Here is a 67329-nt window from a genome sequence, read left to right on the forward strand (position 1 = left end):
TCTGTTTTAGGGTTCCCCCTGCCCCATACTAAGGAAACCTTCCAGGATGAGCATTTCTAGTTGACTCCTGCCCCCTTGTGGTAAGAATTGTGATTGCACCGATATGTTGAAGAATGGAAGAAAACATCAAGGCAAATATCTGAGGCCAGGAGAATCAAGACTCAGAAGCGAAACATTGCCCAGATATCACATAGAAACCATGCAGCAATCTGGCCCAGCAGTCATGGTTGCAAAGCCTTCCAGCCTGGACTCAACCTCCCAGTGTCCACGTAAATCCAGATGCATAAATTGGCATGAATCTGGAGTTCCTTTGCAGTGGTATCTGCCCTGGTGGGCCTGTACTCACTCTCTGACTGCCTACCTCTTGCTGTTTGCCAAAATAAATAAGTAAATAAGTAGAATATTTTATTGTGCTTATTTATTTTTCGACAGAGAAATGATGGGGGAGGTAGAGAAAGAGAGAGGATATGGGCACACCACTGCAAATGAACTCCAGGTGCTTGCACTCCCTTGGGCATCTGGCTAATGTGAGTCCTGGGGAATCAAACCTGGGTCCTTTGCATTTTCAGGTAAATGCCTCAGCTGGTAAGCCATCCCTCCAGCCCATAAATATATTTTTTTAAAAAGACAGAATACATGCTCCTCACAGCTCTCAAAACTCAAGGAAAATGAATGGAGTCATGTGAATCTGTACATGGGCTCCTGAAGAGATAGGACACTGCTTGCTTAGTTGGACTGTGCCCAGAACTCTCAGGAGTGGGATTTGTGATCACCAGTGTTTCAGTACTGGAAGAGAGACTGGGAGATCAGGTACAGAATTATAGGTTCTGTCAGTCCCACTTGGCAATCTGTAGTTGGTTTGTGCCTGGGAGAGGCCTACAGGGACCTGAGAAATGGGACAAGTACAAGGGGTATGATGGGGTGTTTAAGGGGCCAAGCCACTCAGCTAAGCCTTCACCTACCTTCTCATAGCACAGCCTGGGGAGCATGGTTAAGAGGCAGATTGCCCAAGGAATTACCCACACCCTACAAAGCTGGCATTAAGGTATGATGGGGTGGCCATCATACCTCAAAAAGGCCCCGACTGAAACTAAGGAAAATTGGCAAAACAAGCAAGGGTGCTGTTTTCCTGATGAACCAGATACCAGCACAAGGGGGAAGGAGACCAACACAGAGAAAAATCAACTCCTACCAAATCAGAGAGCCAGAGCCTCAGAGGCCCCCAACATCTCATCACTGAAACCAACCAAAAATGAACCCAATATGGCTCAGGGAAATTTTGCAGAAGAGGGGGCGGAAAGAATGCCAGAGCCACATGTTGGGTCATGATATGCAGATATGCATTTATCTTACCCATAACTGTGGGCCAACTCCACAATGCACGACCCATATACCTCAACAAGGAGGGTCCAGTGGGGAGGGGTAGGTCACGGATGAGCCTAATAATGGTACCAAACTGCCTGTATTTGCTGAATAGAAAACTAATAAAAAATTAAAAACAAAGCTGGCATTAAGCATGTGAAAGGCATAAGTTCAAAGTCAACCCAGGGCACCTCAAGCAGGCATTTTCACTTATGATTGCCTGTGAGGTGGGCGACCTTGCAGGGATAGCTTATACCATCTCCATTACCATACCTCTTTTGTCCTTCCTGTTGTGTGCCTCCATTATGCTTTCTTCCTCCTTTTCCTCTCCATGTTCCTACACTCCTCCTCTTCTTCTCATCTTTGCCTTCCTTTTCTGCCTGTTTATCTTCCTACTCCTCTCACAATTATAGAATTAGAATCAATTACTTTCTCCTGAATTCACAACAGTGACTGCGTCCATAGAATGTGATCATAATCTCATTAAGATGTTTGTAAACATGGAGTGAAGAGATAGCTTTGTGGTTAATGTGAAGCCAAAGGTTTCAGGTGGGATTCCTCAGTACCCATAGAAAGCTAGAAGCACAAGTTGGTGAGTAATTCTCGAGATCATTTGAAGTGTCTGGTGGCCCTGACATGCTCATTTTCTAGCTATCTTCTTTTTATTCTTGCTCTGTCAACATAAATAAATAAAATATTTTTTTCTTTTATTTTTTAATTTAACTTATTAGTTTTCTTTTCAGTAAATACAGGCAGTTTGGTACCATTGTTTAAGCTCATCTGTGATCTACCCTCTCCCATTGGACCCTCCTTGTTGATGTAAATGAGTCGTGCTTTGTGGAGTTAGCCCCCAGTTATTGGTATGATAAATGTCTCTGCATATCCTGACCCAACATGTGACTCTAACATTCTTTCCACCCCCTCTTCCGCAAAATGTCCCTGAGCCATGTTGGGTTCATTTTTGGTCTGCTTCAGTGCTGAGGTGTTGGGGGCCTCTGAGGCTCTGGCTCTCTGATTTGGTAGGAGTTGATTTTTCTCTGTGTTGGTCTCCTTCCCCTTTGTGCTGGTATCCGGTTCACAGGAAAACATCACCCTTGCTTGTTTCACCAATTGTCCTTAGTTTCAGTTGGGCCCCTTTTGAGGTATGTTGGGGCAGCTCTCTCCATAGGATCTGCATCTATCTGAAAAAGAGAAGCAGATTCTCCAACGGAGAGTAAGTTAGCACCAAGAAAATTGAGACAACACTTACTTTTTTGATAGACAGATTGACAGGTGTAGGCCCTCTTATACCCCGTGATTGATGGTAGCTTGATATTGTAGAGTGGGCTTGTGTTTGGGTGTGGTTCTGACTTGTTTCCCAGTTCCAGCTATGGGTCTAGTACCACTGAGGGGATCAGTTAGCCAAATCAAGAGTAGTTGGTTCCTTACCATGGCTGTGTGCCACTATTGCACTTGTGTGGGCATCACATCAGGTTATTTGTTGCTAAGTAGGTTAGACCATGAGTTGCTTGGACAGATATTGGTCGTTTCCCCCAGTCGCCCATGTAGCACCTTCTGGCACTAGACACGCTGACTGTCTGGGGACTGACTCTCTCCTGGCTTCCAGCCATGCCATTGGATTTTGCGTATCAGCTGCATATGGAGTCTTCAGCAATAGGGTCTTACCACTGGCCTTTGGTGGGTCATCAAGTACTCTGACAGAAGTCTGTCATTGTTTTGGGAAACCTTGTAGGTTTCTCTGATCAAAAGTTCATTATGGATGGTAGCCCCAAGCTGGAAGTGGGGGTTACAGGCCAGTGCCCACTAATAAATTGAGGAAAAACATAACTAATATACAAGAGTTAGAGAGGAGAGAGATAGAGGGGAGAGGGGGAGAGGGAGGGAGGGAAGATGTAGAAGATTTAGGTTAGTGTTGATCCTACCCTCTCCAGTGTCTTGTGGGGCAGGTGTTTCCTGTAAAGGTCTAGGCGGCTTTGGAAAGAGAGAGCAAAAACCCAGGCTACTTGTAACTGCCCCAGGCTGCCTTGGATTCTCATTAAGCTGGATCCCAGGCTGCTCCACCCACCTACCTGCCCATACACTGACATGGGTAGACCACAGAGCAATAAAATATTTTTTAAATGTTAGAGGACTTGAGGCCTTTAAACATCTTTTATATGCTATTTATTTATTTATTTATTTATTATTTTTGAGGTGAAGTCTTCACCCTAACCAGGCTGACCTGGGACTCACTATGTAGTCTGGTGTTGGAGAGCAACCTACCTCTGCCTATCAAGTACTGGGATAATAAACAAGCACCACCACACCCAGTTTCATTCTTTAAAAAATTTTTGTACCTTTGTATATATGTGGAGTGTGTATGCATGTTCACATATATGTGGGTGGACACGTGTGTCTTAGTTCACATGCAGTGATCATAGGATGACCTGGGTATCTTCGCTGATTTATCCCCACCTCATCTAGATATAGCTTGAACCCAAAACTGATATATTTTATTTAGCCAGTTTTTTCCTGTCTCTGTCTCTCAGGCACTGGAATTACAGGTAGACCACCATGCCTGGCACTTATAGTGGAGCTACAGATCTGAATGCCAGTTATTACCCTGCAAAACAAAAGCTTAATCCACTGAGCAATCTCCACTGACCATATTTAACACCTTAGAGAAAAAAACTATTTTGAGTGATCTTTTGGATATTTATTAGTTTTTTTCTACTCCCTCCCTTTCAGAATTTATCTATATGAAAAAGAGCTGAATTTATAGTGGACAAACAATTTAATAGCATGAAGTGGGTATTTTATCCACCATATGTAAAATTTAGGCATTTGATTAGCTACAAACAAATGGAATGTTGCGTATAGTAGGATGGGACATGAAGAGTTTTTCACACAGGATAACTATGTATTGTATTTTCCCTGCTTTAAAGGCAATAGTGACCCGTGGTGGTCAGTTTTTCAAAGTGGCTCAGTAGTTTCTCAAAATATTGGGAAGATTTGTTTTGGCACATTGTATATCACCCATATTAGTGTGACAAACAGAATGGGATTTCAACATGAAGCTGCAAAGGCAGTTGTTGCTGTGTCCATTACCTTCTCCATTAAACAAATCCTATTAAAACAGAGGGAGTCCTTTTCTCTGCAATGAAGAGTGAGTTTTCCCTCAGCAGACAATGTTCCACAAAATATACACTCACCTGTGCTTGTCTTCAGAAATGTGTCTGTTGCCTCCTAAACAGACTGTTTAAAAAGCACTAATTACTTTTTGTAAAGTTGCTAGCAGCTGATCTGGTTCATTTCCCAACGCTGTATACTCTTAAGTGCTAGAGTTCTACTTTTTATATTGTTAACCTACACTCAAACAATAAAACTGTGCCTCAGATTTATGTATTTCATGATTATGTATCAGAATTATTCATTTCTATAGAGTCCCAGAAAGTGCTCTCTGGACTTAATCTCCCATTAAGTTAATAGAAGCACCCCAGTTCTGCCTTTCTGGGAGCACTGTGGCTTTTTGTGGGGTCAGTTAAGAGGAAATGCCTTGGCAAATTTGATCTCCCTACAGAACTGTATATCTTTTATGTACGGATTCAATTCTGCACCTGGTTTCTTAGAATGTTTCCCTTTGGAAAGACAAAGGACAGAATAAGGTTGCCAACTTGAATTCCACTTTAGACAACAACAATAAAGAGTACTTGTCATTTTGTGTGCCCTCTGTTGAGAGTCACATTCAACGAGCCTCACCCTTACCTATCTTTGCTGGACAAAGATCACTAAGGCTATTGCTCAATGAGTATCCTTCCTTCACATTCCAGTCATAGTTCAAAACATACTCAACTTATTTCTCCATGAAGGGGCAATGACACATTGCTGGGCAAAGACGGTGAGAGCATATCTTATTGCATTATTATTATTAGATATGGGCCTATTTGTATAAACACATGTTGGTACCATCCCTTTCCTCCTCCCTCCCCCTTTTCTGAAGAGTCCTACCTCATTAGGGATGCAGGTCAACCCCATGGGTATCATGAGTCATGCATTATGGGGCAGCAGTCAATTGTGGGGGAGAGGCAGTTTCTTTGTGCAAAATTGAAAATGTCCCAACTTGCGGCTATAACAATATTTCTGACTCTTCTTCTGTAAAATTCACTGAGCATTTTAGGTCTACTTTAGTGATGGGCACTTACGAGCTTCTAGATGTCTGGTTTGGTAGGTGTTGAGTGTCCTCAGTATCTTTCTCCATCACTCTTGTGCTGATATCAGCCTAAATGCGAGTATAAACCTTCTTGCTCATTTCCCCAATTATTTTGTGGTTTCAGCTGGGGCTATGGTGGAGTGTGCTGGGTTGTTTATCCCCTCAAGTCCAGGTCCCATCTGAATAAGATAAGCAGATTCTCCAATGGAGAGTGAAGTCAATGCCAGTTAAATAGGATAACTATTAATAACTTAGAGTTTGAGTTGCATGGACAGATTTTGGCCACTTCCACCTGGTATCTCATGTAGCGACTTCCAGCACTAGATGGGCTAATTATCTGAAGACTGACTCTCCTATGGATTCCAATTAGGTCTCTCCATGGTTCCAGCTGACAGCAATTGGTGTCTTCAGCAGCAGGATCTTACTATTAACCTCTGCGGGTGGGGGGTATTCAAGTGCTCTGTCAGAAGTCTGTCTTGTTTGTTTTGGGAGGTATAATAGGTCTTTCTAATCAACAACTCCTTATGGCTGTAGGCCACATCCTGGTACAGGGAATTACAGGTCAGAGCCAAAGGGGAAGAAAAAAAATAAAAATCCAGGGAAGAAAGAGAAACAATAGAAATTTGAGGTTAGGTTTCTTTTCACTCTCTTCAGTACCTTTTGATTCAGGTGGTCTATCTAAGTTTTGCTTGAGAGTTCCACCTTCTAGTCTGATTTCCAGCATTTAGGATTCTATGGGACCAGTTCAATTTGTCTTCAGGTTTTGAGTCCTCCCCCATTCTTTCCCTTACCTTAAGCCATACCCACCACTATTGTCCAAGCCTCAAGATGCTCTTCAGTCATGTAATCAATTTGACCTGTTTCATATTAGGAACTTCAGATGAGTGAGAACATGTGGTGGTTGTGTTGTTGTGATTGTGTGAGCCAGAAGTGACTAAGTATTTTCTCAATGAGGACAATCCCTACACTTACTCAAAAGTGTCTGTGACATCTATGTCTCCAATATGGTAATTCAGGACTGGAGAAATGGCTTAGTGGATAAAAGGATTTGTTTACAAAGACTGGAAATCTGGGTTTGATTCCCCAAGATTCATGTAATGGCAGGTGCAAAAAGTGGTAAATTTTGCTGGAGGTTGTTTTCAAGGCCAGATACCTTGGTGCACCCTTACACAGACACACAGACACACAGACACACACACACACACACACACACACACACACACACACACTCTACCTTTCTTTCTTACTTTCGTTTGTCCCTCTTCCTCTATGCCTATTCCTCTCTCAAACAAGCAGTTTCTTTTTTCAACTGGTGCAACTTAATACACTTGCTGGGAAAAGTTTACTAAGGCTATCTCTCAATACAGGTAATTCATACACTGGACTAAGAGATATTACACTCAGTAGACATGTGGAGGGATTGTCTGATAAGAAGAGGTCTGGATAATGAGGGGTGAATCCTACCCCTAAATCATTTAGCTCTGGCTAGCATCTCCAAGTTCCAGAAATTGGTTGCAAGCCATTTTGTGATGTTGATCAAAGGGAACTATATGGTCCTCAAAGCCAGAAAGAGTTTTTGGTTTACTCCTTGGCATAGTTGCTGAAAGCTATTTGTCAAAAAGGGCAATTTCTTCTCTTCATGTAAGTCTTTTTCTTCTTTAAGCTAATTCCTGAACCTGCTGATCCACATGTCCTAAAGCTTTTCTCGGGTATAACAATTCCTGACCTTTCTGCTAAAGCCCATAAATTCCCATTCACAGTATGGGATATTCCTATACTTGCTACTCAGGGTCTGCTATGTCTATTTATTAATGAGGTTCAATGCAACACTTCCTGGACAGAGACGCAAAACACCATTTCTCATAGAGCCATTCCTGCATTTCCTCGTCAGTTGCCAACACAATTGCTGAAACAATTTCTCAGTGAGGACAATTTCTACCTTTGCTGACAGAGTCTATAACGTTAGTTCTCAAGAAGGGAAATTCGTATGGTTTATGAAGGCAATTTCCATACGTTTGCATCACTAACTTTCTTTTTCTGAGATTTTTAAGGCTGTTTCTAAATGATGCAGTTCCAGCACTTGCTGAACCATGTCTACTAATGTTATTTTGCCATGGGGGACTTTGCAATATGTGAGGGGTCAGAAGGGGAATAAGGCTATGTCTGAATGAATGAAATCTTACCCTTGATGGTCAGAGCCCACTAAAGCTGTTTCTCGATGTGGTAGCCCAAGATGACCTGGAATTCACTATGTAATCTCATGCTGGTCTTGAAGTCATAATGATTCCCAAGTGCTAGGAATAGAGACATTCACAACTACAACCTGCCTTGAGTTATCTTTTATTTTTTTGAGGTATGGTCTCTCTCTAGCCCAGGCTAACCTGGAATTCACTATATAGTCTCAGGCTGGCCTCGAACTCATGGCAATCCTTCTACCTTTGCTTCCCAAGTGCACAGATTGAAGGCATGCGCCACCATGCCTGGCAGTTATCTTTTTGAATGCAGTAACATATGAAGTGTTAACCTCTTTGTCAGATAATCCATATACTTCCTTATTTTCAAAGAAAAAGGTGACAAAACATAGCTAATACTATTTATTCAAAAATCTGCATATTTTTCTACTTCAAAATTGACTTGATTTTATCACTTACTATTCCATCAACAAATATAGCTTTCCAAAACAAGAAGGCAAAGAAAACCATATTCAACTTCTGACAAAGACTCTGAGGTAGGCCTGTTCATCTAAGTCCCAGTAGTAGATTTATTTATTCAGAATACATTGACAGGTATTTGAAATGAAGCCATTTAATGACAAAGAGAGCTATTAATACTAAAAAAACAATCAAATGCAAACAGCAATGAATAATAGAAGTGTGAGATCCTGTGTATATAGTGATGTCCCAAACTCACACTAATTATAAATATACCTAGGCCACACATGGCAAAGATAAGTCCCATTGAGATATTGTACATATGCTGTCCATGTGATGTCAGTATTCACAAGAGAATTAAAGTGTTTAATACTCATATTTTAGATTGTATTTTCTAATTACATTTATTAATTTAGCCTTCAATTCAAGAAACTCAGTGTCTATCCTGAACTAATTTCATGTTGTGTGAATTATAAATATTGCAATAGTACATTCTTTATTTCATGCTTTTGTATGAATAGTTTCTGTTTTACTGATTTCAAATGACTTCACATGTTATTTACATTGAACATTACAAGAGTTGTGAGGGCCATTTTCTACTTACATAGTCAATATCTCTATTTAGCACAGGTGTCTGTAAAATACAACAAAGATAGAATAAAATGATATTTCATTCTCTTAATATCCAAGATCTTTAATCATAACTAACTCTGAATGAGAAATGACTATCAGAAGATGCAGGGATTTCTTTAAACTTTAATCTTTATGTTTCCATGGTAGCAGAAGAGTGATTCACCTGTCTTGGTGACATCCAGGATATTTTGATTTGACATTTTTTTCTCACTAGTCAGCTTGGCATACTCTTCTTGTGTCTCTTCACTTATAATGTGGCATTTTACCTGCATTTCATGGGATGGAGATCAGAAAATATAACCTTTAGAGTCCTTTCTGAACACAAAACCTATCCTAATTTGTAAAGTATGGATTGATCAAGCTTAATCTTCCAGTGGTATCTCACACCTTCTGTTCATTATCCCCTTCATGTTGGTAATGCTACCCAGCAAGGACAACTTTATGGGAGATTGATTCACACATTACGGATTATCTCATTTTTCTACACTTTGGAAAAATGACATGAAAGTAATTTCTTCTCTCATGTATGTTCTTCAAATGGAAAGGAATTCTGGATTGCACATATGGAATTTTATGATGATTAGATCTGAGTATATCTATTTTATCTTAGTCTGTGTTGTGGAATATAGTCTCTGTGCTTCTCGTATCAAAATATACAGAAAGGGAAATCACCAAAAGTGTTCATGTAGTCCATGAATTCTACTATAGTTTTTGTACGCAATATACTCTGATATTGTCACCCTCTTGTAAACATTGCTCCCCCTCCTCCCATATCTCCCTGTTCGCTGAATCTCTAATTCTTTATAAATCATTTCTAGTTATTGTGATGTCTCTATTTTCCCTCTTGTCTTCATTGTCAATAACAACAAACAAAAAGAATCAACAAAAGAGAGAATTACATATTTTTCATAAAGTTCTGGTATGGTTTCAAGACACATGGGAAGAGGCTAGATTGTGAAAAATAGGCATGCATACTCTCATCTCCAAAGTAAAGAGATGTATTTTCTCCAACACAGAATCAAATTGCATAACTTACACAATACTAGGAACACATCTTGAATTTCCCTTTCATTATAATAATAGTCAATTGTTAATATCATAGAAGTCATTGAGACAAAATCCATTGAGAAGTAGTCCACCTTTGGGACTGAGAAGAAATATATGTTCAAGATCAGACAATACCATTTCTTCTACTTATTTGAGGTGCCTAAATTTTCTTTATTTAAAATATGGAACACTTGGGCTGGAAAGATGGCTTAGTGGTTAAGATGTTTGCCTCTAGAGCCAATGGACCGACCCTGCTTTGATTCCCCAGCACTCACATAAGCCAGAGGTATGCGCTGGCACATGTGTCGGTGGTTTGTTTGCAGTGACTGGAGGCCCTGGGATGCCGATTCTCTCTTTACCTCTGTCTCAAATAAATAAAAATAAAACAAAATAGGGAAAACTTCAGGAAGTCGTTTGTCATCCCTGAACAGGGGCCATGTTTATGTAATCAGTATCATTCCAACTGTAGTAAAGGTACTACTGAAGTGAACAGTATCTTATTTTTGTCATCCCATTTTCAATGTAATCCTAAACCAAAACTGTGTCTCTAATTCAACACCCCCCAGATATCCTACCTACAAAAACATGAAACTGAATAATTATACTCATTGATTATTGTTATGATGTTAAGTCCCAGTTATTTTTTGCAGGTACATGAGCTACAGGTACTGGAGTGCCCATATTCTCTCTCTCTCACTCTTTCTCAAATAAATTAAAAAAATAAATAAAAGTTTTAACTGCTGAGTTCCTAAGAACAGCAGTGATATAAATAAAGTTGGGATGAACTTATTTGAATATATTGTACTACGTTTACCATTTAAAAATTGTCTGAGTAGACCATGTGCTTCATATATTTTATATTTTTAATTTTCAGATAAGAATTTGATGACAGCATAGAAAATATATCCAGAAAATGCACATATGTCATTTCTTTGCCTGAAAAAAACCGACATTCATCCAAACATGTAAAATATAGTTGGACATTGGACACTTAAAAGTAATGTTATTTATATATTTGAGAGAAAGTGAATGAAAGAGACAGAAGGATGAAAGGGTGTGTGTGTGTGTGTGTGTGTGTGTGAGAGAGAGAGAGAGAGAGAGAGAGAGAGAGAGCGAAAGAGAGAGAAAGAGAGAGAGAGAGAGAGGGAGGGAGATTGAGAATGGACATTCCATAGCATCCAACAATTGCAAATGAACTCCAGATATATCCACAACTCTTTGAGTCTGACTTTAAATGGGCAATGGGTAATCAAATTTGGGTCCTTAGGCTTTGTAGGCAAGAGCCTTAACCGTTTAGCCATCTCTCCAACTCTACTTTAAAATATTTATTTATTTATTAGGCCAGATATAGTATTACACACCTTTAATCCCAGCAGTATTGAGGCAGTGGTAGGTGTAACACTGTGAGTTCAAAGCCACCATGAGAGTGTCTAGTAAATTCCAGGTCAGCCTGAGCTACAGTAAGATCCTACCTTAAAAAATCATTAATTTATTCATTTTCTTATTAATTTATTAATTTGAGAATGATAAAGTGAATAGGAAGCAGTTAGAGAAAATATGTTTGGGGAATGATTACTCTAAATATTGAAATTTTATACTAATCATTTAATTTCTAATGGTACATTTTCAATTTTCATTAAATTTGCAGTGATTTCATCATGTCCATAGATTTCCTACGAATTCTAATCAAGCACATCCCACAGCTTGAAAGCATGGAGGACATAAACCGCCATGTGTTCATCACATCCCATCCCATAGTGACAACGCTAGAATATGATGTAAACCATAAATCCTGATGTCTCTGTATGAGTTTGCATTATGAGGACTTGCATTATGCTTTTGCAACTGAGTGAAAACAATCTTAGGTTTTATATCATATGATTTCCCCACTATAGTATAGTGCTACAACACCAATGTCATTATCTATATTATCTATAACTTAAAGAATAATTGCCAATATTCATTAAAAACTGATATTTGTAAGGTCATAGTAGATTTAAAGGGCTCTAATATGGTTTGTATATCTGATAATAAATGTTTGTGCCTTTTGCCATAATAATTGTATAATCCCACATTGAGAACCTTGTGAGAAAAGGGTTTCCCCAAAATGTATGGGTAAAATACAACCTATTTTTTTCAGAGCATTTTGAAAGTAGGATTTGGAATAAGTAGCAGAATTTGTTGCTGACCTCAGAAATCCATTCATATGAAATTGAGAGCTAAATACCTCTTTTATAGTTTGTGAGAAGTTCCTCATGCCTTTACTTTCAAGGTTTTAAGTGGTGTAAGTGTTTGTGCTAGTTTAGAGGTGAGCATTCTGACTTATCTAGAAAGACAATACCAGCAGATCTGAGTCATTATACTCACATTTGTGATGACCGACGTGACATAACCACACACTTGGGGAGCTAAGATATGAGTTATCAAATTTCCATCTGCCAGTGAGATTATCAACAGCAAAACTTGATAGTTTAGCCCATATAAGTTGAGCTGGATGGCCTGGAAGAGTGAGGAACAATAAAACTCTCACATGGCAAGATGCTTCTGTCCAACACTGGCTCAGAGAAACAGATAGGTAAACAACATGACCATGAAGTTGGGGGCACTGTAGAGTTGGTTTCACACAGTCACCCTAAAATATCTCATACTCACTAGAATTACTGCCATGTAGATATATTAAATTCAGTGCTTTGAGTTTGCATTGGTGACACTCTCCATCTTGCCCATAGGGAAGTTATAAGAAATACATTATGCATCGATTAATATACAACATACTACTGAAAGGACCATAAAGAATTATATTCTAATAGTAAAACCATCCACAGGAAACGTTTTAAGGGCAAAATTCCTTTTATACTCTGTAATATAATGGGGGAGATTGCAAAAGAGGGCTTCAGAGAACATGAACAGAATCCAGATTTGGGTCTTGAGCTTCTCTTTGGCAACATGTTTAATGGTGTGGTTACTCATTGCTCACCAGGGGAGCCAGGGATTTAGTATGGCCTTGGAATAGTTTGTGCCTGTGAGGTGCTGGAGGGACATGATGGCAGCTAGAGTTAGTATGCAGAGAAGGATGCTTAGAACCTAAATCCATTGTTGTATTTGAGTACAGAATTTACTGTGAGTGCTCTGGGGCTTCAATATTTGTGTAGTGCTAATACTGGGGCACTCTGGATTCATTCATGCAAGGGTAGATCCTGGACTGGCATGTTTTAGAGTTATTTGAAAACTGGCTCTGAGAATGACTCCTTGAGTTGTAGAACTAGAATTATAACTTGAACATTGCAGTTTTCTGGAAGCTAGATGAGCTATGAGAGAGGCATAGCTTCCTGGAATACTTTGACACATGACACTGGGGTCCGACTTTGTTCTAAAAATAGAAGAGGGTTAGGTGTGATGATGCACACTTCTACTCCCAGCAAAGAGGTGGAGTTAGGAAATCACTAACTTTGATACCATTCTGAGATTACATGGTGAATTCTAAGTCAGCACGGGCTAGAGTAAAACCTTATCTCAAAAGGAGAGTGAGGGAGAAAGAAGACGAGAATGGCAGAACCATGATTCCCAGCGTGCCATGCAAAGAGGCAAGATGGTCACTCCATGGGTGGGGAGATATTAGCCCTTTGATGGAGATGGTTGGGGAAAGACATTGGACCCTGTATTGGATGTTGATGCTGTGTGAGGTAGGTTAGTGCGGGAACAGTAGCAAAACTGAGGGTATCGAAGTTCATGTGTGGACATGGTGGGGGGATCAGAATGAAATCGAGTTATTTTCAGGGACAGAAGGCTCTGTATACATGTCAGTAGTGGGTCTCAGAGAGCTATCAAGAATCCTTGCAGGTATTGTAACTGACCCAATCTGCTATCACCAGGTCCACCAATATAACCAAGGACTGTAACTCTAACAATGCACAACAACAACCTGGATTCCAGTGTTGCCCATAGTTCCCTAGGCAAAATCATCACAATGCAGATTCCCCACCTCTGAGGATTAATGGAGGACTATCACATGGTGAAATTGAAAACCACCTTCATGAAGACACCCAGGTAGAGGGGCAGTTCCACCTCCAGGAGCTTCCCCCAGTGTGATTCCACTCCCCAAAACAGCTGGAGAAAAATTTATACAACTGAATGTCTTTATGATAGCAATGTAATTCTTGCTCATAAAGGATGCAGAAGAGTTAGGGATTTTCACCAGTTTTCACGGAGTAGCCTTATGCTTTAATGTCTCAGTAGCATTGTATTGTCTATGTGTAAATTGTTTACACTAATTTCCTCATTCTTTGATAAGTAGGTTGATTTCATGTACTAACTCTGGTATGAACATGTCTAAGAACAAGAGAGTTACTTTGTGTCAACCACTAAATCCCCAAAACACGTATGTCCTCCAATAAAAACTCAGTTTGCACTACAAAACATTTCTCTATTTATGGCATGTGTACGGAACTCATCAGTCCTCCTGAAGATTGACATTTTCTCAGGCCATCCTGACAGGCAAACAGGATGGATCTATGTTTGGGTATTATTTATACTTCTAACAAGATTGCTCTAAAGGAAAATACAAGGTGAGCAGGAAACCCAACTTCATGCCCATGAGGTGAGAAGCACAATCCCTATGTGATTTTACAAGAACAGCAACACAACCCATGGTGAATTCTCTTATAAAACACAAGAGATCTGCACTCCAATACAGTGCTTCTCTTTTACAAGATCTTTTATAACTTTTCATTCCAAATTCAAGACTGCATAATAACATGCTGATATCTATTCCTGTATCACACCCCAATTATTCTTTTATCCCACAAAAGTCTATATATAATTTTAGCTAGGCATTAAACAATGAAATTATCATCTCTTATACTCAGTTGTCTTTCATTTGTTATGTGCCTGATACAAGACTATATATCTCCCATAGGCTATGGAGAAGTTTGATCCGTACATTACAAATCCAGTTATCCATGCAGTTCATAGGATCCTATATTCACCTGTGATACATGTAAAAAAGTTAGTTTATATATGTAAAACAAATTAGAAAGCTATGACTAGACAGACATTCTGGTACAATTACCCGTCACCTGCTGTATAGAGTCAAACAAAGCCATTGCTCTGTGGGGACCATTCTTACACTTACTGCTAATGTTGTTTTTCAATGAAGGCAATTCTTATGTGTGCTGGTCAGAGTCTCCTGAGGCGATTTCTCAATGATAAAATTCCTACATTTACTGGGCAGTGTATAGTAAAAGTCTTTCTCAACAAACACAGCATATACCCTGAGTACTGAGAGCCTACTAAGTCTCCATCTCAATGAGGACAATTCATCCAGTGGATACACAGAGAGTATTAAATGTATTTTGCAAAGAGGTCTGTTATTACACTTGCTTGTCAGATTATATATGGAGGCTAGTTCTCAATGAGTGAAATTTCCACAGTTGCTGTCCAGAGAATACGAAGGTAATTTTTCAATGATGGTCATTCCTACCCTTGCATGACACCATGTATTTGGATTGATTCATAACAAGAGAATTCCTACACTTGCTAGTTAGGTAATACCAAGGATGTTTCTCATTAAGGCAATTCCTGCTCTTAGTTTTCAGATTATGAAGGCTATTTTTCAATGATGTTACATTATCAGTTTTCAGATCAAATTCTAGTAAGGCTTTTATACAATTAGGTCCATTGCTATACATGGTGATCAGAGGTTATAAAGGCTATTCCTCAGTGTGTGCAATTCTTGCATTTGGTGGTCAGAGGCTTGTCAAGCCATGCTTCAGGACTCACATTTTCTTCAGTTGTAGATAAGTGTACTAAGCCTATTTCTCAAGGAGTTACAATTGAACAATTGATGGTAAGAGTATAGTAAGACTATTAGAAAACCACAGAAATTTCTAATTCTCCTTATCCAAGTCTACAAATCTGACTCAACAAAGGTAAATGCTATCCTTGGTTTGCATGGCAATACTCAAATAATTGTAAAAAACAATTATGATTTATGTGCAAAGAGAGAGAATGAGAGATAGAGAGAAAGAAAAAGGGATGTGCCAGGGCTTCTTTCTCCTGCAAATGTCCTCTAGATGCAGGGACCACTTTGTTCATCTGTCTTTATATGTGTACAGATGAATTAGATTAAGGCTATCAAGCTTTCAAGGAAGCATCTAAACTTTAAACACACAACAATTACTTTAGCCCAACTGTGTTCATTTTTTTAAAAAAATAAACTGATATCTGTAAGTGAATAAACATTATCAGTCCACTTGTAATGCAATTATCACTCTCTCACTTCTGGCTCTACCTGTGGGTTAATGTCTCTATTTTCAATCAACTCTTCCAGACACAAAATGGCCTGGATATCCTTGATCTAGCAGTGTCTGGCACTACCTATGAGGATCATCATAATAGGATGAAAAGATGATGACATCAAAATAAAAGAGAGACTGTTTGAGCAGGTGAAAAGATATGATGGAGAGTGGAATTTTTAAGGGGAAAGTGACAGGGGTGGGAATTATCATGTGTTTTTGTCCATAATTATGGAAGATGTCAATAACAGAATAAAAAAAAGATGTCTCCATTTCTTGGGAAATAAATTGGCTATCAGGTCATGTTTGTTTCTGTTGTGGTGCACAGCCTTACCCTTATATGGGAATGATCTGTCCTGAGAGTTTTGGCTGCATTTACAATCCAAGGCAAGTACAGTTTTAATAGCAGCTCACGTGTGTGCTTTAATGTGCTTATATACAGGGGAGATTAGGTAACCCAAACAGAAGAGACAAAATTGCAGAATTCCATACTGTCTATGGGCACTGCGTTTTCTAGGTATATATTATAATAGGCCCTAAGTGACCCAAATGATAGCTCAATTCTGTTAGCAAAGACAGTATCTATGTCTTTATTATAGTAGGACTGAAATCTCATTGAAATTGGGTGGTTTAAATTTGCTATCAATAATAACAAAGGAGGGAGGGAAGGGCAAGGGAAGGGGTGGGAAACACAAATCTAGATGCAAACGGCAATGGTACCATAAAATTCTACCTTCTAAAAGGCAGGCCAAATGGCTGAACCTTCACCAGGCCCTTAGAAGGAACACCTGAGTGACAAGACACTGGAGAGGGTATGATGAAGACTGACCTTAATCTTTTACAGCTTCTCTCTCTCTTCTGTCTAACTCTTTAATATTAGTTATCTTTTTCTTCCTTGCCTTAGTGGGTACTGATCTGTAACTCCTAGTTTCAGCATGTGGCTATCATCCACAATGAACTTTTGATCAGAGAGACCTACAAGGTTTCCTAAAAGGAAGACAGATTTCTCTAAGAGTACTTGATGAAAGTTTAGTGATAAGACATTACTGCTGAAGACACCTTATAAGTTTGACACATAAAATGGGATGGCATGGCTGGAAGCTGGAAAGAGTCAGTCCCCAGACAGTCAGCGCATCTAGTGCCAGAAGGTGCTACATGGGTGACTGGGGGAAATGACCAATATCTTTCCAAGCAACTCATGGTCTAACCTACTTAGCAGCAAATAACCTGTCATGATGCTCACAGAAGTGCAGTGGCCAGGCACAGCCATGGTGGGAAACCAACTCCTCTTGATTTGGCTAACTGATCCCCTCAGTGGTACGGGACCCATAACTGGAGCTGGGAAAAAAGTCAGAACCATATCCAAACATAAGCCTGCTCTCCATTATCAAGCTACCACTAATCGTGAGCTACAGGAGGGCCTACACCTATTAAATTCTCTATTAAAAAAAAAGGAAGGGTTATCTCATTTGTCTGGTGCTAACTTACTCTCCGTTGGAGAATCTGCTTCTCTTTTTCAGATAGACGCAGATCCTAAGGAGAGAACCATCCCATCATACCTCCCACAGGCCCCGGTGAAACAAAGAACAATTGGCAAAACAAGCAAGGCTGCTGTTTTCTTGGGGAACTGGGTACGAGCACAAGGGTGAAGGAGATCAACACAGAGAAAAATCAACTTCTACTAAATCAGATATCCAGAGATCCTGAGGCCACCAACACCTCATCACTGAAGCAGACCAAAAATGAACCCAACATGGCTCAGGGAAATTTTGCGGAAGAGGGGGCGGAAAGTATGTCAGAGCCAAATGTTGGATCTTGATATGCAGAGACGTTTATCCTACCCATAACTGTGAGATAACTCCAGAATGCACGACCCATATACCTCAACAAGGAGGGGCCAGGGGGAGGGGGGAGGGTATGGATGACCCTAACAATGGTACCAAATTAATGTATTCACTGAGTTCAAAACTAATTAATAAAAAAAATTGGAAAGAAAATAGTAAATGAATGTCTCCATAACTGTGTATTTTGCCTGAATTTATAAATTTATATATTTAATGCATATTATCTACACTCTGTGTGTTTCAGAATCAGTTCTTTATTTTTTCACAGGAATACATCTATCTTAATTTTTAATATTTATTATTATTTCATTAACAATACCAACATAGTTTATAAGGATACATTATGTGTTGGTACCCTCTTTTCCCTCATCCTTGCCCACATTCCATTGGGGACTATCCTCATTGGGGTTGTACATATTACCTAACGGTTTGTGCTATATGCATTGTGGGAGCAGCCGTCAGTTTTTTTGGGGGGTGGGAGTGCCTCTGGGCATGATGTCTCATCCTGTATAATTTACAATTATTTTGCCCCCTCTTCTGCAAAATTCCCTGAGTCATGGTGGGCGAGTTTTAAGTCTACTTTAGTGGTGAGCTCTTAGGAGCCTCTGTATCTCTGATCTGGTAGATGTTGAGTATCCTCAGAGTCTGCCTTCTACACACTGGTGCTGATTATCAGGTTCAGCATGGGAGCAGTACTCTTGCTTATCTTCCCAGTTACTCTGTGATTTCAGCTGTTGGTAGCCTGAAGTGTGAGGGGTACTTTATCTCCTGAGGACTCTACTCTGCGTGCACACCCTGTGGCACTGAGTATCCTGGAATTGGGGTCACTGGGACCCTTCAATCAGGAGGGTGGAGCAAGGGGCCTGCTTCAGCAACATGCTTGCAGGATCCAAGTAGCCTCAAGCCAGTCACAGAGGGACCTAGTTGCACCAGGGAAGTGGGAGGAGCTGGGGAACAGGGAGATCTGGCCTGCTCAGTCTATGGGTGCACCCTCTGGGGCCCCAAGTGTATTTCTTAGTGAGGCAATTCCTACAGTTGCTGGCCAGGGACAATTAAGGCTATTTATCAATGAAGGCTTTTCTTATCCTTGCCATTCAAATTGTATTAATGCTACTCGTGACTGATGGCAATTCTACAATTACAGGTCAGGGTACACTAAGGCTATTTTATGAAGGGCATTCATACACATGGTGGGCAGAGATAATGAAGGCCATATTTCAGGGTATTTCTTACGCTTTTGGACAGGGGGAGTCTACTAGGAATATTTCTCAATGGGGGTAATTCCTCTATTTGCTTATCACAGTATCTGAAATATATTTTCAAAGATCACAGTCAAATATGCCTATATTTAAAGTGTGGGGAGCCCCTCGGCCCTCATGGCCAAGGCCTATGGGGAGAGTACCCCTGGCCAAGCCCTAAAGATGGCGCCTGATGGAAGTTCTATGCTTGGGACAAACAAGTCCATATTTGGAGGAGCTCGCCCTCACCACTGCTCATTGGCTTCTAATGCTTGCCTGGAGAGGTTGCGTAGCCTGGGGTGATTGGGCGGAGTGAGTGCGCTTATAAGGAAGCCCCGCCCAAGGCTCGGGGGAGATGAAGCTTGAAGTTGCCTGAATAAACTGATGTTAGAAGAACTGGTGGTTGTGTCTTCCTTGCTGGTCAAGGTGGACACGACATAAAGGATTGTCATTCTCTAACATTCTGGTCAAAGTTTACTCAGCTATTTATTAGTTGGTTCTGTTTTCATACTTGCTCAACCTAGTACATGAATGCTATTTCTCAATGAGTACAGTCCCTACACTTGCTAGTCAGAGCTAAGGATGAGGACTTATCAATGAAGATCAGTCCTACACTTGCTGGTCCTTTTCCTCTAAGGCTGTTTCACAATGAGGTCTTTCACACACATATTCACCAGAGGCTACTTTGGCTAATTGTGATGATGGTGCCTGGAGAATTGTGGAAAACCTGGAATCTAGGTTAGTGTTGTGCAGTGTTAGAGTCATAGTCGTTGGTTATATTGGAGGACCTGGGTGATAGCAGGTTTGGCCAGTTACAACACCTGGAAGGATTATTGATAGCTCCCTGGGACCCACTTTTGCCATGTGTACAGAGCCTGCTGCCTGTGGAAATTCCTAGATTTCATTCTGATTTTCCCCACCACATCCACATATGAACTTTGATTCTCTCAGTTTTGCTACTGTGCTCCCAGTAACCGATCACACACCTTGTCAGCATTTCCTATGGCATCTATGTTCCCCAAGCAGATTATCCTTAAAGATAATGCCTACCCATCCCAAGGAGTGACCATCTTGCCTTACTAATCATGGCACACAGGTACTCATGGTTCTGTCATACCCATTTTCTTTCTCCCTCTCTCTCCTTTTGAGATATCGTTTCATTCTAGCCCATGGAGATGCAGAATTCACTATGTAATCTCAGAATGGTCTCAATGCCAGATATCTTCCTACCTCCATCTCTTTGCTGGGAATAAAGGCATGGATCACCACATCTACCCTTATTTTCCCTTAAGAACAAAGCAGTTCCCCAGTGTCATGTGTCAAAGTATTTCAGGAAGGTATGCCTCTCTCATAGCTCATCTAACTGCCAGAAAAGTGCAGTGTTGAAGTTATCATTCTAGTTCAAGAACTCAAGTGGTCATTCTGAGACCTAGTTTTTAACTCTCTCTAAAACATGCCAGTCCAAGAGCTTCCCATACATTACTTCAGGGTGCCCCCCGTATTAGCACTACATAACAATTGAAGGCCTGGAGCACTCACAGGAAGGTCTGTATTCAAATACCACAATGGACTGCGGTTCTAAACATCCTTCCCTCCATTCTAACTCCGCCTGCCGTCATGCCCCTCCAGTACCTCACAGCCTCATACAAGTCCAGATTAAGTCCCTGGCTCCCCTGGTGACACTGAGTAACCACACCAGCAAACATCGGATGCCAAAGAGAATCTCAAGACCCAAACCCACATTCTGCCCATGTTCTCTGAAACCCTGGAGTCCTCTTTTCCATCCCCTTCCATTATATAACAGAGTATAAAAGGATTTTTGTCCTTGAAACATTTCCTGTGGATGGTGCACCTTCAGGTATATAATATCAATTTTACACTTCAGTTCTATCATCGCTTTTTACTAATCTCATTACAAAAATAAAGCAATGCCAAACCCAGACACAAACCACCTTGAATCAGGATTGGAAAAATAAAAGGAAAAAAAAAATTTAGAGTCTTGTGATTACCAGTTGGATCCTCCCACATCCTGCAGATATGGACTTTATCTACAGCATCCTACCACCTTCTGTGCAGAGTGAGAGACCTGCCTGAGCTTCTCAGGAAGAGGGAAGACAGATTACAACCATGAAGTTTCTGTTGCTGGCTGTGGCGCTCAGCTGCTTGGTGTGTGCAGAGAAGAAACCTCTTAAGGTATCATGTCTACCATGATTTGACATAGGGCAGGTGATCATAATTTCAGGTGTATAAGCCTTCTAGAAGGGCATGAATGACATTTGATAGGGCAATGGCTCACTGTTCTTGTGTTTTCATAATTCTGTAATTATCCTGATAATATTCTTAAATTAGTTTTTACTTGATATGAAGGTGTTAACAATAAAATACTGTGTTCTGCATAGGAAATTGTAGGTCAGCCTGGACTAGAGTGAAATCCTACTGAAAAATACAGAATTGTCACAGATTATATCTTAGAAATCACATAAAATTTATGCTCAAAATGTGACTCTTTCATATTGTATTTTAATCAGGTTTTCTATAACTTTTTATGGCATACCTTGCTCTTTTCACTTTTAAAATACTACGGTAGCATGGATGACCTCTCTTATAAATACAGTTAACTTTCCTTATATTTCTTTTTCATGTCCTTAAACATTTTTAGTATTTCAAGAATGCTGTGCATAGCCAATAAAATAAAATATTAAAAAATTTGTATGCACAGCATCAATAAATGAATAGTTAAGTTTAATAATTATATTTGGCCAAAAAATTGCATACATATCTATAAGCTGCAGATATTGCAATATATCCCTTGGACTTAACCATAGTTTCAAGGGAAATTATGACAATGTGCATGGATTTGAAACAACATCTCCACCCAGAAGGATTTGATGCTAATATTTTTATGAGTAAAATCAGCTGCCATGATCACAATAGATATTGATGAGGAAAGTTAGAGGAATGGCTGATGCTTCTCATTGAACATTTCTTTTTTAGTTTTCAGGGAAATATCGCACGGTGTCCATAGCTTCACACAGTTTAATCAGCATAGTAGAGAATGGCCTGTTAAGGATATATGTACGTGAGGTGGAATTTTATGATGCTTATAAGGAAATGTTCATCACTTTTGATTTGAGGTAAGCAAGATTTTTCTTGTGTGCAAGACACCAAATGTGGAATTCTGGCTGGTACAAAGGTGTCAAATTTCCACTGAGAGACAGAGAACTGCTAAGAAAACTGGAGTTGCTGTCCATTCTTGAAAGAAGCATGAGGTCTTTGCTCATGTAACATTTCAGTCCCTGCCAGAATCTAGTTATGGTGCCATGAATAAACCTTAAATGACGCAGAGATGCACAACTCAAGCTGTTGTTAATGATTTTGTTAACTTTCTGAACATGCTAAGAAAAAAATGCTACCCGTTATGCCCATAACATGATAGACACCAGAAGACTCAGTGGCTTTGCTTTAGAGTTTTTCAATATCTGAACTCAATCCATGACTTTGAAAGTAACTTCAAATTCTTGTAACTCTTGCCTAACACTCTCAAGTAGTGTGATAGTAGGCATATACCACCATATGTAAATTGGATTGGATAAGTCATGAATTAATTATCTGCTAAAATCCTATAGTGTCATAATTTCAGGGTAGCCTTCTCGGTTATTTTCATAGCCCTAGCATTTAGGGACATATACCTGAATTTATTTACAATTTTTGGTGGCAGAATTATTTATGTGTTGAGTTCTAGCAAAACCATGGTAAAAGGAAACACTCCGTCTCCAAGAGCTTCCTCCAACACTCAAAATTATCACCTGCTTAATTATGAAGGACTCTAGGAGAAAATATAATGCCCCTCACCATTGTATGGCACACTCTTACTTAATAATGACCTTCCATAAAGTGAGTGAATTTGTTGATAAGTGTGTGAGACAAGGGACAGTGTCTTACTGCAAAAACATTAACCCTGGAAATAAGAAACTTTCCCCAATTATTTTTTATTTGCATAGAAATTTGAAAGATATAAGGAATCTGATTTCTTCTCTGCCCAAGTCAAAAAAACTCTATAAGTTGTGGAGATGGTTCTGTGGATAAATGTGTTTACCACTCAAGCACGAGGAGGTTATTTTAGTTTGTTAGAATATAAAAATCCAGTTGTGTGAGGACAGTTCTGAAAGCCCAGTGTTAGGGAAGCAGAGAAAGGATGACCACAAAGATATGCCTATGGTTTCCCTGGGAGATTCAGTGAGATCCAGGTTCATCAAGAAAAACTCAGCATGAGAAATAGGTCAATGAAATACACAAACATTGACAGCAGGCTCACCTTTGCACATGCCACACACAAATCAGTATTCCTACAAGTATGCATATGCATGATACTCACACACACATGCAGAACGAAATTGACAAGATCAGGACCACACTGGAAAGAACCATTGTGGGCAGAATTTCAATTGTTTGAAAAATAAGCTCAAATTCAGACACTACTTCCCTCTCTCATATTAAGGTTTAATGTAAAAGAAGATAGTTCTCAAGATTCAAGTGAAACACAACACATTAACAATGAGTAGTAAATTTTTGAAAGCTGTATTTATTAAGTGAGAAAGTATGAGAACAGGAAGAACCAAAGATGAAAGATGATATAACTGTACACTTGCAGGATGTAGTGGATGAGTATAATTAGGAAATTACAAAAACAAAACTTTGTTAATAATATGAATGGGTGGTACTAATTCACATGAGTTTGCTTAGAATTGAGTATGAGATATGCCTCCATTTATTATCATGAGTATTGTTTGAGGAAAGTTTGTTTTTTTTTAACTTTTGTTTTCTGCTGTAATAAGGTAATACAATCCAAACCCAGGGAGGAAAAAAAAAGTTGCACTTTAAGTTGTTTTCTCAAAAATAAGGTCATCATGGGACACAGACACTCCTCTCAGAAAGATATGCTTCAGTTCACACACAATCTGTCCCCCACCCCCAAGGTGAAACATGCTGACCCAGATTCAAATCCATAGAAATCTGTGAATAATTTGCTATGAACTCTGTAAAGTAAAAGGAAGACAAGGCATAAAACTAAAACTGTCAGAGTGAGTTTTACTCTCAGCATATGAACTGTAGCATTTTTTTTTATTTTTGGCTCATTCAGAGTTATGTTGTATATTAATTGATGTATTTCTTATAATTTTCCCATAGACAAGATGGCGAGTGCCACCGATACAGACTCAAAGCACAGAATCTTATATATCTACAGGGCAGCAATTCTAGTAAGTATTAGATATTTTAGGGTGATGACATGAAACCAACTCCGCAGTTCATTCAACTTCATGGTCATGTTGTTTATCTGTTTCTCTGAGCCAGTATTCGACAGAAGCACGTTACCACATAAGAGTTTTGTTGTTTCTTACTCTTCCAGGTCATCCAGTTCACTTTATATGGGCTAAACCATCAAGTGTTGCTGTTGATAATCTCATTGGCACATGGAAGTTTGATAACTCATATCATAGCTCCCCAAGTGTCTGGTTCCGTCACGTTGGTCATCACAAATGTGGGTATAATAACTCAAATCTGCTGGTATTGTCTTTCTATATAAGTCAGAATGCACATCTGTAATCTTGCACAAACCCTTACAGCTCTTAATACTGTGTGTGTAAAGGTGAAGGGACTTCACTCAAAGTATAAAAAGGTATTTGGCTCTCAATTTCACATGAATGGATTTCTAAGAATAACAACAAATTCTGCTACTTCGTCCAAATCCTACTTTCAAAGTGCTCTGAAAAAAATGGATTGAATTTTACCCTTCCATTTTGGAGTACCCTTTCACAAGGTTCTCATTGTGGTATCATACAATTATTATCACAAAAGGTACAGACATTTATTATCAGATATATGAAACATATTAGAGCCCTTTGAAATCTACTATGACCTTATATTTTTAAGTTTATAATGAATATTGACTTTGGCGTTTTAGCATCATACTGTTGTGGAAAATAGCACAAGACATTAAACCTAAGATTGTTCTCACTCCCAGTTGCAAAAGAACAATGCAAATCCTCATAATACAAACTCATACAGAGGCCCCAGGATTTATGATTTACATCACATTCTAAGGTTGTCACTATGAGATGTGATGTGATGAACACATCACAGTTTATGTTCTCCATGCTTCCAAGCTGTTGCATGTGCTTGGTTAGAATTTGTGGGAAATCTGTGGAATGAAATTCTAAGATCGTCATTATGGGATGTGATGTGATCAACACATGACAGTTTATGTCCTCCATGTTTTCAGGCTTTTGCATGTGCTTGATTAGAATTTGTGGGAAATCCTTGGACTTAATGAAATCACTGTAATTTTAATGAAAATTAAAAATATACCCTTAGATACTTTGATGATTACTAGAAAATATCAGGATTTGTAGTAAACACTGCACAACCACATTCTCTCCAACTGCGTCCTTCTTTCTTTTACATTCTCAAATTAATGTATTAATAAGAAAATAAATTCATTAATGATTTTTTTTTGTTTTGTTTTTTTGAGGTAGGATCTCACTGACCCCAGGCTGACCTGGAATTCACTGTAGTCTCAGGGTGGTCTTGAACCCACAGTAACCCACCTACCTCTGCCTTCATAGTGTAGGGATTAAAGGCATGCAACTCCATACCTCGCCAAATAAACAAATAAGTAAATAAATAAGTAAATAAATAAATAAATAATTAAATACACAAAAATATTTTCAAGTAGGGCTGGAGAGATTGCTGAACGGTTAAGGCACTTCCCTACAAAGCCTAAAGATCCACGTTTTATTGCCCATTGCCCACATAAATCCAGACTCAGAGGTTAGGGGTTATATCTGGAGTTCACTTGCAAAAGCTGGAGGCACTGGAATCCCATTCTCAATCTCTCTCCCTCCCCTTTCATTCTTCTCTCTCTCTTTCACTCCATTTATCTCAAATGCCTAAATAAAATTATTTTTAATGGTCCAATATACAGCCATATTTTTCAAGTTAGGATGAATGTAAGTTTTTTTCAGACAAAGAAACCAAATATTTGCATTTTCCGAACATGTCTCCTATGTTGTCATCAAATCTTCATCTGCAAATTAAAATTTTAAAACATTAATATTGAAGCACATGATCTACTCACAGAATTACTAAATGACAAATGCAGCAAAGATATTCCAATAACTCCATCCCAACTTTTATTTATATCACTGAAATTCTTATGAACCCAGCAGTTAAAACGTCTATTTTTAAAAATTTATTTGAGAACGAGAGGAAGAGAGAATATGGGCACTCCAATACTCTAGCCAGTGCAAACAAATTCCAGAAGCATGCCCCACCTTGTGCATTTGTGTTTTGTAGGTACTAGGGAATAGAATCTGGGTACACAGGTATTAAAGGAATGCTAAGCGGTCTCCTCATCCCAGAAGCTAGGTATTAAATAACCTTAAGTTGAATGTCATGCAGCCAACTTTAGGCTCCTATACCTGCAACTAATAACTGGGACTTAACTTCATACCAGCAATAAGTGAGTATAATTATTCAGTTTGATATTTTTGTATGTAGAATATCTGGGGTTTGCTGAATTAGAGACACTGTTTTGGTTTGGGATGAAGTAGTTGAAAATAGTATGACAAAAAGAAGATACTGTTCACTTCAGTAGTACATTTACTAAAGTTGGAATGATACAGATTAGATTAACATGGCCCCTGTTTAGGGATGGCAAACAAATTCTTGAAGTGCTCCTCATTTTATTTATTTGAGACAGAAAGAAAGAGATAATTGGCATCGTAGGGCCTCCATCACTGCAAACAAACTAGAGACATATTTGCCAGCTCATACATCTGGCTTATTTATGTCCTGGGGAATTGAAGCAGGTTCCTTTGGCTTTATAGGCAAATATCTTAACCACTAAGCCATCTTTCCAACTCAAGTGTTCCATAATTTAAATAAAGAATACTTGGGCAACTCAAATAAGTAGAAGAAAAGGTATTGTCTAATCTTGAAAACATATTTCTTCTCAGTCCCAAAGGTGGTGTACTTCTCAGTGGATTTTGTCTCGATGAATTCTATGATATTAAAACTTGACTATTATTATAATGAAAGGGAAAGTGAGATGTGTTTCTAGTTTTGTGTAAGTATTCAATTTGATTCTGTGTTGGAGAAAATATGATGTTTTGTATTTTGAGAATGAGTATACATGTATTTTTTTTTCACAATTTACCCTGCTATAGGAACGTGTTCACATGTGTCTTAAAACCGTGCCATAACTTTACGAAAATAGGTAATTCTCACTTTTTGTTGATACTTTTTGTTTGTTGTTGATGATAATAGAGAAAAAGAGGGAAAATAAGGATATAACAATAAATAGAAATGACTTGTAAAGAATTAGTGGTTCAGGGAACAAGGAGATATGAGAGGAGGGAGAGAAAGGGTGATGGGAGGATGGCAATATCAGGGTATTGTGTATAGGCACAGGAATTGTCTGTAAAACATATACAAAAAACTATAGTAGGATTCATGTGTGCACATTTGGTGATTTCCTCTGCCATTTTTTTTCATAGAGAAAGTGCAGAGAGTAGATTCTACATCATATATTGAGATAAAATAGATATGCTCAGATCTATTCATCACAAAATTCCAATTGTACATTACAGAATTCCCTTCCTTTTGAAGTACAGATATGGGAGAGAAGAAATTACTTTTGTGTTACTTTTCCAAAATGTAGAAAAATGAGATAATCCTGAATGTATGAATCAATCTCCCATTAAATTGCCCTTGCTGGGTTGCATTACCAACATGAAGGGGGTAATGAACAGAAGGTGTGATGTGATGTACTAGTGGAAAATAAACCTTGATCAATTTATTTATTTATTTTTTACAAATTAGGATAGGTTTTGTATTCAGAAATGTCGCTAAAGACCATGCATTTTGACTTCTATCTTATGAAATACAGCAAAATGCCACATTATAAGTGAAGAGACACAGGAAGAGTATGCCAAGCTGAGTGAGAAGAAAATTCCAAGTGAAAATATCCTGGATGTCACCAAGACAGGTGAATCACTCTTGTGCCAGCTAGGGAACACAAAGATTAATGTTTAAAGAAATCTCTGTCATCTTCTGAAAGCCATTTCTCATTCAAAATAGTGGTGATTAAAGATATCTTGGTTATTAGGTGAATGCAGTATCACTTTATCCTCTTGTTGTTGTATTTTACAGACACCTGTCCTAAATGGAGATATTGACTCTGTAAGTAGGAACATGGCCCTCATTACTCTTGAAATGTTCAACTTAAATACCATGTGAAGTCAATTCGAATCAGTAAAACAAAAATTATCCATACAAAAGCATGAAACAAAGAATGTATTAATGCAATATTTTAAATTCCCATAATATTAAATTAGTCCAGGGTAAATACTGAGTTTCTTTAACTGAAGCAAAAATTAATAAATTTAGTAAGAAAATGAAATCTGAAATATGATTGTTAAGCATTTGAATTCTTTTGGGAATGCTGAAATCACACGGACAGCATATCTACAATATCTCAATGAGACTCATTATTGCCATGTGTGGCCTGGATGTGCATCTAATTAGTGTGAGTTTGGGACATCATTATATACATGGGATCTCACACTTCTATCATGACAAGAAAAGTCATCTGAAGTAGTAGATACTGTAAAATATACCAGTATAAATATACTTGATATCCATAAATCAGTGTCCATTTATTTGAGTTGTTATTTGTGAGAATTTATTCATTCATACATTCCCACCGCTTTCAAGCAACATCCATATGATTTCCTTATACGCTGGCACTGATGATGTTTGCAATATCACCTCACATCCATATAAATAATGATCACTTATAATTCTGCAGGTTATAAGAAGATTCATGGTGCTTCTGCACCAACTGGTTGTCTGGAACCAGAATCAAAAAAAAAAAAAAAAAAACAGACTTGTAATCATATTTTATTCCTGATTGTATTCTCATCTTTATGAGTATTTCTGATTCTTCACCCACTCTGACATGTACATGTACTTCCCATTGCTTTGAATATGTTTGTCTGTGTGTGTGTGTGTGATCTTTAGTGTTACTACCCTCTCTGTGATTAAATGGCTTGGTTTCGTGCACCTGCCAATGTGTTCTGAATAAAGAAATCTAGTTTTGCAACTTAGATGTACAGGCCCCACCTTAGAGTCTTTGTCAGAATTTGAATATATTTTTCTTTGCCTTCTTGTTTGGGAAATGTCATATTTGTTGGTGGAAAAGTAGGTGATAAAATCAAGTCAGTTTTGAAGTAGAAAAATATGCCGATTTTTGAATAAATAGTATTACCTGTGTTCTGTCACATTTTTCTATGAAAATAAGGAAGTGTGTGCATTATATGACAAAGAGGTTAATACTTAGCATGTTGCTGCATTCAAAAAAGATAACTCTGCCAGGTGTGGTGGTGAACTTGAGAAGGCAGAGGTAGGATGATTGCCATGACTTCAAGGCCACCCTGAATTCCAGGTTAGACTGGGCTAAAGGGAGACACTACCTCAAAAAAAAAAAAAAAAAAAAAAAAAACAAACAAAAAAAAAAAAAAACACCTCAAAGCTGGATGTGGTTTGCATGTCTCCAATCCCAGCACTTGGGAGGTAGAGACAGGAGATCATCATGAGTTCAAGGACAGTATTGCCTACATAGTGAATTCCAGGTCAGCTTGGGCTAGAGGTAATCAACCTCCAAAATCCAAGCAAAAACAAAACTAAAGATAACTCGCCAAGGACGGATGATTTCTTACTTCATATTTCACATATATTTAATTTATTTTCAAAAGCAGAATGGAAAACGTTCTTGAGATGTAAACAGAAGTGTCCAATATCTTCCCACCCATCATAAAATTAAGTGTGTAGACATCTACATTGGTTTCTTCACATATCATGGTTATACAGAATTTTTTAAAGATTAAAATCACATTCAGTAAAAATCTTAAGACACAATGAACAATGCAGTTAAAAACGTTTTAAAGTTGATTTATGAAAACTGCTATTTTATACCCAACATAAAAATTTACCAAACAAGAATTAGGCCCAGATAATTTTTTTTAATGAAGTGTTTATTGAAGAAATAAACATTCTTTTTTAAAAAAATATTTTTATTTATTAATTTGAGAGTGACAGACAGAGAGAGAAAGAGGGAGAGAGAGAGAGAGAGAATGGGCACACCAGGGTCCCCAGCCACTGCAAACTAACCCCAGATGTGTGAGTCCCCTCATACACCTGGCTAATGTGGGTCCTGGTGAATTGAGCCTTGAACCTGGGTCCGTAGGCTGCACAGACAATTTCTTAACCACTAAGCCATTGCTCCAACCTCAAATAAACATTCTTAAAAGTGTAGAAACCCATTAGATTCCATATTGTTCATGGGCTGCAAAGAAAGAAAACGTAACTGTATGCATGTGTGTAAAAACCATGTGGCTCCACACATCCCAGTTTTCCCACTGCTAAGGTGCTGACAGAGGAGAAATTACTGGGCTCAATAGACAGCCCGTCTATCTAGTATAATTCACTGTCACTAAAAGTAAACAAAACCCTATATTGCTGCTGAAAACACCACTAGTTTGCTCTATTGCATTTATATACACGAGGAAACAGTGCATGTATGCCAACCCACACAACAGGACACACAAATAAAAGTTCCATATAACAAGCTTCCCTAGCTCTCCTAGCCAATGCTTCTGAAAAAGCTGGCAATGGACACAAATACAGTAGCTAGACAGACAAATAGATCAGTGCAGAAATTAACAAATGGTCCTAAATGTCAAGCCAAGCTTTATTCTCTTATAACATGCTCAAAACAAAAGAATTTCTAACCATGAAAATAAGGAGACACAAATAAATGATATAATAAGAACTTCATTGTGATAAACATTGTGAAAACATGAGATCTTTATTAATATACAGAGCCACATCCCAAACGGTTAGTCTTATAAGAACAATGATTTAATGAACACTATCAATAAATGCAAATGTCTTAAAATAGGTTATTAATGATAAGAATGAGGAAACTGTAGAGACTTTTTTAAAGTTAACAAGATTGAACTAGCTAAAGAAAATCCTTTTTTGAAACAAAAACAAGAAAAAGTTTTCTTCACTGCTGAAACATAGAAAATTATTTCAAAAGAACATAATTTTGGGCTAGAGAGATGACTTAGTGGTTAAGGTGCTTCCTTGCAAGGCCTAGGGACACATGTTTGAATATCCAGATTTGATGACACCAGATGCAGAGTAACGCAAGCACAAAACGTTGATCATGTGCCAGGAAGGGGTGCTCGTCCCTAAAGTTTGTTCACACTGACTGAAATCCCTGAGACACTCATTCACCCATTCCCTCCTTCTCAGACACTCTTTGTGCCTATTTCTATCCCTCCCTCAAAAAAAGAACATATTTTCATAATTCACTCTAAAACATCAAAAAGATATAAACTGTGTAATAACCTTTAAATAAACAAGTTCACCATTATTATGACACAATCATAAGCAATAAGAACTATGACAAAAGACATTTGTATGTCAATAACTTTGATGAACATAAATGAATACAGAGTAAAACTCCTTGAATATCTTTAGCTGACTCAGAGTAGTAAGTGGAGTTTTTGATTCAGTCAAAAATAGCCTTAGTAGATTTGAAGAGCAAGTGAATGATTGCCATTCATTTAGAAATGGACTTAGTAGTGTCTGAACAGTAAGTGTTGGAGGTACCTGATGCACTTAATTGCCTTAACAAAAATCTTCAAATGCAAGTGTAGAAAGTACCCTCTTTGAGAAATAGACTTTGTAATTTCAGATATACAAGTGTAGAAATATTCCCGCTGAGAATTAAATATTTGTCTCTCTTTCTTTTTTTACGCAAGCTCAAAAGACTGGACGTTGTATAAGAGATAGCAAGCAAGAGAGAGAGATGGACAGAGAGAGAGAGAGAGAGAGAGGGAGAGAGAGACAGAGAAAATTGGCACACCAGGGTCTTAGCCAAGGTAATTGGCTACAGTATGACATGTGCCCCTTTGTAGGTATGAGCACATGCATCACCTTGTGTGCCTGGCTTATATGGGACCTTAGAGAACCAAACGTTTTCTTAGGCTTTACAGGCAAACATCTCAACTGCTAAGCCATCGATTCAGTCTCAGAATTAGATTCATTTAGCCTCAACCAGCAAGCGCATACATAGTCTTCATTGAAAATGTGCAAGGTTCCTGTGAACAGAACATGAGAAAGTTGTGGGATACACTTAAACGTCCTAATATCGGAATCATTGGAATACCAGGAGAAGAATTTCCCAGACAAAAGACATGGAGAACTTACTTAACACAATAATTGAAGAAAACTTCCCCCGTCTCTTAAAAGAAAGGACCATCAAGATTGAAGAAGCAAACAGAACCCCTAACCGAATAGACCAAAGGAGAAACTCCGCAAGACATATTATCATTAAGACTCTAAACATTGACACCAAGGAAAAAATCCTAAAATCAGCTAGGGAAAAACAGCACACCACTTTCAAAGGAAACCCCATCAGAATTACTTCAGACTTCTCAAAGGAAACCTTGAAAGCTAGAAGGGCCTGGAATAAAACTCTCCAAACGTTAAGAAACTATGGCTTCCAACCCAAACTACTCTACACGGCAAAAGTCTCCCTTATAATAGATGGTGAAAGGAAAACTTTCCATGACAAAACTCAGCTTTACAATTATATGAACACAAAACCAAACCTACAGAAAGTACTCCTGGAGATTCTCCACCACCACAACATGGCAGGGATCAATCAAATCTCACAGTCATCACCCTAAATATTAATGGCCTTAATTCACCCATCAAGAGACACAAGCTAACAGGGTGGATCAAAAAATTAGACCCCTCAATCTGCTGCCTTCAAGAAACCCACCTTACCACTAAACACAGAAACCACCTCAGGGCAAAAGGGTGGAAAACAACATTCCAAGCAAATGGGTATATGAAACAAGCAGGTGTAGCTATATTAATATCAGATAAAATTGACTTCAAACGAAAAACAATCAAAAAAAGACAAAGAAGGCTACTTCATACTTATCAAGGGAACAATCCATCAGGAGGATATTACAATCATAAATCTGTATGCACCAAACACAGGGGCACCACAGCTCATAAAACAAAACCTACTTGACAATAAAACAGAAATAACCACCAACACCATCATAGCTGGGGACTTTAACACACTATTATCAGTAATAGACAGATCATCCAAACCGAAGCTCAACAGGAAAGTAAGAGAGCTCAACAAAACCATAGAGCACATAGACCTAACAGACATATGCAGAACTTTCCATCCCAAATCCACAGACTACATATTCTTCTCAGCAGTCCATGTAACATTCTCTAAAATAGACCATATACTGGGTCACAAAGACAGCCTCCACATATTTAGGAAAATCGACATAATTCCCTGCATGATGTCAGATCATAATGCTATATTCGTAGAAATCAACAACAACAAAAAAACCAACAAGAACCTGAACGACAACTGGAAACTGAATAGGTCACTCTTAAACAATAAATGGATAGTGGATGAAATAAAAAATGAAATTCCAAAATTCCTGGAATTGAATGACAATGAGAACACATCAAACCAAACCTTATGGGACAAAATGAAGGCAGTCCTCAGGGGAAAATTCATAGTACTCAATGCCTTCATAAAAAGGACAGAAAGGTCCCAAATCAATAGCCTAACCATCCACCTAAAGGCATTGGGAAAACAAGAAAAATCCAACCCAAAGAGCTCCAGAAGGAAAGAAATAATTAAAATCAGAGCAGAAATTAATGAATTGGAAACCAAGGAAACAATTAAGGCAGTTGACAAATCAAGGAGCTGGTTCTTTGAAAAAATAAACAAGATTGACAAACCTCTGGCCAACTTGATCAAGCAAAAAAAAGGAGAGACTCCAAATTAACAAAATTCAAAATGAAAAAGGAGAGATCACAACAGACATCAGTGAAATCAGCAAAATCATCAGGACTTATTTCAAAATCCTGTACTCCACAAAACTGGAAAATGTGGAGGAGATGGATAAATTCCTGGGTGCATATCATCTACCAAAGTGAAAATCAGAAAAGATCAACCACCTCAATGAACCCATCACACTCATGGAGATTGAAAAAGTAATAAAAAACCTCCCCAAAAAGAAGAGTCCCGGACCAGATGGATTCCCAGCTGAATTTTATAAAACCTTCATGGAAGAACTCAAACCAATCTTCCTAAAACTGTGCAACACAATTGAAGAACAGGGAAAACTACCCAACTCCTCCTATGAAGCTAGTATCACCCTAATCCCAAAACCAGGCAGAGATGCCACAGGAAAATAAAAATACCAGCCTATTTCCCTAATGAACATAGATGCAAACATCCTGAACATAATACTCGCAAACCAAATCCAACAACACATCAAAAGCATTATCCACCTTGACCAAGTAAGATTTATCCCAGGAACACAAGGGTGGTTCAACATATGAAAATCTGTCAATGTAATATACCACATAAACAAGCTTAAACACAAAAACCACATGATCATTTTGAAAGATGCAGAAAAGGCATTTGACAAGATACAACATCACTTCATGATCAAAACATTGGAGAGAGTCGGCATGGCCGGTTCACATCTTAATATAATAAAGGCAATATACAAAGCTCCAAAGGCCCAAATAATTCTTAATGGAGAGAGACTGGAGGAATTCCCATTGAAATCAGGAACAAGACAGGGATGTCCTCTCTCACCTCTGCTTTTCAATATAGTTCTGGAAGTCCTAGCACAAGCAATAAGGCAGGAGAAGGAAATAAAAGGGATACAATTTGGAAAGGAAGAAGTTAAGCTACCTCTATTCACCGATGACATGATTGTGTATGTAATAGACCCAGGAGACTCCATCCCCAAACTCCTGAAGGTGATTAACTCCTATGGCAAAGTAGCAGGATACAAAATCAATGCACAAAAATCGGTAGCATTTCTCTATGCAAATGACAAAGACACAGAAAAAGAAATAAAGGACATATTCCCATTTTCAATAGCAACATAAAAAATAAAATAACTTGGTATAATGTTAACCAAGGAAGTAAAAGATCTATACAACGAAAATATAAAATCTTTCAAAAAAGAAATGGAGGAGGACTTGAAAAGATGGAAAGACCTCTCATGCTCCTGGATAGGCAGCATTAACATTGTGAAGATAACAATCCTACCAAAGGCAATGTATAGATTTAACGCAATTCCAATTAAAGTCCCTACAGTGTTCTTCACAGAGATAGAAAAAATGATCTCAAATTTCTTATGGAAAGGCAGAAGGCCTCGCATATCCAAACATATCCTCAGCAAAAGAAATACCTCTGGTGGCATCACCATACCTGATATAATGCTATATTACAAAGCCATAGTAATAAAAACAGCATGGTACTGGCATAAAATCTGGAGTGTAGACCAACGGAATAGACTTGAGGACCCGGATTTTGGGCCAAGCAACTATAGCTACTTGATATTCGACAAAGGCCCAAACAATATAGACTGGAAAAAAGATAGCATCTTCAACAAATGGTGCTGGACAAACTGGATAACCACATGCAGGAAACTAAAACTTGATCCACACATTTCACCATGCACAACACTCAAATCCAAATGGATCAAAGACCTCAACATAAGACCAGAAACTCGAAAACTACTGGAAGAAAATTTAGGAAGTACATTCCATGATATAGGAATGGAAAAAGACTTCCTGAACAAAACCTCAGTGGCTCAAGTTCTTAAACAGTCACTCAACCATTGTGATCATATGAAGCTGAAGAGTTCTTTACAGACAAGCATATAATAAGCAAAGCCAATAGAATACTCACAGAATGGGAGAAAATATTTGCAGGTTATCCAACTGATAGAGGCCTTATATCTAGAATTTACAAAGAATTCAAAAGTCTAAACAATAAGAAGACAAAAACCCCACTCACAAAATGGGGCACAGTGTTAAACAGGCAATTCACAGAGGAAGAGATACAAATGGCAAACACACAATTGAAAAATGTTCATCATCCCTAATCATCAGAGAAACGCAAATTAAAACAACTATGAGATCCCACCTTACCCCAATAAGGATAGCCAACATCAAAAGGTCAAATGAAATTAAATGCTGGCGAGGATGTGGAGAAGCAGGGACACTCATTCACTGTTGGTGGGAATGCAGGATGGTGCAACCACTTTGGAAAGCAATATGGAGACTCCTGAAAAAGCTGACTATAGAAATACCAACAGATCCAGTTATACCATTACTGGGCATCTACCCTAAAACCTTCAAACCAAAAGCCAGAGAGATTTGCTCAACCATGTTTATAGCAGCTCAATTCATAATAGCTAAAAGCTGGAATCAACCCAGATGTCCATCATTAGAAGAATGGATAACAAAGATGTGGTATATCTACACAATGGAATTCTATACAGCAGTAAGAAAAAATGGCATAAAGAAATTTGAGGAAAAATGGTTGAACCTGGAACAGATCATTCTCAGCGAACTTACCCAATCTCAGAAAAAAAATTGACACATAGTCTCACTCATCTACAACACCTACCCTGAATCGACCCCAAGTACATTACATACCCAGCAAGCACCTCATGGACTAGACAATAGGATGGATGGGAGGGCGGGGAGGGAATCAAATGGTGGAAAACAGTAATCTGGACCCAAATGGTAATGGTACCATAAAATTCTACTTCTTAAAGACAGACTAAATGGCTGAAGCTTCACTAGACCCTTACAAGAAACACCTGAACCACAAGACACTGGAGAGGGTTGGATCAAAACTGACCTAAATCTCCTACATCTCCCCTCCCTCCCTTTCCCCCTCTCCCCTCTATCTCTCTCCCATCTAACTCTTGTATATTAGTTATGTTCTTCCTCAATTTCTTAGTGGACACTGACCTGAAACCCCCACTTCCAGCTTGGGCCTACCATCCACAATGAGCTTTTGATCAGAGAAACCTACAAGGTTTCCCAAAACAATGACAGACTTCTGTCAGAGTACTTGATGACCCACCAAAGGCCAGTGGTAAGATCCTATTGCTGAAGACACCATACGCAGCTGACCCGTAAAATGGAAGGACATGGCTGGAAGCTAGGAGAAAGTCAGTCCACAGACAGTCAGCGTGTCTAGTGCCAGAAGATGCTACGTAGGCCACTGGGGGAAATGACCAAGATCTGTCCAAGCAAAACATTGTTTAACCTAATTAGCAACAAATAACCGGATGTGATGCCCACAGAAATGCAATAGGGGTACACAGCCATGGTGAGGAATCAATTGCTCTTGATTTGGCTAACTGATCCACTCAGTGGTACTAGACCCATAGCTGGAGCTGGGAAACAAGTCAGAACTATATCCAAACACAAGCCCACTCTACAATATCAAGCTACCATCAATCATGGGGTATAAGAGGGCCTACACCTATCATACTGTCTATCATAAAAGTAAGGGTTATCTCAATTTTCCGGGTGCTAACTTACTCACTGTTGGAGAATCTGCTTCTCTTTTCCAGATAGATGCAGATCCTAAGAAGAGAGCTGCCCCAACATACCTCAAAAGGGGCCCAACTGAAACTAAGGACAACTGGCAAAATAAGCAAGGGTGATGTTTTCCTGTGAACCGGATACCAGCACAAAAGGGAAGGAGACTCAACACAGAGAAAAATCAACTCCTACCAAATCAGAGAGGCACAGACTCAGAGGCCCCCAACACCTCAGCAGTGAAGCAGACCAAAAATGAACCCAACATGGCTCAGGGAAATTTTGTGGAAGAGGGGGCAGAAAATATTTCAGAGTCACATGTTGGGTCATGATTTGCAGAGACATTTATCATACCAATAACTGGGGGCTAACTCCACAATGCACGATGCACTTTCATTAACAAGGAGGGTGTAATGGGAGGGGGTAGATCACAGATGAGCCTAAATAATGGTACCAAACTGCCTGTATTTACTGAAAAGAAAACTAATAAATTAAATTAAAAAAAAAGTAAAGTGTACTCAGTGCTGTGACCACGTACCTGACAAGAAGCAGCTTAAGGAAGGAAAGGGAGTGTCTTCACTTACAGTTCCAGGGGTAGAGGAGCTAGTGTCAGAGAAGGCATGGAGACAGGAGAGGGAAGCCAACTTGTTTCCAAGCAAGTAGAGAGCAAACAGGAAGTGGGGCAGGGATATGAAACCTGTAAGCCTCAAAGAAACTCTTACAGCTGAGCAGTCTATGCATGCTTCCATCCCACTTGGACACTGTAGTATGTAGGGAGGAAAGAATGTTGAAGCACCCTAATTTCCTAAATATATGGTACATGGTAAGGGTGGGGAATGAGTAACTTACTATATAGCAGATTGCAGACATAATAAAGTACAAAATAATTAACTTGATTTTTGTGTTTGCTTTTTAAAAAAAATTAATTTTTTTATTAACAACTTTCATGTTTGTAAAAAAAAAAATACCCCATGGTAATACCCTCCCTCCCCCACTTACCCCTTTGAAACTCCACTCTCCATCATACCCTCTCCTCATCTCAATCAGTCTCTCTTTTACTTTTGATGCCTTGATCTTTTCCTCCTCTTATGATGGTCTTATGCAGGTAGTGTCAAGCACTGTGAGGCTGTAGATACCCAGGCCATTTTATTTCTGGAGGGAGCATGTTGTAATTAAATTAAATTTCAAAAATATTTTATTTACTTCTTTTGAGAATGGGAAAGATAGATAAATAGATAGGCATATATGTAGATAGATGGGGGGGTGGAGAGAATGGGCCACTAGGGCTCCTAACCACTGCAAATGAACTCCAGACCCATGCTTCACATTGTGCATCTGGCTTTATAGAAATGAAAACTTTATAAAATTAAATTCAATCCTTAAAAAATGGGCTGGAGAACTTGCCTGATGGCTACGATACTTGCTGGCAAAGCCAGTGGACCCAGGTTCAATTCCCCAGGACCCATATAAGCCAGATTCACATGGCACATGCACCTGGAGTTTGTGTACAGTAGCTGGATGCTCAGGCATGCCCATTCTGTCTCTCTGTCTCTCTCTTTCTCTGTCTCAAATAAATAAGCATCAAATCTTCGTAGTTTTACCATTAAAATGCAAGTCACCTATCCACTGTTCTGTATAGCTCATAGCAGGAACTATTTTACAAACTTGGAAATAATGACACCATACACACAGTGACAGAGATCACTTGGCCTCATGTATTTTTCACCCGAGAAATTTCTTGTCAGTTAATTGAATGAATCATGTTGTGCGAAAAAGCCTCATATTTTGCATTAGAGGTCTTGGGGTTGTGTTGTAGATCTTCTTGTTAAGCTGTCATCCACAGTAAGTTCATGCTTATGAGGACCTTGAGCTAAGTCATCTATACAGTGCTCTTGCTAAGACAAACCCTTCCACCAAATTGCAGAATCTTCCTGGATAGCTAATGGCCATAAAAATGAAGTTAGCTGCAGAGTTTAGAGCAAATTTATAGATGTCATAAAAGTCTATAGCCCTTTCCTTAAATAGCAAGATATATATATATTTCTCTTTTAATACTTTATTCATAAGAAATTAACTACTTCTTGAATAGTAATTTGAATTCCTTGAATAGAAAAACTAAATGTAATGTCTTTTCCTGCAATATGTCATTTGATAGAAAGACAATAATGTTTAAGGCCTTCATACATTTAATGGATAATGGAGATTAGAACTTTTTAAAAATGATGAAATTTGTCCTTGAATAAAAGGACATTGCAGTCAAATCACTATTCAATGTGTTTGTCTTGTGTGAACTTCCCAAGCTATTTCTTTAAGAATCATTGACTGTTTGCCACCTCAGTAGGAATTCATAGAACTATATCTGAGAAAGAATTTTATTGTAGAAAGATAAATGATAAGTGTGGTGGTTTGATTCAGGTGTTCCCCCATAAACTTAGGTGTTCTGAATGCTAGGTTGCCAGCTGATGGGGACTTGGGAATTAAAGTCTCCTGGAGGCAGTGTATAGTTTTGGGGGTGGGCTTATGTGTGTTATAGCTAGTTTCCCCTTGTCAGTATTTCGTACAGTCTCCTGATGCTATGGGCGTGCTCCTATGCTTATGTTGACCAAGCAGTGATATCTACCCTCTGCTCATGCCTTCGTTTCTTCCTGCCATCATGGACCTTCCCCCTTGAGCCTGTAAGCCAAAATAAAACTCTTTTTTCCATCCATTGCGAACCGGACTGCAGCAGTAAAGTGGTACCGAGGAGTGGGATTGCTGCTAGACACCTGACTGTGTGGCTTTGGCCTTTTGGAGCTGAATTTCAAGAGGAATGTGGAAGGATTTGAAACCTTGGCCTAAGAGACGCCTTGCAGTGCTGTAAGTACAGCTTGATGGCCTACTCTGGCCAGAACTGAAAACCTGAACACAGTAAGAACTGTGGACCGTGAGGTTTAGCATATTATGAGGGTGAGAAAGAGCTTTGCCTGAACTGTGCTACAAACAGTTTGTGTGAGAAGCTTGCTGTTATCCCCATGTCCTGAGAAGTTGTGCAGGGTTGCTTTGCATAGAAATAAACTGGTGTGAGCAGAGGGATATGGCACAGAAAGAAAAATCTTTGGGTGAACTGTTGCCCATTCAGCTGCCATTGAGAGATTACAGCCTTTGAGATTGGGCTAGCTGACCTGCACTGGGGCAACAAGAAGAATGTAGACTCTTTAGAAGGGGCCTGAGTGCTCAAAGAGTGTCCTGTTCTTCAAAGTCTGCTTTATTCCCCCCTGGATTAACAAACTGGCACCCTACCTGGTATTGTGGAGTATAACAAAGGCAGCAAAGAGAGGGCCATTGAGATTTCAACATGATCTTGTGTTTTAGAAATATCCATGGGCAGTGTTGCCTGCATGGAGACCCCATGGGGCCATGAGGATGAGCCATGTATTGCAGTGGAGACCCAGTGGAGATGCCGGGACCACGAGATGGCTGCTAATGGAAGCTTCCCACCACAATGAGGTTTCCCAGGACTGTAAGTAGCCTAGCTGGAGGGGTGGGATTTGAATGCCAGAGACTTGTTGCTGGTGGGAATTATTGTATTTGTGCCGGGCTCTGCTGGTGGGCAGGTAGTGCTGAGGAGGGACCCGGCCTGATGGTTCCTCCCAAGGGGTTGAGGAAGAGGGTGGATGTCAGACGACCCAGAATCTCTGCTAGTCACTGGAGAAAAACCACACTGAGTCGGGAGTCTTGTGGAAGCAGGAGCTCACAGGAACTCGCTTTGTTGTTGTAAGCAGTTGCCTACATAATGTTGGGGATGAAGGTGGGGATTTTAGGATGGGGGGAGGGCAGAGAGGTAAGGGCCAATAGTAAACTGTGACTATTGAAATGATAATTCAAACTTCTATGTGGAGGTGGGAGGCAAGAAGCCATTAGGCATCTTGCTGAGTCGTAGCTGGCCAGAGACGGCTCACCAAACTTTAGCTAGGCTCAGGAAGTTCTCCTCACGCCTGAGCCTTTCAGGGCCCAACATCTCCCCCTTTTGTTTTTGTAAGAGCATTAGTCACCATGGCCCCTGTCTTAGGTTGTCCCCCTCTGGAGATCTTACCTGTCATTGGGAACCAGGTGTTTAGCTCAGAGCATTAGTCACCATGGCCCCTGTCTTAGGTTGTCCCCCTCTGGAGATCTTATCTGTCATTGGGAACCAGGTGTTTAGCTTGCTGAGAAGCCACTCCATGGCCAGTTTTAGGTTGTCCCCCTCTGGGGATCTTACCCGTCATCGGTCACATGGAGGGCAGGGGAGGTGGCAGTGGGTCATCTGAGGAACTTAATTCCTGAGTTGCCAGCCTGTGATAATGTAACCACCTGATGAAGTTTTATTTCCTCCAGCTGCTGGTGAATAAATTGTGTAATTTTGTTAATTACACAACGCCCAACAGTGAGGAGAAGAAGGAGGGGATGGAGGGGCCTAAGATAAGGGAGTAGGTAGGGTAAGAAGCCATGTAAGCCCGTCCACAGTGGGCTGTCCTGAGGGTCCCGACGCCTCCTCTCCAAGTCTTCCTGGAGCCTCTTAATCTTGTCCTGGACGATTCTTGATTTACTGGTGTAAAAGCAGCATTTTTCCTGTAAAAACAAGCATATGCCTCCCTTTTCAGCCGTTAATGGGTCTAGTCCCCTCCTGTTTTGTAGGACTACCTCAGCCAGGGAATCTAGCTTCCAGAAATGATATCTACATCTGGGATTAAGGTGGCTGGGGCACAAAGGCCCATCCAGTTGGGCAGAAAGTCATAGGCCATTCCGCCTCCGCAAACATAAACCGTTCCAGAAGGCAGGCAGCGTTGAGCACTGGCCTCAGTGTGTTAAAAGTACAGAGGGAAGGATGAATATACCCCACATCTATACTGGAATTATTAGGGGAAGGCGGGGCCCAAATGCCCAGAGGAAACATTGGGAAAAGCTGGATGGGGATGGGGAAGGTGGCTGAGCAGTGTTTTTAAGGACATATGGGCAACTGTACTGCAAGCAGCCAGGGAAGCTCAGATATTTTAGGTCTCTCGCTGGTACCCAAATGGGTCTTTTTCTTTTTATAAAGCTTTCCCATGGACAAAAATTTCATGAGCTTTACATTAAGTTTTTATCAAAAAACTCCTTTCTGTTACAGAGCTTTTGTACTTTAATCACTTCTCAGTACAAAAGATTATCTCAAGGTTGGGAAGCAAATAAACCCTTTGATCGTAGCAATACACATATAAATCTTAAGGAATGGCCAGCTCTTATTAAACACCGAATGTGTATAATCTTGCTTACATGTAGATGCTAAAGTCTTGTGAAATGGCCCAGAGCTATGGATACAAGGCCAGCCAAATGGCTCCAGAGAATTACACAGAATGAGCAAAAGAGAAACACCTATCCAAGAAGTGAGAGAATTCCATCCAGGCAAGGCAGAGTTAAAAGCAGATATTAAGTCATCAGCACCTTTAGCTGCATCAAAAATAAGATGATTATTTTGCAAAGACAAAATCTCTGAATGTAACTGAATCAGATCCAAGGAAATATTATTATTATGTCATATGTCTCTTAAATATATTTTCCCAATGCTGTTGACTGTCATTATACTTTTTTAGAAGTAACACAAACCCATTGAAAATCTACATGACACTCCAAATGAGTTCTAACTTTTAACCCTAGTGTATAGAGCATCTAACAGGTGAAACTGTATCTAGGGTAAGGATTGAGCCCAAGATCTCAAAGAGAGGCCCAGTTTGAACTTTCTCAGGAGCTACTTTAAAGCTGAGTATGAAGGTTAGACATTAAAAGTACAAGCCTAAAGCCAAATGTTTTTTTTTTTTTTTATTTTTTATCTTGAGGGAGGACTCATTTAAACCCTCTCCCTCCTGTGAGGAGCGGGTCTGGTTCTCTCCAGGCCCCAGTCAATATGTCTCTCCATCTTACCCAGATAGAACTGTAGGTAACAGATGAGGACCAATGTTTTTGAAAAGGGGATAATTGTTTATCTTTTTTAGAAAAAATTAAAATATTTAGGGCAAATAATGCCTTTTTTAGTTGCTCGTGTGGGAGTAAGGATTCCCCCTTTTGTTTTTGTAATTGCGACTTGAGAGTTTGATTATATCTTTTAACAATAGCTTGGTCCCGGGGTTTGTATGGGATGCCTGTGGAATGTGAGATTTTCCAGGTCTGGAGAAAATCTATAAAGGCCTTGCTTGCAAAGCAGGGGTCATTATCTGTTTTAATTTGATCAGACAGCCTGAGAGTGGCAAAACATTGAAGCATATGACTAACTGCATGTTTAGATTTTTTCCCCAGCATGTGCCGATGCCCAGTAGGTGTGAGAAAAGGTATTGACTGAAAGAAAAATATCAGTGAGCCCAGTCACCACTAGAGGGCGGACTTGTCCCCACCTGGGTAATTCCAAGGGAGCCACGTGGCAGTCTCCCAGGAGGTGGACTGCCTGCCAACTCCCAGCAGGCACAAGCTGCCAGGAGGGGGGCTATCTATTTAAATTAACATATTTTGTCCTTGACTCCCAATACATTTATAACCATCACACATTATATATAAATTGCATCCAGTTTGATTTAAAAGATCCCCACAGTCTTGACCAGTTTAAGATATTAAGACCTGTAAAATCAACCAAGTTAAACACTTCTAACATATAAAGGCACAGAGTAAACATTTTTAACTGGTATAAGGTATAGCAAGGAGAGACTAAAACAATGTAAATTGAACCATCATAACGTAAAATTAGTCTCAGTGCCTGTAATTTTAACTTGTTTGAGGTTTTTTTTTTTTTTTTTTAAGCTTAAAATCTTAAATCTCAGCCGGGTTTGGTGGTGTATGCCTTTAATCCCAGCACTTGGGAGGCGGGGGTAGGAGGATTATCATGAGTTTTAGGCCACCCTGAGGCTCCATAGGGAATTCCAGGTCAGCCTGGGCTAGAGTGAAACCCTACCTCGAAAAACCAAAACAAACAAACAAAAACCAAATCTTAAATCTCTCAGTCCAATATCTCTAGCCATGCACATCAGTCCATTACAGACTTAACCTTGATTAAACTCTCTGGGCCTGGGTAGCAGGACACAGCCAGCCCTTATGCCAGTAGCCCAGTTCCAACAAAGTCCCCTGCAGTCTTTCCTTCCCCTTAGAAAGCTATAAGCCAAGCCTCAAAGTTTAATGCTGTCTGCACTTAGCATTCCCAGATTCTTATCAGAATAGTCCATAAAATGTGGCTTACCACTCCAGAAGACACCTTCAGTTGCAAGCAAAAAGTCCATGCCTATTCCTCCAAAGTAAAGGTTCCAAAAGATCAACATCCACACAGTCAGGTTCATCTCAGTCCACTTATCAGGTAGCTTCAGGTTCACTGAGATATACTTCCACACCAGGCACAGTTATGGAGGAATGGATATTTATTGAAGCTCACAGATCCAGAGGAAGTTCCATAATGGCAGAAAAAGCTGGCCGGCCTTCACAGGCCCAAGAAGAGAGAGAGAGAGAAGCACAAGCCTTCAGAAATACAAAAGCCGCTGGCAAACTGAAAGTGAAAGGAAAGAGAAAGGGAACGAAGAAATGTTGACAAGCAAGCACAGGTTATAGAAGCAAAGTTTAGCACATTAAATATGAAGATTGCCTTATAACTCTAAGGGTACGCTCACCTGCACATGTACAGTCATTACCTCCTCAGTGAATGCCTCCCAAGGGGCACTAGTCTGCTGGGTTCCCAGAGCCTCATGTGGAGGTGCCAGGCCAGAAGCCATTACACATCTTGCTGAGTCCTAGCTGGCCAGAGACAGCTCGCCAAACTTTAGCTAGGCTCAGGAACTTCCACTAGGCCTCAAGCCTGGGCCTTTCACGACCCAACAGACTTGGAGATTTGTCACTGGCTCAAGTTGTTGGACTTGAAACTACAGAATTTGATGTTTGCCCTGGTTGTTTTAAATCTTGTATCGGCTGAATGTTTCTTTGCTATGCCCAGTGACATCTTTTGCAGTGTAAATGTTTATTCTGTGCCATTATGGGTTTGGGGGAGATTTCTTTTTGGTATTATGACTCAGTTAAAAGACCTTGGATCATGGAGATGTTTGAACATCATTGGGATTGATTAAAACCGACAGGGACTTTTAAAGTTGGAATGAATGCATTGAATTTTAAATCATGTATGGTTATCAGTTTATGGGGGCTGGGGGCGGAAATGTGGTGGTTTGATTCAGGCGTCCCCTATAAACTTATGTGTTCTGAATGCTATGTTACCAGATGATAGAGATTTGGGAATTAATGCCTCCAGGAGGGAGTGTATTGTTGGGGGCGGGCTTATGGGCTTTATAGCCAGCGTCCCCCTTGGCTGTGTTTGGCACACTCTCCTGTTGCTATAGTCCACCTTATGTGGGCCAGGGGGGTGATGTCCACCTTCTGCTCATGCCATCTTTTCCCCTGCCATTGTGGACCTATCCCTTGAGCCTTTAAGCCAAAATAAACCTCTTTTTTTTCCACAAGCCTCTCTTGGTTGGGTGATTTCTACAAGCAATGTGATCCTGACTGCAATAAGCAACATTGAAAAAATTCACCTGTTTCCCAGCCTGATGTCACAGGTCTGAAATCCCAAATTCTTCAGATGTTGAGGCAGGAGGTTTACAAATTTAAGGACAGCCTGGGTCATTTAGTGAAACCTCGTGGTGTTGTTGAATCAGTTGTCCCTCATGAGCTCATGTGATTTTTTTAAATTTTTTTTTTTGTTTTTTTTCAGGTAGGGTCTCACTCTATCCCAGGCCAACTTGGAATTCACTGTGTAGTCTGAGGTTGGCCTCAAACTCAGAGCGATCCTCCTACCTCTGCATCCCACTTACTAGTATCAAAGACATGCACCTCCACACCCAGCTAACTCACGTGATTTTTAATGCTTGATCCCCAGGTGATGCAAATTTGGGAAGTGGAGCCTTGTTGCAGGAGGTGTGTTGCTGGAGGTGGGCTTAGGGGTATTATAGCCAGCTCATCCTTGCTAGAGTTTGACTCACTTGGTTGCTGCTGGTTTCTAACTCTTGTGGCAAAGATGATATCCATCCAGGTTCTGCTCATGCCACACTTTCCTCTGCTATCACGGAGCTTCACCTTGAGACCTTAAGCCAAAAGAAATCTTTTCCACCCCTCTTCTGCTTTTAGTAAGGTGCTTTGTCCTAGCAATGAGATGGTTACTACAGTACCCTATCTCTAAATTTAAGAAGTACATAATAAGGGAGGGGGCGATATAACTCAGCAAGAGGGCATTGGCCTAGCATGCACTAGATTCAATTCATACTACCAAGATAAAGTGAGATAAAAAGAGGAGGTAAGAGGGAATGAGGAAATGGAAATAAAATGAAAAATGGAAGGAAAGGGATGGGAGGAGTGAGATAGGAAATCCACCCAGGTGTCCATCACTAGAAGAATGGATAACTAAGATGTGGTATATATACACAATGGAATTCTATACATCAGTAAGAAAAAATGCCACAATGAAATTTGATGAAAAATGGTTGAACCTGAAACAGATCATTCTCAGACAACTTGCCCAATCACACATAGAAAATTGCCACATAGTCTCACTCATCTACAGCACCTAACCTGAGTCTACCCAAGATGCCTTACATACCCAGCAAGCATCTTGAGGACTAGTCAATAGGAGGGGTAGGGAGGGAGGGAAGGGCAACGGAGGGCATGGGGGACACAAATCTAGACCCAAACGGCAATGGTACCATAAAGTTCTACATCCTAAAGGCAGACCAAATGCTTGGACATTCACCAGGCCCTTAGAGGGAACACCTCAACCACAAGGCACTGTAGAGGGTATGATGAAGACTTACCTTAATCTTCTACCACCTCTCTCTCTCTCTCTCTCTCTCTCTCTTCTCTAACTTTTTTATAATAGTTGTCTTTTTCTTCCTTGCCTTAGTGGGCACTGACCTGTGACTCCCAGTACCATCATGTGGCTATCATCCACAATGAGCTTTTGATCAGAGAGACCTACAAGGTTTCCTAAAAGACAGATTTCTGTCAGAGTACTTGATGACCCACCCAAGGTTAGTGGTAAGACCCTATTGCTGAAGACACTGTATGCGGTTGACACCTAAAATGGAATGACATGACTGGAAGCTGGAAGAGAGTCAGTCCCCAGACAGCGCATCTAGTGCCGGAAGGTGCTACATGGGCGACTGGGGGAAAATGAACAATATCTGCCGAAGCAACTAGTGGTCTAACCTACTTAGCAGCAAATAACCTGTAATGATGCTCACACAAGTGCAGAGTGGCACACAGCCATGGTGGGAAACCAACTGCTCTTGATTTGGCTAACTGATCCCCTCAGTGGTATGAGACCCATAGCTGGAGCTGGGAAACAAGTCAGAACCATATCCAAACATAAGCCCACTCTCCAATATCAAGCTCCCATCAATCATGGGCTACAAGAGGGCCTACACATATTAAATTCTCTATTAAAAAAAAAAAAGTAGGGCTGGAGAGATGGCTTAGCAGTTAAGCGCTTGCCTGTGAAGCCTAAGGACCCCGGTTCGAGGCTTGGTTCCCCAGGTCCCACGTTAGCCAGATGCACAAGGGGGCGCACGCGTCTGGAGTTCGTTTGCAGAGGCTGGAAGCCCTGGCGTGCCCATTCTCTCTCTCTCTCCCTCTATCTGTCTTTCTCTCTATGTCTGTCGCTCTCAAATAAATAAATAAAAAATGAACAACAACAACAAAAAAAAGTAATCCCATTTGTCTGGTGCTAACTTTACTCTCTGGTGGAGAATCTGCTTCTCTATTTCAGATATATGTAGTTCCTAAGGAGAGAACCAGCCCATCATATCTCAAAAGGGCCCTGGCTGAAACTAAGAAAAGTTGGTGAAATAAGCAAGGGTGATGTTTTCATGTGAAACAGATACCAGCACAAAGGGGAAGGGGACCAACACAGAGAAAAATCAACTCCTAACAAATCAGAGAACCAGAGCCTCAGAGGCCCCCAACACCTCAGCACTGAAGCAGACCAAAAATGAACCCAACATGGCTCAGGGAAATTTTGCGGAAGAGGGGGCGGAAAGAATGTAAGAGCCACATGTTGGGTCATGATATGCAGAGACATTTATCATACCAATAACTGTGGGCTAACTCCACAATGCACGACCCATTTACATCAACAAGGAGGGGCCAATCAGGAGTGGGTAGGTCACGGATGAGCCTAATAATGCTACCAACTTGATTGTATTCACTGAGTTCAAAACTAATTAAATAAATAAATAAATAATAATTAAAAAAATAAAACAAAAGCCTTGAAAGATAAAGGAAAAATTATAGTGAAATAAATATGCATCCTTATAAAATAGCTTTCACATAAACTGACTTTATAGCAGTGTTAATGAAATCTTAATTAGCCAAATTACAAAGTAAAATGTAATAATATTTATCTTTTACAGTATTTTAATAAAGATTTCAGATATTTCCATTCTTAATTTTCTAGTAAAACTTTTTTCAAGTATCCTCGCTTTCTAATTTGTGTTAAAATTGACAATAAATTTACTCTGCTGTGACCACATCTGTTTAGTCAGCTTTTCCTTGCTAGGGTGAACACCCATCCAGACAGAATTTATGGGGGGAAGGGTTTATTTCATGTTTACAAAAAATCCAAGGGGACACCATCAGTGACAGAAGAAGCTTGCTCCCTTTCATGGCACCAAGCAAAAAGAAACAGCAACAGCAAGGAAGCAAGCAAGAACTGCCATAGCACAAAGTGTTCTCCACACACTTTTGGGCTGGAATTCAGATCCACCCCTAAACACACCTTAGGGCTTGACATTAAGGTCCATCTCCAGTGACATGTCCCCCTCACCTCTCAGCAAGGATCTGCCTGCTAGGGGCTCAAGCAGGATGTTTAATTTAAAAATGTCTGAGGAGCCGGGTGTGGTGGCACATGCCTTCAATCTCAGCAATCTGGGGGCAGAGGTAGGAGGATCGCCATGAGTTCAAGGCCACCCTGAGACTCCATAGTGAATTCTAGGTCAGCCTGAGCTAGAGTGAGACCCTACCTCAAAAAGAAAACAAACAAACAAACAAACAAAGTCTGTGTCTATGGGGTTGGGGCAACGGCTCACTGGTTAATGGGACTTGCCTACAAAGGCACCCTGGGTTCAATTCCCCAATACACATGCCAAGCCAGAACCAGAAGGTGGCACATATGTCTGGAATGCATTTGTAGGGGTAAGAGGCCCTGACATGGCAATTCTCTCTCTCTCTCTCTCTCTCTCTCTCTCTCTATCTATCTCTCTCCTCACAAATAAGTGAATACAGTGTTCTCTTAAAGTCATGTGTGTATTGTTTCACTTCTGACATGTTGGCACATGTTGCAAAGGTAGCAGTCTTCATCAGCCTCCAAAACTTTCCTTTGCAAGCACATATACATTTTACCTAAACTATATTTGAACTAAATGTATTGTGATTGCACGTCAACCTCAACATAAACAAAAAACCACCCTAAAATAAACCAAATTTGCAATATTAGCACATAAAAAGAATGACATATGCCAGGAGAATTTCAATAATTTTGAATTTGAAGAAATAACTGTAAGTTAAGTCATTTTATGACAAGATTTTGGGCACATACTATAGAATGAATAAAAATCAAAAGCATTAGGATAAGTAAAACAAAAGCCGACAACGAGAGGTCATGTCCTTGTGTTTGGACACAAATATCTTTAAACACTAAGACATCTTCCCAGTCTGTATCCTGGCTTTGAATTCTCACTGTCGAGTACAACCAAAGATCATGGGCCAGAGAGAACAGTTTTCATAAGAGGACTGAAAAGTGGAAAGAGACAAGCACACTGGAGCAAACCTCAGGTCTTCAGGATGACACAGTGATCATTTCTGTTATTTTTGTTTTTTTGTCTTTGTTCCTGCTTTATAAAAACTATGTATACTAGACATTGTTCACCTGACATATAGAGTATTGAACATGCACAGAGCCAAAAGAGGTTTAGGAATATTTTTAAATGTCATGATTATACCTAGAGCTCTGTATGCTAATTAAAATATAAAATCAATATTGCTTTTTCAGCTAAAATGTTGCAAGTATATTTGGCAAGGATTTCCAGCCCACTGCAACCAAATATCATGAACAAATAACCAACAAAATCCATGGCCCACACAAAGTGAAAGTGGAGACTGCCAGTTTTGCACTCTTCTCTGTGATGGCAACTGGAGACCTTGCCCACTCAACAAAAGGTCCAACACATTTCAGATGCAGCAGTAGAAAAGGGGAATAATTTAAGCTTGTTCCAGGTCAGCCTGGGCAAGAGTGAGACCCTATGTTGAACAAAACACCCAGGCACGGTGGCACATACCTTTAATCCCAACACTGGTAGGCAGAGGTAGGAGGATCCTCATGAGTTCAAGGCCACACTGAGACGACATAGTGATTTCCAGGTCATCCTGGCCTAGAGTGAGACCCCATCTCAAAAAGCCAAACCAAACCAAACCACACAAACAAACAAATGAACAAACTATATATATTATATATTATATATGCCACTTCCTATGAAAGGAAGTGGTTTAGGAGTAAGATTGTCAGTTTCTGAAGGCACCAGGCATGAATTATTTCACATCCAAATTGTCCTGGTGATGCTGTGAGTGTTATGCCTGTAGGTAGTTAAAACATTCTCTTTAAATTTAAAACGAATAAAATGTGGCTGAGTCAAAAGTTGATCAATGTTAGAACCTTGTATTTCGCAGAATCAGGAAAATGTTGCTTTTTCAGGGAGAGTGTGGTTCCATACAGTGAGACTTCCAGTCAACATTCTGGGTTTTGTCGTTGTTTGGTTGGTTGTTTTGTTTGTTTTGTTTTCTGAGGCTGGGCCTCTGTAGCCCAGTCTGGCTGGGAATTTACTATGTAGTTTCAGGCTGGCCTCAAACTCACACAGTGATCCTCCTGCTTCTGACTCCCAGTTGCTGGGATTAAAAGCATGCACTGCCACACTCAACTTCAACATTCTGAACGAACCTTCCCAGTACCAGCGATTATGATGAGGACAGTTCTGTGTGAGCACAGACACATAAAAGAGCAGTGTGTTCACTGAAAAATATGCTCTTTGTTTGCTAGACCTTAAGAGGATTCCATGAGTGTTTGGGACTAGATAGGGGCCACAGAAACATGATATATCTCCAATAAATCAATACATCCTTCATGTTGTAATGCCTGTGAGAAGTTCATGGGTGGAGGAGCCAAGTGAGGCTTTATTTCTTAGGACATTCTGTCTCAGACACAATCAGACACAATCTCATTTACTTGTCTGTGCAGGAAACATCACAGAAACCGAAACACCCAGCACAGAGCTATTTCTGAGCAAGATTCCACGAAGAGAAACTGATTAGGACACACAAAGGTAGGGCTGAAATGGACTGCTTCATTTACTCAGTTCTTCTGTTACTTGCCTTCATTTGGGGGTACATTTCCTCCATTGAGACTGGTTTAATTGATTTTAGGATGTGGGGTGCCATAATGAGATGGTTATGGTAATGGACAGTGATTAAGATGTTGAAGATGGGGCTGTGGACATAGTTCACTTGGTAGAGTGCTTGCCTAGTATGTACAAAGCTCTGGTTTCCACACCCAGCATTGGACAAAACCTCTCCTGTGGATGTACACCTGTAATCCTAGCGTGAGTGAGTTCAGGTCCAGCCTGGAATATTGAGATACTGTGTAACATAAAGAAAGATGAGGGGATGGAGAGATGTCTCAGTGCTTAAGGGCACTTGGATGCAAAGCTTGGTGGCCTGGGTTTGATTTTCCCAGTACCCATGTAAAGCCAGATACATAAAGGTGGAACATGGGCCTGGCATTCCTTTGCAGTGGCATCAGGCCCTGGCACACCCACCTCATTTATGAGCTCCAGCTCTCTCTCTCTCTGTCTCTCTCACTCTCTCCTTAAAAAAAAAAAAAGTATTTTAAAAAGATAGATGAAATTGTCCTCTAGTGAAGTCAAGCATAAATGACCATATGATGCAATCTTGTTTTTGAAATCATAATTATTCTACACAAATGAGCCTTTTCTTTAAAGTTAAAATAACCCTGCTGTGTGATAACTTAGGAGTCTGTTTATAAAATTCTAAGTACTGAGAAAATATTGCTACAAATAATGAGAGATGTAGCACAGCTGCTAATGTTGATTATAACTTAGCTCAGTTTGCTATTAGTATATATTAACTGTACAAAATGGCGGGTTTGGGCTGGAGAGATCAGTCACTGTTTGAGACGCTTGCATGCAAAGCCTAATGACCCAAGTTTGATTCCCTAGTATGCATGTAAATCTTTGCAAATAAGTACAAACAAATAAATAAAATGAATTTTTAAAAATAGCTGGTTTTATAATGACATATTTTCATATATATATATAAATGCTTTGATACAAATAGCCTGCGGGCACAGTTGGAAGATCACAGTGACAGACCTGGGATTGGGGTGCTTTTCAGTAATGATCATGGGAAGGCCTCTGTGCTATGGTGGTACTGTGGCCTCATTGTATATCTGACCTGAATAATATTTTGGAAAACTGACATATATGTAATTTGTGTATTTGTGTGTGTGCATGTGTGCAATGTGCACACACACAAATGGGTGCACCAAGGTCTCCTGCTGCTGTAATGGTATGAACAGAGCCCAGATTTGGAGGCTCGGCTAGCAAACGTCTTTGACATCTGAGCCACCCCCCAAGGCTCCACGCTGCCTCACACCCACACTTTGACCAAGTAGGTGCTGAGCCCTGAGCTAAGCAGAGAGAATGAAAACTGCTTTTCCAGTTCCCATCCTTCTCCAGGGGTGTGACAGGAAATGGGATCTGTTTCTCAACATTTGCAGGACTGGACTGTGTCAAAATTTACCTGTCAGAAATCAGGGGAGAATTCTGAAAATGTAAACTACACTTTTATCCACATTCCTGAGGAAAAAAATTGTAGCTGAGTGCAGGTCAAGCACTCCTCCACATTTGAGCACTTGTCTCTCCTCTAACTGACTATGAGTCACCATGGTGACATGACATGTCAGAGCCCATGGTGACATCAGCAGATTGTTGCTTCCCTACAAAGGTTCTAGAACAGACGTGCTTTGGACCAGGCAGGACATGATTAGTGATCCTCAGAACAAGTAGCGCGGATTTAGTGTAGGACTATGAACACTAAGAGCATCAAAAAGAATGACAAATCCATTGGGAAACCAGTGGTTGGTGAACAGCCAGCTAGAGCTGCCCCATCTGAGGCTTCATGTGATCCAAACGGGGACACCAGAGGAGGTTCAGAAGCTCAGAGTGGCCAAGGCAGGAGTCGAGATCCAAGCCTCAGAGAGAACCTCCAAACAGAACCAGACCACCATGCAGCCAGTGAGGAAGGCACCTGCAGCCTCCTGGGGCTTCCCTTTCCCAGAAAACTCTGGGCAGTAGTGGAGAATGAGGCCTTCAAGTCTGTGGGCTGGAGTGAGAAAGGAGACACCGTGAAGATTGAGGGAGAACTTTTTGAAGCAGAGGTCCTTCACCGCAGTGGTGCAGATAAAATTTTTGAAATGGACAGCTTAAAGCGTTTCATCTGTGAACTTAATCTTCATGGGTTCAGGAAGATACGCACAAAGAATTCACCAGTGCACTCTGGAAAGAAGAAAATGATGGTAGAGTATATTTGTGTCAAATTTTCTATGAAAGATTATTCTTTGCCTAGAAAAAATTCTTTTTTTTAGATTCCCACTACCAATGCCATGAACAATGGGCTGTAAGCTTTCCATTTTCTGTGTTAATTAATTTATTTATTGACAACTTCTGTACTTACAGACAATAAACCATATTTCCCTCCCCTCCCCCACTTTCCCCTTCACAATTCTGGTCTCCATCATATCACCTCACTCTATCCATTAGTCTTTCGTTTTTTTCTCAATTTTTATTAACATTTTCCATGATTATAAAAGAATATCCCATGGTAATACCCACCCTCCCCCCTCTTGCCCCTTTGAAATTCCATTCTCCATCATATCCCCTCCCCATCTCAATCAGTCTCTCTTTTATTTTGGTGTCATGATCTTTTCCTCCTCTTATGATGGTCTTATGCAGGTAGTGTCAGGCACTGTGAGGTCATGGGTATCCAGGCCATTTTGTGTCTGGAGGAGCACGTTGTAAGGAGTCCTGCCCTTCCTTTGGCTCTTACATTCTTTCCGCCTCCTCTTCCACATTACACCCTGAGCCTTGGAAGGTGTGATCGAGATGTTATCCAGTACTCCAGTCACTTTTTTTCCCCAGCACTATCATACCTTCTGAGTCGTCCCAAGGTCACTGCCATCTGAAAAGAGAAGATTCTCTACCAAAACTGAGAGTAGCATTAATATAAGGGTATGAATATTAAGATAAGTCCTTACTGGGCAGTTTGATAAATCTTTTCATTTTCAAGGATAACTGAAACTATTCACTGACTGGTAACTGTATAGAGTACAAAAGTAGAATGTTTGATATTAAAATGTGTGCCATCCCCTTAGATAGGTGCAGGCTAGGAGGACTCTTGGAGGCCAGGTCATGGCCTACATATGGTTCACAACCTTCAGCTGTGAGCATTTTGTTTCTAGTGAGGCCGTGCTGAAGGGCACCAGGACCATTGAAAGCAATGGAAATGATTTTCTCCATCACATAATCAGCTGAGTACGATGGGACAGTGTGACAGTCATGCATTCTTTACCTCAGAATGACTAAAAGCTTCCTTTTCCTTTCAGATCTATCAAAATGCAAACTTTCAGAGGGATAACCCAAGGCTGCTCGAGAACATCTGGAGGAGAGGATGTCAACGCAGCCCTGCTCAGGAAGAGCCATGCTGCAAGAGAAGGAAGCTCGTCTGCCCCCAACGCTCTCCACACCTTCAGAAGAAGAAGCAGGAAAAGACCATTTCCCTGAAGGAAGCCCCCAAGAAACAGGCACCCCAAGGCCAGGGCACCTTCCTTCCAGCTGGTGTCACTGGATGCCCCCTAGCACTATGCCCTCCTGAGGAGCACAGCGTCCCATGTGGAGAATGCTCCCCTGAGGATGGCAACATGGTGTCTCCGGCTGGTGACAGAATGGAAGGGTCTGGGCAGGTGAGCATCAGACCCTCATGGTACCCTGATTGGGGTTCAGTGATATCTTTCTACAACAAGTGTTCCTCCATGCTGAAGGCTGCCTTGGCAGCCATTTCCTTAAGTGAGCTGTCTGATGGGGAGAGAGAGCAGGGCTCCACCAGTGAGTCCTCTGCTGAGGAAGAGCAGGAGGGCTTCCGTCAAAATAAGTGTGTAATCTGTGTGCTATACAAGGACAGTTCTCGTTCATGAGCTCACCGGCCATGTAACACTGCAAAAAGTCCTTGTTCACTAAATACAACCTAGTGTATTCCTATAAAGAAGCACAAACCCCATGGTATTAAATAAAGAATCTCAACTTCTGATTTAGGCTGCTCAGTACATCTTGACCCTTTAGTTTCATGCCTTTTTCAGCAGCTTGGGTTTTGGGGAAATGCCATCTCCTCACTGACAGTAAATCAGAATCATCCAGATGGTTTTCTCTGGCATAAACTAAGACACCCTGTGTAACAACAGAGACATTTATTTGTTAACTACTGCAAACCAAGAGAGCACTGGATGGATTTTCACACATTAGATCTTCTCAGAGAACACTGGGGACCTACCAAACAATATTGGGAGAATCTTGGTTTTGGCAATATAGGTCTCCATGCACAAAGTCTAGTCCATGTCCTTAGGGAAGCCACGAAAGCAGTGGTCAGACCCAGCAATGCTACTAATGGTCTTAGGTACATATCAGATGTGCAGCAGCTGCAGCCAGGCAGCAACAGACAACAGCATGTCTAAATTATCAGAACATAACCATGTTAGGAAAGTGTAAGAGAAAAGCCAAAAAAAACCTGGAGTTGATCTCTACAGATTGTTTGTTATTAGAGAAAACGGTGAGGGACAGCAGCATTCCCTTGGGATGGAGGATGGAGCACTGAGCCAGGCTAGGGTGCAAGTTTATAAGGAGGATCCTGAGAAAAACTGAGTATAACAGGTGCAGTTGATTAGAAAATTGTCGCTGTTTGTGTCCTAGTTCAGAATAGGCTTCTTCAGCCAGGAATGTCTAAGGAGGATACTCAGATGGTCACTGGTCCTTCAAGGCCCTCTAGGCTAAGGGAGTACATGAGTCAGCGAAAGATGCCAAATGTAATGAGGGAAAGTGCCTCTCTTGCCTTCTTGATTGTGCAGAAGCTCTAAGGATAATTACTAACTCTTTAGTTCCCTTTAGTTTTCAGAGGCTATTGACCCTTCAGACAGGCTGGTGACTTTTCTTATAATGATAGTGCATGGGGCAGGCCAGGAAAGCCAGGTTGGGTGACCGACTCAAGAGGACAGTAGTCTATGTGCCCAGAGTCCATGTGCTTCTCTTAGGCTCTTCCATTTGCACACACCCAAGCACACACACAGGTCCATGCCCTGTGCAGAGACAACACTGCCACAAGCTCTCAGATTATCTTCAGAAAATGAGGTCCAGAACGGAGAAGCTAATTACCCCAGGCTTTGGAGTACAACTTAGCAACCCTACACAGGACTTCTGGCGGCCCATCTAAAAATGCTTTGAAAAACTGTAACACACACCGACCATTAGCTCACAGGAAAATAGAGCCATCACTAGCCAGAGGAACAATATTCTGGTGGCTTCTCTCTAAATTTTTTTTTTGTTGTTATTTTTGTTTATTAATTTGAGAGAGACAGAGAGGGACAAAAAGACGCAGATAGAGAGAGGGCGAGAGACTGGGCGCGCCAGGGCTTCCAGACACTGCAAACGAACTCCAGACGCGTGCGTCCCCTTGTGCATCTGGCTAACGTGGGTCCTGGGGAGTCGAGCCTTTAACCAGGATCCTTAGGCTTCACAGGCAAGTGCTTAACCACTAAGCCATCTCTCCCGCCCAGTGGCTCCTCTCTAAGTTTTCTTTACCACATGTAATACAGCCTGACAGAACAGCTGTCACCCTTAGGCCAGATTTTTCCCTCCTTTGCAGGTCTCCTTCTGGTTAAACGAAGTGGCTGACATTTCAAAGGACAAAGGTCATGTCATGCCCTGAGGAGAGCCTTTCCCCAACAGAATAGCTGCGTTGAGCAAGGCATTATTACCACCACACACTTGGGAGGGCTGGAGAGATGGCTTAGAGGTTAAGGCATTTGCCATCAAAGCCAAAGGACCTCCGTTTTATTCCCCAGGACCAACGTAAGCCAGATGCACAAGGGGCACGTGTGTTTTGAGTTCGTTTGCAGTGTCTGGAGGCCCTAGCATGTCCATTCTCTCCCTCTCTCTGCCTCTCTCTCTCAAATAAACAATAAAGTTGTTTATGTTTCTTTTAAAAAGATCATACCCTATCATGGGGCACACCAGCTCATACTAACTTGTTCAGTGCTCTCAGGAACTGATAACTTTGAGCTGTGTTTTTGTTAAGCCTAATTGTACTTTTCCCTAATCATGAGGTGGAGAAACACCTTACAAAAGTGTTTCTCTCTCTCTCTCTCTCTCTTTCTTTCTTTCTTTCTTTCTTTCTTTCTTTCTTTCTTTCTTTCTTTCTTTCTTTCTCTTTCTCCATGCTAGAACTTGTGCTCACACATCTCTCTTAGACTATCTTACCCTATGAATTGATTGTACCACTTGCAATGCTAAAGCCAGGAGGTCCCCAGGCACAAAGTGGGAAGAGTTATGGCAAAGATGCTGCCAAGCTCCATCCAGAATGAATCCCAGCACAGCATGATGCAGGCATGCCGGGCTGCGGCGAGTTGTAAGGCAGGAAAGTGATGACCTGTATAGAAATGGTTGGAGCTTACTCTTGAGCTGCAGTGGCAGGAGGGCCTTTGGAGTGGGACAGAATAATGCTGGCAATTTTTAGCTAACGTCCTCTGCAGATCATCATTCTCCCTACAATAAACCTCATAATTTATATTTCTCTAAAGAAATATTCCCTAAATTTATGCAAAGCAATGCATATTGTAGAAGAGTGCTATAGACTGTGTGCTGTGGTGATCAGCACTTATTACAGGAAAATCCTCTATGCTGAGTGGTGGGGTGACCAGCAGTGACTGTAGGACCAAAGCAATGTGATCTGTGGGGAATAATGAAAAGCAGGGAGTGTGGGAAGTGGGCAATGCTGCCTGTGGGATAGGGTGCCCTGCCGTGAGTGCAGGAGGCTGCTGTGGTTTGTAGTGTGTATTGACTGGCTGTGGGGGGGAGAGAGCATGATTACTGTGGAACGTGGGTAGCAGTGAAAACGAGGGAGCGTGGTGTGAGGTGAGTTGGTGAGCAGTGTAGGAAGATGACCTTGTAGATTGTGAGGATTAAAAAGCAGTGAGTGATTGAAAGGTTTGCTATAGCCTCTGGGGTAGGGTGACCTACAGAATAGTGAAAAGGGCAGAATAGGCTGTGGAGAATAAGGGGTAACAGTGAAATTGGAAGGAGTGTGCTGCACCCGGATGGTGGAGTGAGCAACAGTGAATGTACCATGAGATAAATGTACAATGTGAGGAGTAATAAATTCTACTGTGTGCGGGAGGAGGCTCCCACATACTGTGAGGTGGCATGACAAGCAGTGATTGAAGTATAAGGGTAGTGTAGAGTATGAGGTTATGTTACGTGTTTCACTGTGGGAAAAGTGTGGTGTGTGGGAACTTGTCCTGAATGTCACCTGAGGATGTTGTAGTCAGTAGACATCAATGAAAAGCAGTGAATATGGAAGGAGGATGTTGAATGATTGTGGTGTAAAAACAGTGAATATGGAAGGAGGATGTTGAATGATTGTGGTGTGTTATAAGCAGGAGTGAATATGGGAGTGGATGATGCTAAAAAATGAAAACTGGGCTGGAGTGATGGCTTAGCGGTTAAGGAATTTGCCTGCAAAACACAAGGACCCAGGTTCAATTCCCAGGACCCACATAATCCAGATGCACAAAGTGGCACATGCTTCTGAAGTTCGATTACAATGGCTGGAGCCCCTACTGCCCCCATTTTCTCCCTCCTTCCCTTCCTCCCTCCCTCCCTCCCTCTCTCTCTCTCTCTCTCTCTCCCTCTGTCTGCCTTTTTCTCTGTCTCAAATAAAGAAAATATTTTTTTTTCAAAACATGCAAACTGCTGAATATAAGGGAGTGTGCTATAGATTGTAAGGTATTTGAAGCCATGGTAAAAAGTGAAATTTCGTGAGTATGGGAGAAGGATAATGGAGTCTGTGGGTTGGGGTGACATACATTGAAAGTAGGAGCATGGTGATATGTCTTGGAGGGTAATGAAAATAGTTATTGTAGAGTGAGTGCTGCACATCATGGGATGGGGTGACCAGTAAAGGATGCAAAAGTAGAGCGTTGTATATAGTATGGAATAATTAAATCACAGAATTTTGAGGAACTGTGTTGCTGACTGTTGGGTGGGCTAATTAGCAGCCATTATGGTTCTGTATGCTGTGGCGAATAATTAAAAACAGTGAATGTGCAAAGAAGGTAGGCACAGGAGACTGTGTGGTATGGTGACTAACAGTGAGTATTGCAGAATTCTGTACACTGTGTAGGCAATATATAAGGATGGCCATGCAGCCTGTGGGGGTTAATAAAAAGCAGGGAGTGTGGGATCAGGACCCTGTAGACTGTTGGATGAGGATACCAGCAATGAATATCAGAAGTCATTGCAGTAGAATGTAGATCAGTGAATGTAGGAGGAACATTCTGTAATCTTTGTGGTTAGTGTCCATCAGTGAATAACACAGGGTGGTGCTGCAGTCTCTCAGGTAGAGATAAGGGCAGTGAATGTGGGAGAAAAGTGTTGTGGTCTGCGGGTGATGGGAGCAGCTGTGAATGCAGGAAGAGTTTGCAGTATCTGTGCAGTGGGGTGAACAGCAGCAAGAATGGGGACGCGATGCTATAGCATGTGTGTGGAAACAAAATTTGGGAGTTATGTAGGACAAAGCTTTAGAGGATGAGTCCAGTGTGTCAGCAGTTAAGGATGGGAAGAGGGCCCTGTGGAGTTAAGAGACCAGGAGTTACTGGAGGAGGAGAGTGCTGTAAACTATGTGGTATGTTGCAGGGCACAGAAGTGAATGTAACAGGCGGGTCCCATAGACTGAAGGCTGTAATATATGGAGAGAAAGTAACAGATGGAGGCCTTGGTGGACCAACGGTAGTAATAATCCGGCTGTAATACTAGCAAGTTAGGAAGGAGAGAGCAGTAGACCATGGAGAGGAGTGCTTCAGTGAATGGAGGAGGAGGAGATTGCAGATGGAAGGCTGTGGTAGATGGAGAGAGTGTAATGGATGGAAGGGAAGGCACAGGGACAGCTGGGTTCCTGGAGAGAGGGGAAGACACACAGTCTGTGGGGGTCCAGGAGAGAGGGGAAGACCCGCGGGCCTTGGTTGGGGTGTGCTTCAGAGATAGAGGAAGCACAAGGTCCCTATGGGCAGGGTCAGAAGGAGAGTAGAAGATAAGCAGGCAAGCCTGTGGGGATCCAGGAGGTGGCTGAAGGTGCAAGGACTCTGGTTGGGGTGTGTCCCAGAGAGAGGAAGGCACAGGGATGGTGGAGGACCTGGAGAGAGGGCCAGGCAGGCAAGACCAGGGAGTTTGGGGCCCGAGGGCCTTCCCCTTTCTCAGGGAGCCCTGCCTACTGCGTGCTTCCCCCCCCCCATAGTCCACGCACCTTCCCCTCTCTCCTGGACACCCCTCTTTCCTTTCTCTCCCCGATCCCCGCAGTGCACGTGCCTCCCCCTCTCTCCTGGGCCCCGCCGAAATGCTGGCCTTCCTTTCTCTCCCTGACACCAGCGGTGCATGCCCCTACCTTTCTCTCCCTGACCCCCTCACTATGAGCGATTTCCCCTCTCTCCAGGACCCCCACAGTCCATGCGTCTTCTCCTCTCTCCAGGACCCCAGTAGTATGTGGGCGCTTTCCCCTCTCTCCTGTACCCCCGCAGTACATGCGCCTTCCTTTTTCTCTGGGAACCCCATAGTACACTAGCCTTCCCCTCTGTCACTGACCCCCAATATGCACACCTCCCTGTCTCTCCCAGAGCCCAGTAGTACATGAGCCTTCCTCTCGCTCAGGGATGCAGTGCGCCTTCCCCTCTCTACTGGAACCCTTCCCCCCACACACACCCGCAGTAAACGTGACTTCCCCTCTCTCCAGGCCCAGCAGTCCACACACCTTCCCCTCTTTCTACACCCCTGAAGACCATGTGCCTTACCCCTCTCCCAGATGGCCTCACACTGCGTGGCTTCTCCTCACTCCTGGACCGCTGTCTAATGGGGCACTGGAGCCTTCCCCTCTCTCCTAGAACTGACAGAAAGCAGAGATGTTACAGGAAGTGGAGGTGTGGCTATCACACCTCAAGACCAGTGACCCATTTTCTACAAGACTTCACTTCTTAAAAGTATGTAATTTTCCCAAGCTGCACCACCTGCTGGGATCAAATGTTCAATCACATGAGATTATTGGGGAACATTTCAGTCAAGCTCCAAAACCATATAATGACTACAGTCAGGTTTCTAACTTCTTAATGCCACTCTTGGGGACTAAACTCCAACATATGTTTTGGAGAGGATATGTCTTGTTCAAACAATAGCAATAACTTTTACCATCTCTGTAGTTGCCTCCCAAGTTATAAACCTCTTGCTACACATGAACACTGAAAGCATCCAAAATAGAGTTAGTTAACCTCCCTTTTCTCTGAGTGGTGAGAAGAGATACAGTCTTTATGATTCTTGCTTAGTTACATTGCCATCTTCCAACTCACTCAATCTCAAAATATTGAAGTCACCCTCTATTTCTTCTTCAACTTCTCATTCGATCTTTGTTGAGTTCTGTTGCTTCTATTTTAGAAATGTCTGAACATGTGATCTTTCATTAATTCCAAATGGCAGGCTCTTGGTCAAGGGTCTTGTCTTCTCTGATCTAGATTATGTCTGATTGATGGTCCTTCCTCTGGCTTCCTTCACACTCTACACTATTATACAAACAATCCCTACATTATCCCAAGCAACATATTTTTCCCTCTTTTGCCATGAGTTCCATATTGATCATGGTCTAGCCTCATCACATAACACATCATTTCATCTCTGTGGTGAACCATTTATCTTGGTTCAGGCTCATGGGTTTTGATCTCTGAAATGACTTTTCTCCTCTTTTTCTTATGAAGTCTGAAGTAGTTTTGTATGGCTAGCCTAGTAAATTATATTAATCTGAAAGAATCACAGCTTATTTTTTAGTTACTTTGGGTGGCTGTGGCTTGTTTCTCTGCACTGCATCTCACAATGATGAAATCCAGGAACCTAAGGTCTTCTCTAGAGGAGACATTCTCTTACATCTTGAAGAGTTGACAGCATGTTGGAAAAACAAGCTATGCTCTTTCTTGGTGGTGACTGTCAATTCCTTAGAGCCTTCTTTAAGTACACACTTTCATGGGGTGCGTGTGTGTGTGTGTTTTCATTGGGAAACTTTTTCCCTGAAGAGATTACACACGTGTCAACTTACCCCAGATAGAACAGAAACAACAGATCAAAGAATAATTGCTCCAAAACCAGTTTTGTTAAGCCAACGAATTTATTGATGTTACTTGTAAAGAAGGGTGAGAGTTCCTTACAGAAGCATGGGCTTAAATTGACAAGCACAGAAAGGTCACCAATGCTGTTTAAGGAATCCAGGCATGGTTGTCATTGGATTCTTAGCATCAGGCTGTCTCCCACAGCTCTTACCAAGTAGCATCCTGTGCTGTGCTTTTATCTAACAGTTTGGGAAAGGAGTTGACTCTCTGCTGATTTGGTTATGGGTCAGAACTTCTTTGTTGGCTTTTTGAAAGGTGCTCACAGTTCTGTATTATCTAGAAAATCAGAATTTGCTTCCCCTGCATGTGTACGTTAAGAGAGTAAGAATGTCTGCAAGGCCAGGGGTGGTGGCACACACTTTTAATCCAAGAATTTGGGAGGTAGAGGTAGGAGGATCACCATGAGTTCAAGGCCACCCTCACATTACATAGTGAATTCCAGGTCAGACTGGGCTAGAGTGAAACCCTACCTTGTGGGAAAAAAAAAATGTCTTCAGAAGATGGTGGAGAGGTTACAGTCCTGTATAAGTTAATTGTCCATATGCTAATCCAACAATGTGGTCATCTTCTACAAATCCAGGCCACACACACAGTAAGGACTGTCAAGAGGCAGAATACCTGTGGACACCCAATCATCCTTGTGTGACCACATAAGAGAAAATCACAGTACCTTCATCTACTTCCATATAACTAGTCTGGATTCCCTTCCATTAGCATGTAAGCTAAACACTCTGTATTAGCTGTCTTCCTGTGACAAAAACAAAATACCTAAGCTAATTGATAATTGACTCATAAAGAGAACAGAAGAGAAAAGGTATCACTTGGCTCATACTTTTTTGTTGTTGCTTTTTCAAGGTAGGGTCTCACTCGAACCCAGACTGGCTTTGATCTCACTATGTAGTCTCAGGTTGGCCTAGAACTCATGGCAATCCTCCTACTTCTGCCTACTGAGTGCTGGGATGAAAGGCATTCACCACCACACCCAGCTTTCATACTTTTTTTAATAGAAAAGTTTTTGTTAACAATATTCACATAGGCACAGAATATGTATATATATTTAAATTTTTTGTTTATTTATTTATTTGAAAGTGGCAGACCGGGAGAGAAAGAGGCAGATAGAGAGAATGGGCACTCCAGGGCCTCCAGCCACTGCAAACGAACCCCAGACACGTGAGCCCCTTGTGCATCTGGCTAACGTGGGTCCTGGGGAATCGAGCCTAGAACCAGGGTTCTCAGGCTTCACAGGCAAGCACTTAACCACTAAGCCATCTACTCAGCCCACATAATATATTTTGATCATAATCGCCTTTCATTACTTTTTGTGTCTCACTACCATCCCTTTCTCCCTGAACCTCTTCTTTCAAACTAGTCTGGTTTTCATTTCTATTTTTTCCTTCCCTTTTTAAACTTTGTATTGAACACTTCCATACAGTATACCATACCGTACATGATATGCAATGATCATAATTTCTCCCACTGACCTCCTTTTTCCACCTTCCACATCCCCCTTCCACTGAATCCACTTTTCTTTCCAACTCTTTCCCTTCCACTTTAATGCCATCATTTTTTTCCCTCCTATTATGCAGGTCTGTGTAAGTAGCATCAACCGCTGTGAAGTCATCAATGCCATGCCCCTTTGTGTCTGGGGGATAGTGTTACAAGCCCTCCACCCCTTCCTTTGGCCTTTATATTTTTTTATTATTAATTATGGACATACTTAATATGGAAACATCGTGTGCTGGTACAATACTTTCGCTCATCCCAGCTGCCATTTTGAAGGGGGCCCTCCTCATTGGGGTTGCAGGTTCTTGACATTTTTAAATTATTTATTTATTTATTTCAGAGAGAGGGAAAGAGGCAGATAAAGAGAGAGTGAGGGAGAGAGAATGGGCACACCCAGACATCTAGCCACTGCAAATGAGCTCCAGACATATGTGCCCCCTTGTGCATCTGGCTTACATGGGTACTGGGGAATCTAACCTGAGTCTTCAGGCTTCAAAGGAAGCACCTTAACTGATAAGCCATCTCTCCAGCCTGATGTTCACTTTTTTTTTTTTCATCACCCTAAGTCATTCATGAGTAAATGATGATGGCTAAATGCTGTGCAGGTAATGACAGCCAGGGCAAGGCCTTGAATGTGATGCTTACTTCCTGTCTGCAAGGCAGCATATCACTCTTACTTGTCCTTTGGCTGTTAAATTCTTTCCACCCCTCTTTTGTGATGTTTGCTGACACTTAGATGGGGTGATAAAGAACAGCATTAATCTATGGGCAGCAACATAAGTATTTAGGGGAAATTTTGATAGACACAACATGTCCATATGTTTTATATTTTTAGTTTGTGCATTTATACAACCTAGCACTCAGACCCTCTGGTTTGTTCTCACTTGGTTTTGTTTTGCTTTTATTTCTTTAATTGAAAGAGAGAGAAAGAGGCAGAGAGAGAGAGAGAGAGAGAGAGAGAGAGAGATCATGTATGTGGGTTCTGGAGATGTGAGCTTGGGTCCTTTGGCTTTGCAAGCAAGTGTCTTAACAGCTATGCCATCGTTCCAGTCCTGCTTTTATTTTAAGTGCTTTGTTAGCTTGTAGTTTTTCATATGCCTGTCTGTGCAACCATAATCAATGCCTCTTTGAAGATTCTCTATCTTTCCTCAAATCATACACCACACTTTGAAATACTGACTACTTTAAGTGTCTTTCTTAAGCAAACTCAATATGAAATAAAACTGAAGAAAATAATAAAGAAGTTACGTGCAAAAAGCCCCACGGAGTTTGAAGCTGTTCTTGTCTTCATAAGAAGAAGACAAATTGAAAATCAAAGCAGATTCACAATATTTGATGTTTGATGACCATGTTGATGTCTGTTCCCCAAACCTTCCCTCTTTAGGAAGCTCATTGCAACACACACCATTGGCAGCAAAACAATCATAAAACTAATCTAGAGAGAAATAAGTAGGGGTTAAACTGAAAGTTAACTGAACAAGGTATTTTTTTCATTTTTAAATTTGTTATTATTTATTGATTTTTTTAATAAAAATTTTTACTCTCAGGCCCTCTCACCCCTGCTCCAATTCTGCTGAGGTTCTTCTTCAGTGGGGCTATTGGTATTCATTGTGGGGTCCCAGAGGCCTCAGTCAGTCTCTACATGGTGGTGGGGGGCATGATACCCAGGCTATAGCCACCCCTCTCGAGGTTCTCACAAGCTTTCCAGGTCCTCTTTTGAAATGCTCCCTGAGCCTAGGCATGCAAGACAGCGAGCTGATTTAGTGTTGAGTTCTTTGTAGACTCTGGATCTCTTTTATGATGAGGTTTGAGTGACCACATTGTCTGTCACCCTTTCCCTTGAAGTGGTTTTCTGGCTAGCCATGAGAGCACTATTGGTGTCACCACTTACCCTGTAATTACTTCTGGACTGGGGAAGATGAGGTGGAGGTGACCTCATCTCCTGGTAGAGAGTCCCCACTCTCTTCCTGATGTATTGTTGTATCCTTGTTCTGTTCTCTTTCATCTGTAACATAGAAAAGATTCTTCAACCAAAGGTGAGGATAGTTTGAATAAAAGGAGATAAGCCTAGTTATTAGAGAGATATATTGATGTGTATATCCACTCTTCTTAGTTAAAGAACAGTGAGAGTTCACTTTGGAGCTTGTTGGATTCCTGTCCAGGGGAATGTGGCTTACTTCCCAGAGCCAAGGATGAGTTCCCTCCATCTGAATGTGTCTTATGTCAAGCCATGGTCAGTTGGTTGCCTACATCAGCTGTGTGCCGCGATTGCACAAGTGTGTGCTTTTTGTTTGGCTGGTTGCTTCTTAACTGGTGAGATATCCTGTTAATTCAATCTGCAACAAAGGCAACTCTTAAGAGTTGGTGTTTATAATCGCTCTTTAGTTATTCCAGTAGTTTACATAGGAGGAAATACTGTAAAATGTCAAGTTGGCTGTAAGGGT

General features: G+C 40.8%; 1 long non-coding RNA gene and 2 other non-coding genes across 3 annotated transcripts; 2 read left to right on the forward strand and 1 right to left on the reverse strand.

The window, feature by feature from the left end:
* Window positions 1-10268: 10268 nt before the first annotated feature.
* Window positions 10269-10373, reverse strand: LOC123457161. Its single transcript, XR_006634927.1, has one exon. It is a non-coding gene; the product is annotated as a U6 spliceosomal RNA (small nuclear RNA).
* A 16524-nt stretch (window positions 10374-26897) lies between these two features.
* Window positions 26898-27002, forward strand: LOC123457146. The gene has a single exon (XR_006634916.1). It is a non-coding gene; the product is annotated as a U6 spliceosomal RNA (small nuclear RNA).
* A 14149-nt stretch (window positions 27003-41151) lies between these two features.
* LOC123457144 lies at window positions 41152-56008 on the forward strand. The gene is made up of 3 exons (XR_006634914.1): window positions 41152-41293; window positions 52085-52169; window positions 55526-56008. It is a non-coding gene; the product is annotated as an uncharacterized LOC123457144 (long non-coding RNA).
* The last annotated feature ends 11321 nt before the right edge of the window (window positions 56009-67329 follow it).

This window comes from Jaculus jaculus (assembly GCF_020740685.1).
Source record: "Jaculus jaculus isolate mJacJac1 chromosome Y unlocalized genomic scaffold, mJacJac1.mat.Y.cur SUPER_Y_unloc_1, whole genome shotgun sequence".
Lineage (NCBI taxonomy): Eukaryota > Metazoa > Chordata > Mammalia > Rodentia > Dipodidae > Jaculus > Jaculus jaculus.